The sequence below is a fragment of the Wolffia australiana genome, chromosome 14, assembly GCF_029677425.1.
Source record: "Wolffia australiana isolate 7733 chromosome 14, ASM2967742v1".
Classification (NCBI taxonomy): Eukaryota; Viridiplantae; Streptophyta; class Magnoliopsida; order Alismatales; family Araceae; genus Wolffia; species Wolffia australiana.
Genome location: NC_135848.1, coordinates 13226453 through 13287400, shown reverse-complemented (window position 1 = coordinate 13287400; position 60948 = coordinate 13226453). Strand labels below are relative to the sequence as shown.

At 42.8% G+C, this 60948-nt stretch overlaps 7 protein-coding genes and 1 non-coding gene across 13 annotated transcripts in view; 3 read left to right on the top strand and 5 right to left on the bottom strand.

Moving 5' to 3' along the window:
* Nucleotides 1-1053: 1053 nt before the first annotated feature.
* On the top strand, nt 1054-3568 carry LOC144712061 (glycerol kinase). The gene is made up of 4 exons (XM_078586237.1): nt 1054-1433; nt 2375-3009; nt 3135-3335; nt 3409-3568. The coding sequence occupies exons 1-4, from the start codon at nt 1187-1189 to the stop codon at nt 3451-3453; spliced, it is 1128 nt and encodes a 375-aa protein (XP_078442363.1). The 5' UTR covers nt 1054-1186; the 3' UTR covers nt 3454-3568.
* A 9-nt stretch (nt 3569-3577) lies between these two features.
* Nucleotides 3578-7705, bottom strand: LOC144712060 (calcium-dependent protein kinase 26-like). Its single transcript, XM_078586236.1, has 7 exons — nt 6796-7705; nt 5481-5624; nt 5259-5411; nt 4958-5073; nt 4636-4803; nt 3864-4088; nt 3578-3783 (listed from the first exon to the last, which is right to left on the bottom strand). The coding sequence occupies exons 1-7, from the start codon at nt 7493-7495 to the stop codon at nt 3661-3663; spliced, it is 1629 nt and encodes a 542-aa protein (XP_078442362.1). The 5' UTR covers nt 7496-7705; the 3' UTR covers nt 3578-3660.
* Nucleotides 7706-7863: 158 nt separating this feature from the next.
* Nucleotides 7864-7937, bottom strand: TRNAI-AAU (transfer RNA isoleucine (anticodon AAU)). Its single transcript has one exon. It is a non-coding gene; the product is annotated as a tRNA-Ile (tRNA).
* A 6797-nt stretch (nt 7938-14734) lies between these two features.
* LOC144712002 (PRLI-interacting factor) lies at nt 14735-16033 on the bottom strand. Its single transcript, XM_078586178.1, has one exon. The coding sequence runs from the start codon at nt 15781-15783 to the stop codon at nt 14929-14931; it is 855 nt and encodes a 284-aa protein (XP_078442304.1). The 5' UTR covers nt 15784-16033; the 3' UTR covers nt 14735-14928.
* A 238-nt stretch (nt 16034-16271) lies between these two features.
* On the top strand, nt 16272-21448 carry LOC144712195 (Cation efflux family protein). Of its 2 annotated transcripts, XM_078586398.1 has the most exons (11): nt 16275-16780; nt 18433-18541; nt 19374-19413; nt 19691-19767; nt 19858-19946; nt 20077-20146; nt 20236-20274; nt 20624-20774; nt 20853-20942; nt 21037-21162; nt 21265-21448. In XM_078586398.1, the coding sequence occupies exons 1-10, from the start codon at nt 16426-16428 to the stop codon at nt 21133-21135; spliced, it is 1119 nt and encodes a 372-aa protein (XP_078442524.1). In that variant the 5' UTR covers nt 16275-16425; the 3' UTR covers nt 21136-21162; nt 21265-21448. The 2 variants fall into 2 exon arrangements, 1 of the variants encoding a protein (XP_078442524.1); XR_013583748.1 differs by lacking the exons at nt 21037-21162; nt 21265-21448 and having other exon boundaries at nt 16272-16780; nt 20241-20274.
* Nucleotides 21449-28595: 7147 nt separating this feature from the next.
* HDH (histidinol dehydrogenase) lies at nt 28596-35366 on the top strand. Of its 2 annotated transcripts, none has more exons than XM_078586127.1 (15): nt 28596-28852; nt 31223-31270; nt 31349-31488; nt 31622-31674; nt 31898-31970; nt 32060-32161; nt 32234-32335; nt 32617-32688; nt 32773-32835; nt 32920-32961; nt 33081-33140; nt 33251-33361; nt 33935-34105; nt 34173-34263; nt 34925-35366. In XM_078586127.1, the coding sequence occupies exons 3-15, from the start codon at nt 31396-31398 to the stop codon at nt 35200-35202; spliced, it is 1311 nt and encodes a 436-aa protein (XP_078442253.1). In that variant the 5' UTR covers nt 28596-28852; nt 31223-31270; nt 31349-31395; the 3' UTR covers nt 35203-35366. The 2 variants fall into 2 exon arrangements, with proteins under 2 accessions (XP_078442253.1, XP_078442252.1); XM_078586126.1 differs by having other exon boundaries at nt 31129-31270.
* Nucleotides 35367-52579: 17213 nt separating this feature from the next.
* Nucleotides 52580-56994, bottom strand: LOC144711787 (tobamovirus multiplication protein 3-like). 3 transcript variants are annotated; one of them, XM_078585843.1, is made up of 12 exons: nt 56414-56994; nt 55517-55607; nt 55380-55432; nt 55197-55289; nt 55055-55126; nt 54141-54213; nt 54025-54070; nt 53826-53889; nt 53676-53729; nt 53521-53598; nt 52991-53096; nt 52580-52886 (listed from the first exon to the last, which is right to left on the bottom strand). In XM_078585843.1, exons 1-11 carry the CDS (start codon nt 56561-56563, stop codon nt 53004-53006), a joined length of 867 nt encoding a protein of 288 aa, XP_078441969.1. In that variant the 5' UTR covers nt 56564-56994; the 3' UTR covers nt 52580-52886; nt 52991-53003. The 3 variants fall into 3 exon arrangements, with proteins under 3 accessions (XP_078441969.1, XP_078441967.1, XP_078441968.1); XM_078585841.1 differs by having other exon boundaries at nt 52580-52913; nt 56414-56989; XM_078585842.1 differs by having other exon boundaries at nt 52580-52845; nt 56414-56988.
* Nucleotides 56995-57635: 641 nt separating this feature from the next.
* LOC144711788 (zinc knuckle (CCHC-type) family protein) overlaps nt 57636-60948 on the bottom strand; it is a 6033-nt gene continuing 2720 nt past the window's right edge. Inside the window, exons 4-6 of one of the 2 annotated variants that reach the window (XM_078585845.1) lie at nt 59601-59700; nt 59384-59502; nt 57636-59159 (exon numbers count right to left, since the gene is read on the bottom strand). In XM_078585845.1, coding sequence (XP_078441971.1) covers nt 58995-59159; nt 59384-59502; nt 59601-59700 — 384 coding nt within the window. In that variant the 3' untranslated portion in view covers nt 57636-58994. The remainder of the gene's footprint in view (nt 59160-59383; nt 59503-59600; nt 59701-60948) is intronic. The other variant, XM_078585844.1, reaches the window with a different exon arrangement.

Genomic DNA, 60948 nt, shown 5'->3' with positions numbered 1-60948 from the left:
AATAGAGAGAGAAAAGAGAGACCGGGATAGAGAAACAAAGAGATAGAGAGGAGAGAGAAATAGGGACATAGAGAGAGGAGAGAGACAGGGAGAGAGAAGAGAGGCAGGGACAGAGAAAGAGAGAAAACAGAAGAGAGGGAGGGACATAGAAAGAGAGAAGAGAGAAGAGAGGCAGGGACAGAGAATGAGAGAAGAGAGAAGAGAGGCAGGGACAGAGAAAGAGAGAAGAGAGGCAAGGACAGAGAAAGAGAGAAGAGAGACAGGGCCAAAGAGAGAGAGAAATAAGAGAGAAGAGAGACAGTGACAGAGAAAGAGATAAGAGAGACAGGGACAGAGAAAGAGAGAAGAGAGAAGAGAGACAGGGATAGAGAGAGAAAGAGAGAACAGTGAGACGAGAGAGACAGGGAGAGAGAGGGGGAGAGGGAGGGAGAAAGATAGAGAGAGAAGAGAGAGACAGGGAGAGAGAAAGAGAGAGAGGGGGAGACAGGGAGGGAGCAAGATAGAGAGAGAAGAGAGAGACAGGGAGAGAAAGAGAGAGAAGAGAGTGAGGGAGAGAGAAGAGAGAGAGGGAGAAAGAAAGAGAGAAGAGAGAGACAGGGAGAGAAAGAGAGAGAAGAGAGTGAAGGAGAGAGAAAGAGAGAAGAGAGAGACAGGGAGAGAAAGAGAGAGAAGAGAGTGAAGGAGAGAGAAAGAGAGAAGAGAGAGACAGGGAGAGAAGAGAGTGAGGGAGAGAGAAGAGAGAGAGGGAGAAAGAAAGAGAGAGACAGGGAGAGAAAGAGAGAGAAGAGAGTGAGGGAGAGAGAAAGAGAGAAGAGAGAGATAGGGAGAGAGACGAGAGAGGCAGGGATATAAAAAGATAGAGAGAGACGAAAGAGACGGGGGAGAGAAAGACGAGAGAGTCAGGGAGAGAGAAATAGAGAGAAGAGAGAGACAGGGAGAGATAAAAGCAGAGAATGTCAGTCGGCAGAGACAAAGAGAGAGGAGTGAGACAGGGAGAGAGAGAAAGAGAGAATAGAGAGAGAGAGACAGAGAGATAAAAACTGAGAATGGGAGAGACAAAGAGAGAGAGGGAGAGATCATCTGCAAGGTGCGGCGGAGAGAAGGAGAAAGAGAGAGAGAGAGAGAGAGAGAGAGAGAGAGAGAGAGAGAGAGAGAGAGAGAGGGAAGGGGAGAAGAAGAAGCTGCAATGGAGTCTCTGGTGCTCCGCCCCCTCGCCCAGAGCTCAAATCTCCCTCCCCGCAGAGCCACTACTCCTCCTCCTCTTCTCCCGCTCGCCCTCTCTCCCCGCCCTCGCCCTCCTCCTCGCTCGCCCTCTCTCCTTCGCCCTCTCTCCTTCCCCCGCTCTGCAAGCGCCGCGCTCTCCAACGACCCCGCCAGCACCGCCGCCGCCAGCCCCCAGCAAGAGGCCAACACGCCGCTGCAATTCCACCCCAGTTCGTTCCCCCTTTTCTTTCCCCTCGATTGAATGATTTTGCTTCGATCCCAAAAAAATCCGCCCTATTCATCACAAACCCTAGTTTAATCGATGATTTTTCATCGGACGAGACCGGATAAAGTTTCTCTTCTTAACATCCTTTCTAATTCCGTGCCTCGTGCAGTAGTTGTTGTAGTTGTAGTAGTAGAAACCTTTGATAATCGATTCGTAAACCTTCTTCCTGACATTTTTCTGTCTTCTCAACCTCGATTTCTCTTTCATTCCTCGGAATTATGCATTTTTCTTGGACTGATAGTCACGAAGATCAATCAACAGTGCCCTAGAACAAGATCAGATAAATATTCTTCCAAACTTATTTCCCCCGCTTCCTTCTTCCCTTCCGACGAATTCCAATTAATGTTACCAAGTCGATCAAACCCTACGTTAATCAATTCAATGCCCTAAAACAAATTCCGATAAATCCGCTTCCAAACAAATTATTTGTCACCCGCTTCCTTCCCTCATTCAAACGAATTCCCCCCCTTTTTCGTGGCAGATTACTTCAATTGACCTTCCGAAGTCGACCAAACCCAACATTAATCAATCTACTGCCCTATAACAAAATCCCAAAGACCTTCTTCCTAACATTTTCACCCGATTCCTTCTCTCATTCCTTCAAATTCCCCCTTTTTCGTAGAAGATTACTTCAATTGACCCTCCGAAGTCGATCAAGCCCTGCAATAACCAACCTAGTGCGCAAGAACAAAATCCGAGAGACCTTCTTCCTAACATTTTGACCCGATTCCTTCTCTCATTCCGACAAATTCCCCCTTTTTCGCAGAAGATTACTTCAATCGACCTTCTAAAGCCGATCAAACCTCACATTAATCAACCGCCCACCCTAGAACAAGATCCGAGAAACCTTCCTCCTAACAATTTCCCCCCTCTTCTTCCGCACAGAGTGGAGCGACTTCGCCAGCCGCGTGTCCGGCGAGTGGGATGGATTTGGGGCGGAATTCAGCAGCAGAGGAGAACCCGTCGAGCTTCCCGAGATCGTCGTCCCTTCGGCATTCCGAGAATGGGGAGTTCAAGTCTTCGATTGGCAGACTCAGTGCCCAACTCTCGCAGACCCCTCCACCCCTTCTCTCTTCTACAAGCTCATCAGACTTCTTCCCACCGTCGGATGCGAAGCCGACGCCGCCACCAGGCACAGCGTCGAGGAGAAGACGGTGAAGAAATCATCCAACGGCGGAGAATTCGCCTTCGCCTACCATCAATCTGGATCTTACGTTGCCGTCTGGTTCGATAAGGAATCCTCGTTCGAGATCGAGCACTGCCTTGTTCATCCCAAGAATCATCAAGTTCGAATTAGGGTTCTTCAGAGGATTTATATGGAGAAGAAGACCGTGCCGATTGTTGGGAAGATTGATGTGTTCTCGGAGCAGTGGTATGGCCCGTTTAGAAACGGGGAGCAGCTCGGTGGGTGCGCGGTTCGGGAATCTGGGTTCGCTTCTACTGCCGCAATGGAAGAATCTCGTGTTCTTGGCGCTTGGCGGAGTTCTGGGGCTTCTGCTACCTTCTCAGATTTCACCAAAGTGAGTTCTTCATTGCTTTTTTATGATCAAAACAGTACTTTTCCTTCGTGAATAAGTGGGTTTTTTGAAAGAAGTTCTGAAACTTTTCGTCTTTAAATCTGACAAAAGTTTTTTTATTTTATTAGAATTCGATTAGAGATCTTGCTGATAAAAGCGAGGTGAAGTTGGTCAGAGGGAAAGAAGGCCTTGTCACGCTCCCCAAGCAGCTGTGGAGTTCTACAGGGAAGAAGGAAGATGGCGAGAGTTGGGTGGAAGCTGGATGGATGATAGATCAAGGGCAAGCTATCACTTCGAGATGCGTATTCTCTGAAGACGGAAAATTGAAGGTAATGAAGGCTTCAATTATATGTTTGCATTGTTTTATCAAGTAAATCTCATTCTCGCTTGTTAAACTTTCAGGAGATTGCTGTTGGGCATGACTCGTTAATCCAGGAAGACGCCTAATGACATTAAAATTTCAGAAAAAGGTGCTTTTCAGGCAAAATTTTTACTTCTTTTATGTAAGTAAAACCGCACTTTACCTTGTAATCATCATCAGAGAAACGGTATTTGGCCTCGAGTTACAAACTTTATGCAGTAAAGAAAGAAGCAGTTCATCATTGAAACTGAAAATTGAGAAAATTCATCTACAAGGGAGATGGGTCAAAGATCTTAAGGCCCAGCAGGGGCATCCCTCATGCTTACATTCAGACTGTTCCTCATCGTCCTCCTGCCGAGCCCCATGTTGCCCTTCTGCATCATCGCCACAAACTCCCCATAATCTATCCGCCCATCCTGAAACAACAAAACCAAACAGACAGAGATCAAAACTTTGATGTTTATTGGTATGATCCAGTTATTTTTATGCTTCTTACATTGTCTTGATCGACTTCTTTGATGATATCTTCAATGGGAAAGTCTGTCATATTGTGCTCCTTGCAAGCTTGTTGAAGCTCGTCCACGGTAATGTATCCGCTCGCGTCCTTGTCAAAGTAAGAGAAGGCGGCCACCAGGTGCTCCTCCCTCTCGAGCTTGTTCAGGTGTAGCGTGGCGGCGATGAACTCGCCGTAGTCAATCGTCCCGCTGTTGTCGACGTCACACTGAGTCGATATAAGCCATAGTCAGGAATTGTTCTTAAGTAGAAGAACTGGGCAGCTACGATTACAAGTAGTGTCAGTCATCATCGTCTGCGTCATTCATTGACAACTAGGATGATGCTTCATCAACATCGCCGATGTCATCGTAGCCGCAGGCGATGGCCATGATGGAGGAGGGACGAATCCCGTTCATGCGCCATCACAAGCTTCTTGTCCTAGTTCACGATGACGATTGAGGGGAGGGGCGAATCATCATAATCCTTGCATTCATCTGAGCCAGGATCTCAGCATTGATCACCAGTCTACGACTACGAAGATGATGACTAAATCATCATCGTCGTCGTCACAAGAGCCTGTGGCAAACACTGACAGGGATGGAAAGTCTAATTTAGTCTTTTATTTTCCGACTAAACTCTGCAAAATGTGTGAAAAAAAGACCCAGAAAAAAACTTATAACAGATGAATCCTCCTAATTATCATTCTAAGCCGATCCATAATGGTTTAGGATTGAGATTAGCTGTTCAGATGGCATGATCAAGGATGAACTTACTGCATCCATCAAGTCACGGATCTCAGACTCCTTCAACGTAGATCCGTATCTCTTAAGGCCGGCTTTGAGCTCATCAAAGGTGATTGCTCCGCTGTTATCGGTGTCCATGGCTCTAAACATTTCTTTCAACCCTGCAATCTCCTCCTCCGAAAGGCTCTCCGCAATTACCTGGTGTCAGTTCAGAAAAAAAGGGTGATTATGTCACAGGATCTGCCGCATGGATTAAACATCTTTGGGTCATGATGATTATGAGTGAATAAAGATGCATCATATCATACTGCCCGACATCACACTGCATGATCATGATGGATGAATCTCTAACCCTCAAGGCCAACTTCTTCAGCTTGTTCATGGCAGAGAAGTGCTTGAGCCGAGAAAGGACAGCAGGATCCAGCGCTTGATCAGGAGCAACTCCATAGTCACAGATCCATGGGTGACCTAAATAAACAGAAAAAGGATAAAAAAAAAAGGCAATTAAAATTGGTTACCAGAAAGAAGCGACAATTCTGGATTTAAATTTGTCCCACAAGATTATTATTATGATTTTTTTTAAGAAATGCCCCACAAGATTATACCTGAGAACGAATCTAATTCTTGGATTTCTATAAGGTTAAGAATCTTACATAAAACTTCATGAGCAGTGGGGCGATCAGCAGGATGGGAATTGAGCATTTTCTTGATGAGGTCCTTGGCGCTATCGGAGATTCGGGGCCAAGGATCTGAGTGAAAGTCGACAACCCCTTTGAGAATCGCATCAAATATCCCCTGCTGAGCCTCTGAAATAAACAAATATATCAACTTTGATGATCAAAGATAAGAAGGATGATTACGATCAGAGATCATGCCTGCCCAGAAGGGCGGAACGCCGGAGAGCAGGATATACAGTATAACCCCAGCCGTCCAGATGTCAGCCTCCGGTCCGTAATGCTTCAAGAGAACCTCTGGAGCAACGTAGTAAGGGCTGCCCACAACTTCTTTGAACACCTGACCTGAGAGCCCACCAAGATCAATTATGAAAGAGAGTTAGTGTTATCAACGTCAAATTTCCTTCAATTTAAAAAATGCCCTCAACGTCGAAAGGAGTCAATGAGGTCAAGGTTAGGTCGTGGTTGACAATTTTTTATCTAAAAGTTGGCCAAAAATGGCAGTAGATTGGACACGGCTCGATCGATCTTTGAGCCGGGTCTGCCGAAACCAGCACCCAGTGGTCGGTAGTGGTGGTCATTTTTTATCAAAAAGTTAGCAATCTTAGTCATCAACCTCAATGGTTGCTCCACGCCTGCAAAGTATATCGAGCACTAAACTTCTCCATTCGTAAAATGTAAAATCTTACTGGGTGGCATAGAGGGCACGGCTGGATCTATCTACGAGCATGACCGAGAACAATCAGTCAAGGAGTCGGGTTGGTTGTACTTGGCAATCATTGCCGTCAATATTAACCCTAGCTCCACGCCTGCAAACTCTAGGGTACAGCTGGATCTATCTATGAGCATTACCGAGAAACATTAGTCTTGGAGCTGGGTGGGTCGTACTTGGAACCATGGGTAGGATCTATCTACCTGCAAACTCTATCAAACACTAAACTTTTTCTATACATGAAATCTTCCTGGGCGGCATAGAGGGCACGGCTTGATCTATCTACAAGCAATTGGTCAGTCATAGTTGGCAATAAAAATGTAAAAGTTGGCAATCATAGCCGTCAACATTAACACCGGCTCCACGCCTACAAACTCTATCAAACACTAATCTTTCATTGCATTAAATCTACCTGGTTGGCATGGCGGGATATATACACCATCGGGTAGGTCGTACCGGGCACCGTGTTTTTTTTCCAATAATAGTAAAGACCCATCAATGTCATTGTCACCGTCTCAGATAGACATGGTTGTTATGTTCTGTCCATTTGAAACGAACAAAAAATTCGCACAAAAGAACAGCACAGGGCCTTGTTCTTTGTTCTGTTATTTTTTTGTGCAAAAATGAACAAAATTCGCACATTCAAACAAAATTAGAACAAAATTCGCACAAAGATAACTATAGAACCGCACACGGGTCTGTGGGATGATCTGTTCGAATTTGATATTGTTCTGTTCGGAAAACCGAACAATTCGCAGAAATTCGCACAAAAGGAACCGTTGATGGGATTGGCGGAGAGATTACCAGGCTTGAAGAAGACGGACAAGCCGAAATCAATGGCCTTGAGGGAGGAATCGTCATCCTTGCGAGCGAGCAAGAAATTCTCCGGCTTGAGGTCCCTGTGCATCACCCCAAGAGAATGGCAAGCCTCCACGACCTTGACGATGATCCTGATCAACTCCGCGGCCTTCCTCTCGCTGTAATGCCCCCTCTCCACGATCCGATCGAAGAGCTCCCCGCCCGCGCAGAGCTCCATGACGATGTGCACGGAGAACTGATCCTCGTAGGCGCCCTTGATCTTCACCACATGCTCGTGCCCGGCGAGATGGTGCATGATCTGGATCTCCCTCCGCACGTCCTCGACGTCTTCCTTGCAGATGAGCTTCCTCTTGGGGATCGATTTGCAGGCGTACTCGACGCCGGAGGCGATCTCGGTGCAGAGGAAGGTGGTGCCGAACTGCCCCTGCCCTAATTTCTTCCCGACGGTGTAGATTTCGCGGAGATTGGGGGTGGGATGCCCTAGAACGTAGTTCATCTGGGGTTCGAGCAGCCCGCGGCGCATGGCCGGAGAAGGGGCTTCGTCGGCGGCGGCGATGGCGGCGCTCTTCGCCGGAGATCGGCCGCTGTCGTCGGATTTGGCGGTGGAGGAGCGATCGCCGCCGTCGGAGAGCCCTCGAAATCGCCTCCCTTTGCTTCCGAATGAACCCCGGCAGGAATTGCCCATCAACGAATTGGGGAAAGTCGCATCGAACTATTCTTAGCACCTCCGCGATTAAAAAATTAGCCGAATCCAAGACGAACAAGCCGATGAACAGTTCGCGATCTCGGAAATTTCTTCGAGATTGGATCGAAATAGGAAGGCGATGAGGAGCGATTGGAGATTTGTGGGGATTGTTTCATCGGCTGAGCACGAGGATCGGATGAAAAAGTGAGCTGTAGGGTGATGAGCTGGGATTTTTGGGATTAATTAAAAACAATTAGTAAAGGTTTTTTTTGGTCAGAAAAAGTAAGCTCTGATTTTGCGACTTGTCCAGGCGGACAAGGGCGGTGACCGAACCCTTCGGGTCACCATCGCAGTATCTTCACCGCTTTTGGCCCATGCAGGTCTCGAACCTGCGACCTTCGCGTTATTAGCACGACGCTCTAACCAACTGAGCTAATAGGCCAATTGATGTATGTGTAAAATTTTATAAATTTAATAGAAAGACCAGGCAATGCTATTCACTAACTGGGTTTAATAAAAAAAGGTTTCCTCTTACTCTTATGAGTACCCTTTTTTTCTATTCGAGTCAAATTGGTATGATTGACCTCTTTTTTGTTTGTAAAGTTGGCTTGGATAGCGGGTATTATATAAAGTAGTCCACTTAATAGGCGGGTTGATCACTGAGATATATTTCACTGGTTTACACTAACTTAGTATAACAAAATAAGGTCCCTCTTTCTCTTTTATGTACCACTTTTTTCTATTCAAATTCAAGCGGTTTGATTTTTTTTTTTGTTTGTAAATTTTATTTGGATAGAGGGTATGATACGCAATTGTCTAGTTAATAGGCGGGTCGGTGAATGAAATAAAAACTTTATTGATTTATACTAACTTAGTCTAAATACTAATTTAGTAAAAAACATGTTTCCTCTTACTCTTATAGATACCATTTTTTATATACAAATCAGAGTGGTTTGATTGACTCTTTTTTTTGTAAAATTGAATTTTATAGAGGGTATTATGTGCAATAGTCCAGTTAATGGGCTGGTTGATGTATGAGATGAAATTTAGGCATATGCTACCTTGGTCTAACAAAATAAGGTTTATTATTACTCTTAAATATACCATTGAATATCTTCTGTCCAAATCGAGTTGGTATGATTTTTTTAAAATTGTTAATTTGGTTTGGATGGTGTAAAAGGTATTATTATATGCAAACTTGGCAAACCATTTTTGGTTGTATATTGTGTGGCTCGAACATTCAGGAATAATCATATGATTATTCCCGACTTGTCCTCGTTTGGCTTTCTTTGTGTTTCTTTCATTCTTTCTCTCTTGATACAATAATCATAACTTATGAAAAAGGGATCATGATAATGATGAGAACACATGCACTTTCCCAGTCAACTATAATTGAACAACACATCTACCCATTTTTGTGTGTTTCACTAGTTTATTGATGCGTTCTCTAAGTAAATTGGCACATTTTTTTGGAATATTATTTCATGCAAGTTTCTGGAATTGTAAAATGTATTTCCTTAATAGTTTGGGTACCAAATTTTCATGGATGCAGTGGCAAACCAATTGCATGGATGGAGTTCATAGATGGTGGATGGGAAAGTTTTGAAGAAAAAAAATGATGCTGGGTTCTTAAGAAATATCTATCACATATAATTATAAGTTTCTCGAACAAATTATTTACTTGATACAAGATCCTCTATGTTACGCCAGGCTTCAGTAAAGGGCTGTAAATTGCACAGAGAGAAGGTGTTGTCGCTATAACCATGTATTTCAGATCTCACCCGTATTTATACTTATAAATGTTATTAAAGCATCCTCTTAAATATGCAGTTGAGCCGTCCTATTAATCAACCAATAGGATAAATGAGCCAATATATAAAAATCCATCTCCGACATTCCCTTAAATTAACATAATCAGAGCTCTAAATGTTTGCAAGATGGTTTTCATAAATGTGAACCATAAAGAAGAAATGCAACAGTCTATAAGGTTTCCCATGATGGTGTAGTGACTTTGAATAAGCTAGAATAATTGATGATCTGTGTCCCATTAACGAAGACAACAAGAGAAGAGGTAGCCAAGAGTGTTTCAAGCTTGAGTAATAACATAAATTCATCTGAAGCAACATAGGTCCATTGAAGCAGATTCCAAATGGTCGAATCGATCTATGACAAAAAGCATGGATTGAAAAATCCTCATAACTCACCGTAACACCACAAAGCATCTCACCAAATGATATTTACTTACCTGAGTATGTAAAATGCAATAATCCATCTATATGTGAACAAAATATATGCTTGAAACATAGTGTTAGGCCCCTAACTAGACGACCTCCCTGCTCAAAGGCACGTGTGCTTACTGGGAGGGCTTGTTCGCATTGGACTCACGATCTGCAATGACTGTGTTCTATTTAGTGTGCTACAACGCACCAAGGGTGATGACGCCCGACCTGATCTTTTAGGTCATTTCCCCCGTAGTGGTGATAACACTTCGGATGGTGCGCGTGCCTGTTCGCGTTTAGGCGGGACGGATTAGGTGAGGCCCCTTGTGTTGGGGGCAAGGGCATGCCTGTGCGGGCGCCAAGCATACGCACATGCGCCAAGCGTCGCGCGCGTGCGTGGGATGCGCAGGCCGGGCGGCAGTGTCGCGATGCAGCGCGCGAAGTTTTGCGGGGAGCCATGCGGGCATTGCGTGCATCACGTGTGCAGGGCGCAGGGCAGGAGACATCCCACCAGGAGACTAAGGCAGTGGCGCACAGTGAGTGCTGAGACGTCATGGGCACATGGCGCTCCGCGTGTAGCGCTGGGTGCGCTGCGCTTGGCTTGAGGCACAGATGCGGCAGCATCGTGCAGTCTTTGTGCGATAGGTGTCATCATGGGTGTTGGTGGCGTGTGTGATCTTCAAGGCAGGGGTGGCGTGTGTGATCGCCACGCCCGTGGGCGCGTAGAGCGCCAAACCTCAAGGCGTAAGGGCGACGCTACCAAGGCGCAAGGTGCCTCATCTCGTTACTTTGGTATCACCCCTCGTTTTCCCCCGTGTAATCTTCATGACTTCATTGTAACCTCTTATGATATCAATGCAATGACCCTATTCCTCGACGGGGCTGCATTCCCTCCCTTTCCTATAACCCCTTCTATGCAAACTTAAGCTATTGCAAGTGACTTCCGCCGCAAAAGATCAAGGCTGCTCAGTGTTCTGCTCCAAGCACTGCGGCCAGATTGTGCCAGATTCGAGCAATTTTCCTAACTTGGGATCTGACCGTGTAACACATAGAAATAGCACAACAGTTGTCTATCGACACCAGTAACTATTGTAATTTCTCTCCCAAACCAAATGCACCTACAACTATTTTACATATAACAAAATGCACCTATAACCAAACCAAACACACTTATAAAGAGATAGATAGAGAGAGAGAGATAGAGAGGGTGAGAGAGGGAGAGAGAGAAGGAGAGAGATAGAGATGTATACATAGGTAGATACAAAGAGTTAGATACATATATAGACAGAGATAGATATAGATACATAGATATATAGACAGAGAGATGGATCGGTAGAAAGAGAAATAGATACATGGATAGATAGAGAGATATAAATAGAGAAAGAGATTGATAAATAGAGAGAGATAGATGGATAGATAGATAGGGAGAGATAAAGATACATAGAGACATACATATATATAGATATAGAAAGAGAGATAGAGAGGGATAAATAGAGATAGATAAATAGATAGAGACAGACAGATAGATAGATTGAGATAGACAGAGATATAGATAAATAGACAGGTAGATATAGATAAATAGAGAGAGAAATAGATGGATGGATAAAAAGAGAGAGATAAGGATACATTAAGATAGACAGATAGAGAGAGATAGATATATATATGCATAGATAGAGAGAGATGGACATATAAAGATAGACATTCATACATTGATAGATAGAGAGGGATAAAAAGATAGAGAGAGATAGAGAGGGATAAATAGATAGATATATAGATAGATAGAGATAGATAAATAGATATAGACAGATATAAATGGACAGATAGAGATATACAGGGAGAAATATAAATAGATAGGTAGATAAGGATATATAGATAGAGAGAGAGAGAGATAGCGATAGATAGATAGATAGGAGAGAGAGAGAGGGAGAGAGAGAGAGAGGGAGAGAGAGAGAGGAGAGAGAGAGGAGAGAGAGAGAGGAGAGAGAGAGAGAGCATCATGGGGAAAGAGAGAGAATGAAATAGGAAGCGGTAGGAAGAGCTAGATCGCGAGGGGAGAACACATGCATCCCTTTCTAAAAAGAGATTAATCAAATTTTAAAGACCTGAAAGCAATGATCAAGAATTAAGCTAAATTTTGGAGCCATTCACATAGCATGGGTTGGATGAAATCAACAGCTAAAAAAAGGCCAAAGAGAAGTGACAAAACAGAAGAATCAAACGGCTGTTCCGGCCCAAAAATAATACAGGGAGTGAGATCCATCGATAGATCGAAAACAAGCAAGAAAATGGTTTAGAAAAAAATCCCATGATGAGAATACCCCAGATCTGACGAAAAAAATTAGTTTTTGAAATTCATGACAAAGGGATTAGATTGAGTTAAAATGGGAAACAATTGAGGAAATTGATGCAAGACAGCTAGGGAAAAGGGCGACTGAGGGGATGGATGGAACAAGGACGGAAGGAAGGGATAGACGGGTTTGGAAGGAGGTATAAAACAAACCACAGAAATTCACGCGATCGAATTCGAAACTTAAAACCGATGAAATACTGGTGGTGCAATCCCGTTCCTTGTCGAGGGCGGGAGAATTGTCTTCAACCACCGCGACGATGCCGAAGCACCAGAAATCAATACCCGAATTCACGTCACGAGGGAAACTCGGGAAAGAGAGAGAATTAGGGAAATCCAAATCAAATTAAGTCTGATGGCGGTGGATAATTCAAGGGGAATACTGGACGAGGAACACTTCGACACCAAAGAGTTCAGGCGTACCTCGGCACCGTAGTGCATGATGAGGCTGTGGGGAATTCTGATCGTGACAAGACTGGGTGAATCCGAGCGTTGAAGGGCCCACTGGACGAAATAGTCTGGGCGTTCCGTGCGTTGAACGGCCCTTCTAAAAGCGGGTCGGACGAACGGACACGGTCAGGGATGGCATGCGCGAGTACCGGTATGGAAGGTGACCTTGAGCAGTCTGGGGCGATAGCCTTGGGCGGCCAAGGGTTGGCTGCCCTCGACGGTTGGGGGTGACTGCCCTGGGTGGCGTGGGGTGGCACCTTGGGCGCCCTGGGGTGGTTGCCCTGGGCGACCTGGGGCGGCGGCCTTGGGCGGCCTGGGGTGGCTACCCTGTCCTGGGGCGGCGTCCTTGGGTGGCCTAGGGTGGCTACCCTGGGCGGCCTGGGGCGGCGTCCTTGGGCGGCCTGGGTGGCTGCCCTGGGTGGCCAAAGGTGAGGGAAGAGAAGGGGAAAGGAGGAGAGAGAGAAGACAAGAGAGAAAGAGGGAGGGAGAGAGATGGAGAAGAAGGTGGCCGGCGACGCGAGGCGGTGGCGGCGGCATCGACGGAGGCGGCGGAGGTAGGGTTGGAGAGGGATAGGGAGGCTGGGAAGTCCTCCAAGAAGAGTTAACAATAAACTCAATTCTTGAATAATGACTGCCTACGGTTTCTTGAAACAATGGCCTATACATATAGGCCTTGGAGGAAAGAGAAAATACAATTTAATGACAAGAAATTAAAGACGAGAGACGTGCTTCGTGTCACATCAAGGGGCAGTTGTTGGTCTGCCGTTGGCGACGTGTCATGATGCGCGAACGGGCGTGCGTGCGTGGGGACGTGCATGATGCGGGAGTGTTGACTTCGTCCGATGACGGTGGTGGTGTGTCTGTAGCGGCGGCATTGACTTCAGTTGAGGGTTGGCGGACTGTCCGTAGCGGCGGTGTTGACTTCGGTTGACGCTGGTGGCGCGTCCAATGTCGATGCGTTGGCATCCTCTCCATCAGAAATATTTACAAGTTATCCAAAACCGATGAGCGAGAGGAAGTTGAAGCGAGAGCAAGAGCGCTTCTTAGAGCCTTGGGGCCTTTCAGGAACGGTAGGCGAGATACCAGTAGATTAATAAGTTAATTTTATTTCCAAGTTATGAACTTAGGGTTCATAAGACAAATCATTTTCTGTCCTAAGTCATAAGAGAAATAAAAGGACGAAAACCGGCCCAAATCACCCGAACATCCTTGTTGCGCGACACATCTTCCCGTTTTTTCTGTAATTCACTACACTCCTAACGAGTTATCTGAGAAAAGTTGGCGTATTATTTTTCCCATCTTTCTTTTTATTTGAATTTCATTCTTTTTTATACTAACCACATAACGGTTGTACACTAGCGCCTTGTGTATGCTCTGCTAGTAAACTCATGCCTTTCATCCACCTGTAAACTCGTGCCTTGCAGCTGCTCGAAAACTAGCCCCATGCAGCCGCTCGTAAACTTGCGCCTTGCATCCGCTCGTAAATTCGCGCCTTGCATCCGCTCGTAAACTCGCGCCTTGCATCCGCTCGTAAACTCGCGCCTCGCATCCGCTCGTAAACTCGCCCCTTGTAGTCGCTCGTAAACTTGCCCCTTGCAGCCGCTCATAAACTCGCGCCTTGCATCCGCTTGTACACTAGCCCCTTGCATCCACGCGTAAACTAGCCCCTTGCATCTGCTCTTAAACTAGCCCTTTGAATTCAGCCGTAAACTCGCGCCTTGCATCCGCTCGTAAACTTGTGCCTTGCATCCGGTCGTAAACTAGCCCCTTGCAGCTGCTCGTAAACTTGCGCCTTGCATCCGCGCATAAACTAGCCCCTTGCATCCGCTCGTAAACTCGCGCCTTGTATCCGCTCGTAAACTCGCGCCTTGCCTCCGCTCGTAAACTCGCGCCTTGCATCCTCTCGTAAACTCGCGCCATGCATCCGCTCGTAAACTCGCGCCTTGCGTCCGCTCATAAACTCGTGCCTTGCATCCGCTCACAAGCTCACATCTTGCACCAGCTTGTAAACTCGCGCCTAGCAGCCGCTCGTAAATAAGCCCCGTGCATCCACTCATAACCTCGCGCCTTGCATCCGCCCGTAAGCTCGCGCCTTCCCTCATAAACTAGAGCCTGTTCTTAAACTCGCGCCTCACACCCCCTCTAGTGCTTGGGCTGCTGTTTCCGAACCAATGGCTGCCTTATCGGATGGACGGTGGGCGAACAGATGAGTACACCAAGAGATAAACGATGAAACTTGGTCATTGTGAATAAACTTCTGCTCATTTCTCACAAATGAGAACGAACCAGAGAGGGGAAATTCATAAAACGGGGAAAGTTAAATTTTTACAAAGTTGCACGCGTCCAGGCACCCACGGGCTATGCACACAACCAGAGATTGTGCCCAGAAGATCGAGAGCGAAAAAGAAGCAAGAAAATCAGTCCCCAACGCTCTTCTCCGACGACACGTCGCCGCCTCCCTCCGTCTCCGAAGCTACGTCCTCTTCGTTCGGCTTCATCTCGTTGCTGCCGTCGTTGGGGTTCGCGTCAGGCCCAGAGACGGTCTCCAGAGCCCGCAACCTCCGGCGAAGATCCGCCAACTCCGTCTCCATCAAGAACAGCCGCTCCTTCAACGTCAGATTCTCCTCTTCCAGCTGCGCGATGTGGGCATCTTGATCGTCCACCCTGTGCTCCAAAAGATAAGGGTATACCATTTCGAACCTGCTCAGATCGTGATCGAGTCGGCGCTCCACCTCCGCGTGCTCCTCCACGTCGCTCTCGCTGGACCCGTCGTCCGCTTCGTCGTCCTCGTCCCCCGTTGGCGACCGCAGCCTGATCAGCCCCTTCATGGATCCGTACCCGTCAACGCCCCACTCCTCCTTCGCCATGTCCCCGAGCTGCTCCCTCGAGGGATGTATGGTGGGTGTCGGGAGAGTCGCCGGAGTCACCGGGCAGGGAGAAATCGTCGTGGTGATTCCGCCTGATTTCTTGGCCCGCATGATGAACGAGGTCGTGTTTCGAGGCGCGTAAGGGGCGAATCTGGCGAACTTCTTCTTAGGGTAGAATCTACGCGCCTTGGCGCGATTCTGGGATTGCAGCTCGGTAAGCCTCGGCGGCATGTATCCCGCTGCCGGCGCCTTCTTCCACTTGTCCTGCGCCTTCCGCGATTTCCAGTTGCTCCAATTCGGCTTCCTCTGATTCCCAAACGCCATCGCCTCGTCCATTGGAGGGGTAGGGATCGGCGGCTGCCACATTCCGAAGTTCCGATTCATCATCTGAGACGGATCGTTCATCGGATTCGGTCGTCGGAATCAAGAATAAAACCCTAATTAATCTCGCCCTAATCCCCCTATTTTCCACTTGCAACGCCTTCGATGCTCCGCGATCGGAAGAAAATTGACAATAAACAACTTCGATCCCCTCGGCTATGGCTCTGAACCAGATCTCTAAATTAATCCTCGCGCCTCCGATCGGATATCACGAACGAAGAAAGGAGCGGACGAACACAACCCCTCCACAGAAAGAAAGAGAGAGAGAAGAAGATAGAGTAACGACGAAAAACGCCGGAGGGGTATTTATAGAGGGAGAGGGATAAGATGGACGGTTAGATTTTCCTTCCTAGGATTTAACGGTCCAGATTGGAGCTTTTCCCTCGCCGGGAAATCCTTACTAATGACTAACTTATTGTTTTACAAGTTACTCATAAGTACAAAATTATAATAAAGACCCTGTATTCGAAATAAATTTCTGGTATCGGATATAGAGCTTTACTGTTTACCCGATATGGGATTTGAAGTCAACGGCTTATCGTTTTTGATTGATCGGAAATCGTAGCGATTTGTAGAATTTCTGCGCGGAATTAGCTGCAGCAATTGGAACTATGATCGAAGTTTGGGGATTGTAGATCGCGGCGACCGGAATTGGAAGTTGAGAAGATGAATGGCGAAGGGATTTCTCAACGTTTGTATGGTGATTACGGATTTGGGAACGACGACAGGAGGCTCGCCTTCTCTCGACAAGATTCCTTCCGGAGTGCTGAATCCTTGACTCCGACGCATTCTGGATCGTATGATTACGGCAGTCCTTTGCTTGTCCGGAATAGTTCAAGCATTAGCATTCCTCCGGGCATGTTTCCGGGTGTTGAAATCGACAGATCAACCTGTGTTGTCAGTGTAATTAGGGCTATTATGTCTGGAAATCGACTCATGAAGCGTCTGTCTTTGATGATCTTTCTTAATGTGGCGTATTCGGCTACGGAACTGGTGATTGGGCTCCTTACCGGTCGAGTCGGTAAGTTAATTTGGATCGCTGTTTCGGTTGGTGCCCTCGTTTTCCATATGTCGATTTGAATTGCATCAAACTGCTAGATTTCAAAAGTCTGTGCAAATGTGGTTGTCTATTTTTGGAATCTCCGATCTAGATTTTCCACTTTTTGATCTTTCACTATGACTAGTACAATTTTTCCTTCAAATTTTCTGTTAACCTGTTCTTAATATTTTCCTGTTATTAAGGCTTCAGAGAGGTCTGTGTTAACCTTCTCTGTGAAGATCTTACGTGGTTTCATCATTCAGTCGTAAATATGTTTGAAAACCCACCAAAATGATGCTTCTTCGACCTGGGTTTGCACCTTTTTTTTGGAATCTAGTTAACAAATTAATTGTACATGAAGAGTAAACTAACTGTTTTACTACTCACAAGGAGCCCGTCTAGGTTGAAGAACCCATTCTCCAGCAGTCCCCTTGAGGAGATATCGTTATACATATACAATTTAAACTTGTTTTAAGGCAATCTGTTGCAACGATATTTTTTTACCGCTGAATGTCGCCGAATGTTCAGTTGAAGGCTTCGCACAAAAAGCAGGATCTGGCCTCCAAGAATTACAATGTACAACGATGAGTTTTGACAGATGATATCATATGACGAAGTAACAATCGAGTTCGATATCATCTTGTTTGTTCATTTTTTTTTGAAATTATATATGTCTCTCCTGCTGGTTACTACGGCTCCTCGTTAAGATATGAAGGGGGAATAAGTTGCCTTAGGTGACATTTGATCCCTGTAATAGATCAAGAGCATAGGTCTCTGTAATAGAAAGATCAAGATCATGCTTCTGTTGATCTTTGGCATAGGTCTCGTTTTGATCACTTAGCTGACAACTTATTTAAAAATAGCACCCAGACTATGTCACGGACCGCAAAATATTGTTGTGAGAATTTTTGGGGGCACATCTTTTGAGATCAAACTTAACTGAGTTCGCAGACGTCTTAAACCACAGATGGGGTTCTTCAGATATCGTTTACTTGAATCTCTCTAGTCTCATCCTTCATAATGAAAAAATGTGGGCCGAATGACTGAGAAACCTATAACAGAGGACGTCTTATTAATGGAAAAATTGCATGGGCATGCTCGACAGGATGAATAATTCAGGTGTTCTATGTTCCAGTTTAATAAGGGAACTGAATAAGAGAGGAAATTTGACTATTTTCAGGGTTTCGATTAGGGGTCGGCAAATCGGTCGGGATGGTCATATGATCCATCCGATCCGACTCGATGGTCAGTGGGATCAGACCCACATTCGATCCAATCATCTAAGGGCTCTGTTAATCAGGTTGGATCAGCCAGATGAAGCCTAGATGATCATGAATAGGGTCCAGTGATCGATAGAATCTTTTCTGATAATGGATCTGAGCCAGTTGCAGAACCCTGGTCGCTGTAGGAGTTTATTTTGGGTATGAAAATGGAGTCTTGAGTAGAGTACCGCCCCTCGATTTCAAGGCTATAGACAAGTCTAGAGGGCTTTTGAACGTTTGCAGATGTCACTTGAGCAATCTCGGCCGAATGAATCCCATGGTTTACTTCCAGATTTACTTCTCTGTAGTCTTCACTTTTGTTAATCTATTTATTATATTGGAAAATCTTGTTTGACTGATGTGGCTCTGCAGGATTGGTTTCTGATGCATTTCATTTGACGTTTGGTTGCGGCCTTCTCTCGTTCTCTCTCGTTGCGATGGCTATGTCATCCAAGAAATCTGATACATCTTACACTTATGGGTAAGAAACACGATGGTTTACTGCACGATCGTTCTATTGTTGTATTTTTTTAAATGATTGTCGGAGAAATTTCAAAGTTAGATTCTTATTACAAATTTTTTTCTTGTAGCCTATGTCATTAACAGGTTTATATCCAACAATAGGTTCATCTATGTTATGTGGAAAATATAATTGTGTCATTTCCCATGAATCTGCTCCAGTAATCTGATTTCATCATCTTGTTTCTGAAGGATTGTCCCCCAAGATATTGTCTGACACGAACCTGGATCTAGGCTCGTATCAGAAGGGGGGTAGAGGACGAGGCGAGGTAGAAGTTCCCAGGGTAGAGAGGTGAAACGGGAAGGATCCGAGAGGAGACCGGGCAGAGGGGGTAGGGATCGGCCGAGGACGAGCCGCCTGAAGACGCGGTGAGGTAGAGACGATCACGAGGGCTGGGGATCATTGAAGGAGAGAGGGAGACAAGACCTAGACGAGGAGAGGGGAGACAAGAACACTACTTCATTCTTCTTCTTCTTGGCTGCCCTCCGAAAGGGAGGACATCCCTATTTAAAGGAAATACAATGATAGCTAAATGACTGAAATGCCCCTGTGGGCTTACATGACGAAACTACCCCCTAGGATCCTATCATTGTTTTTGGAATAAATCGATTGAACTCTAATATTGGGGAAAGATGAATGTCTTCTTTCATTTCTAGTAGGGATATCCATGAACATCCCTCTTATTTTTCTATCTGTTTCCACAGTTTCTTGTCATATGAATTGCGTAATAAGTTTATGCTATCGGGACTACCGTACGAGAGAGCTTGATCTCGTCGTTGCTCTGTATTTTCAGATACAAGAGGCTGGATGCCTTGGCCGCCTTTACCAATGCTGTAAGAGTCCTTTTCCTAGTCTTTTAGGAATTAGTTGGTGAAAAATAAAAAAATAAACTTTAACCTGTATTTAGAGTGCACGAAGGACCAGTGCCCAAATTGTAAATTCATCAATAGGAGGATATGCACCTGATCTTTAACTAATATGGCCCTTTACCGTTAATCCATTTTTTTAGTAACTCATTGCACAGCCTTATTTTACCGTGAATCTTTTTTTCCGTTTAATTTTTATTTATTTATGAAGTCCTGACATCTCTGTAGCTTTATCTCTAGGCAGCTTTTTCTAGTGTTTCTGGCCTTTTCCTTGTCCGTGGAAGCCCTCCATGTCTTTACTCACTACGAATCAGAACACAAGTCAGTAACACCATCCACTAGATCAACCATGAAATATTTTTGTTAGAAATTGGCATATCATTCTGGACTTAAATTATAACTGGTATGCAGGCACTACTTGGTGGTCTCAGCAGTGACTAATCTTCTCGTAAACTTACTTGGAGTGTGGTTCTTTCGAGGATATGCACGCATTCATCTGAGTAAGCTATCTTTTTATTACTTTCTTCCATCTTCTTCTTCCACTATTTTTTTATGCCGACATCAACTATGGTTCCTTAGGTGGCTTTTTAAAACTTTAATTTTTCGTTAGCTTTATTTTCCGTTCTGTAGCTTATAGGAATGCGGAAGACATGAACCACCACTCGGTGTTTCTCCATGTCCTTGCTGATTCCATACGAAGGTATTTTTTATATTCCATCTCTTTTTGAGTACCGTCTCCCTTGAAATCTACCGAAGCTGAACTGATACCTCTAATAAATTAAAAACCAGTGCAGGCTTGCTTCTGGCATCATGGTTTCTGACGCTCGGGTAAAAATTTTAAAACTATTTTATTTTTATCTTATTTTATTTTTTTTATATTGCTTATTTTCAATTTATTATTATTTAATTTATGTTATCATTTTATTTTATTATTATCATTTTATTTTAACATTTTTTATTTGATTAATTTTGTATTTTTAATTCTTCCAAAGATCTACTACTGATCTCAGGCCTCTAAGCTTGCATAAATCAAGTCATCAAATTAACCTTATTATAGGCTGGTTAGATTGATCTTAGCATAGTGATTCTTAATCGTTTCCATTCAATCAAATAAATATGTTTACTGGATTAAATTAAATTAGTATTGAAAGTTTCCACATTGTTCTTCTTTTTTCAGAGTGGAGAATGCAGAAGTATTGTGCCTGGGATTGGTCTCTATCGCCATCTTCATGGTGGCGATTCCGCTTTTTAGGTCAACAGGGTCAACGCTTCTCCAAGCAGCTCCCACCAAGGTGCCATCCTCCGCCTTTAACAAATGCTGGAGACAAGTAAGTCAAAATTGCACATATTCCTCGAAAATTCATAATTCTATGCAATAAAATCATCACATTTCTTGGTGTTTTCAGATTTCTGCTCTGGAGGATGTTCTAGAGGTCTCTAGAGCGCGCTTCTGGGAATTGGTTCCTGGCCATGTTGTTGGGTCCCTCTCTATATTGGTGAATTTTTTATAAAATTTAAAAATACTTTTACTTCTCGCATTCTAATCTCAACTCCTGCGGTAGCAAGCCTCACAGTTAAGCTTTTCTTCAGCTAAAGGAGGGGGCTGAAGAACTCCCGGTTCTTCGTTATGCTCAAAGCTTGTATGCTGAGCTGGGAATCCAAGACTTGACCATTGAGGCGCTGCGCTGAGAGGCAGGAGTACTTCTACCCAAAGGGGTAAGTTTACTGTATTTTATCCGAGTATCAACATAATCGTGTTATTTGTTTTCCTACTTTTAAGAGACAATAATCATTTTCCTACTAATTTGTTATTTTCAGAGGGATGTGATCGTTAGATGGACTTGGTTCCCTTGGGCCTTGTTTTTTCATCTATCAATAGTCTCTATCTGGAGTTGAGAATAATTACCCAAGGGGGGGACAATAATCTTGTATACAAAACGTTGATAAATTCGATGATGAAAGACAAAGCTATATAATATAACGTTTGACTTTTTGTGTGGAATCATTATGATGACACTGCAAAGTTACTGGGTGATTTTGCTGAGCAAATGCTCCAATGGTTATTATACTTCATTTGTGTCACATTTGAGTTAAATTTCCTTATAACGATGATGGGCTTTATCTTGACACAACTGAAGATAACATGACCATATATTCATCTTTGAGTTTATGCTATACTACAGTCTATGCAAGTAAGGTAGTTATTAGCTTGGTCAAAGGATAACTAGTCAGCTGGTTATGCAGTTTCTAGATCCATTTAATTTTCAGATTCGGGTTCCTTATTGTTCACCATCTCAATCCACGAATATCTAATTCTATTCCTTGCATTTTCCTCCACTTAAACACAACTTTTAAATTACCTAGCCTCTTAAGCCTAGCGATTTATCCGTGGCACTCACTATCTACTCCAGTTAGTGAGTAGATAATACTAAAGTGCATTGTAAGAATTTCAAGTTATCTTTCTCAAGAACCTAAACAACACCCTAATAATTGAATCCTCAAATAGAGTGATTTCCGGGTAATGAATGAGACTAAGAGACTTAGGTCAGTGATAGTTCTAATTTAGGTATTTGTTTTGAGCTTAAGTTGAGCGGTGTCTATGGAAAATCAAAAAAAATATGTGCACAAAGGAGTTAATAGTGATGTATACATAACGACATACAAATGTGAGGAACCTGTATTATATGCAATCTCAGTTGCAAATTAAGTGGCTTTTTCTTGATGCCAAGATTGAGTGAAATTGCTCCTACACATTTGTCATTGATTTGTTTGATATCTAAGTTCTCTCAGTGCATGATATAGTTTACTTTACATTGGAATCATTTTAAATAAACAATAAATTCCTGAACTTATACAGCTACATTTAAAAATTCTCTTCATTGATTTATAATGAAATAATATTTTATTTTATGAAAATTTACTCAAATTAAAAACCTTGTAAAATCTATTAGACCAATTTTAGAATTACTAATTAGTATTGTTATGGCTGGTGTATAAGGACGTATCCCACGGGAAATAGTTATTATGGATGAATCAGAATTACTAAAGAGTAAGGAAGTCGAAAAAACCTTGAATGAGATGTGAAAAGTATGTTCCTAATCTTTGTATTAAAAGATATTGACACAAAACATGGAATGAAATATATTTTCTTTGAGTTATGAAACAATGGATGCGTAGTGGACAGATAAATTTAATAACGCAGAAATTAACAGAGAAATCTAATAATCAGTGCAACTGTTCAATTTTTAATCAACCATGTTGCTTAGATCCAAGTATCTTCGAAGTTTTAAATCAATATTATATCCAATCAAATTTGTTAATGATTTCTATCATCTCTGTTCTCTTACCCTTTCTCAATTTTTTAAATACCTGATTTTGAAAGATTTATATCATTTTTCAATATTCATTCCAGTGAATGGTATTCATATATCAATTTATAGCTCAGTATATTTCTATCCCTTTATTTATTTATTTCTCTGAATGTTAATATTCCTTTAAATTTTGGTATAAAAATTTCAGAAATTGAAATTCTCTCATAGTCCCCTCTCAGACAATTGCACATACAATTTACAATCCTAGTATTTTCAACTATTAAAAGGGCCACAAACCTCTAAAGCCAATATCCAAAATTCTCTATTTTGTCAACTTGATTTATCCTTCATGCGTAAAAATGTTTTACATATTTGAAAGTATCACAGTTAAATTTCATGATTTATCTATCAAATTAACTCTATCTTTTTAGTCTCATGGCAAAAACTAATCTCTCTAATCTCACAAGATAATTCACAAATTATTTATTAAATATGCAGAAAAAATAATTTAAATTAAATAAAAAGTATTATTTTACATTATTTAACTCTCAAGTTTTGTCATTTATTGATGGTCCCAAATTTCTCACTAAAATTTCATTCAATTATACCCTCTTAAAGTATCAAACTATATTGCCTTAATAGATACATTTAATATCTAAGAAAGTGAAAATTATGTATTATTTAAAATTTACAGATTTTTCCATAAATTTTATGCATTCTATTATCTAATAATCCCTTCAAATCAGGCTTCTTTTATGTGAGACATACATTCACTCCACGACGGCAAATCAAAAGAAAATTAATGGTTAATGAAGACATGTACGGTGAATTTCACTCAAAATGCCATCTTAGTCCTTATATTCTCGCTCAATGTTCCTTGATAATGTTGCTCGTTTTGTTCACATTTATGGGCTAGAGGAACGTATTGAAAATGCCAAACCTACGTGCTTAAGAATATGTGAACTTTGTGAACTTGGTCTTGTGTTTCATGTACCTATAATGTTTGTGGTTGATTATAAAATACAGACATCATGGAATAAGACCTGAGAAATCCCTTTTCATCAAACCACCTTGGGGATGCGATTGTTGCTTGAAGATCATGCAAATTAATATCTAAATAGGTAAAATACTTTATCCGTATTTGATCTATGTTTTCACACTTTTCTCAATGATTCAACAGTCAACCCACTTGGCTTTGTGAATTATGTTTTAAAGATATCTTAGGCCTCAACTTACAATCATTTTGTCTCCTATTCCTTGAAAGGTTTTGTCAATAAACATGAATCTTATCCATGTGTCATTTGACGTATATATCACCTAGAAGCATACATATTTAATAATTCATTTTGTGTAGTTTAAAGGGTGTATCCAGATTAATCTATCATTACCTTTGAAAAATTAATAATTCAATTTGATGGGTTAATCTATTGTTGATATCGTAATGGCTGGTATTTCCTGGATAGTGGGTCATGACTAGGGAAGTAGGGCAGCAGGTTCTGAGACCATGTATGGACTCCACGTCTCATGCTTATGACCAGGTGTTAGGCCCCTAACTAGGCGGCATTCCTTGCCCAGAGGCCTGCGTGCTTATTGGGAAGGTTTGTCTGCATTTTTGGCTCACGACATTTTAAGGACTGAGTCATAATGGATAGTGATATCCAAATACCTTATCTATTAGGCCATTGCCACTGTCAGTGGTGATTCACGGCAGACTGCGCACGTGCCCGTCCACGCCCCAAGCGGGACGGATCAGGTACGGTGCTTGCTCTGCTGGGCGCGCGGGCTGATCGGCATGTGCGCGTGCGCACCAAAGCCAAGCGCCACGCACGGGCGCTAGCGCTATGCGCCAGTGCCAAGCGCTGCGCGAGAGCGGGAAGTGCTGCGCGCGGGTGCGAGTGCAGCGCGCGAAGTTGTGCTGGATGCCGCACAGCGGCCGCGCGGGCAGCGCACGCATTGCATGTGCGGGGCGCGCGGTAGGGAGACATCCCGCCAGGAGACTACGGCAACTGGCGCACAGAGAGCGCCGAGACGGCACAGCGGGCGCGCAGCGCTCCTGCGAGTAGTGCTGGGCGCGCAGCGCCCAGCTCGGGGGCGTCGAATGCGACTGCGTCGCGCAGACTGCGCGCTAGAGTGTTGACATGGGTGCCGGTGGCGTGTGTGATCGTCAGTCCCGCGGGCGCACGGCGCCCGACCCGGCGCGCTTGTGTAGTGGCAGAGCGGGCGCGCGCGCGCGGAGTGGCGGCCCTGAGGCGGTGTGGCGACATTACCTCGACGCAAGGCGCCTCATCTCGTTCCTTGTAACACCCCTCGTCTTCCCCCATGTAATCTTGATGTACTCTTTAAGATATCAATGCAATGAACCTATTCACTGACGGTGCCTAGCACCAACATCTCCTCTAACCCCTTTCAAGCGATCTTAAGCAATTGCACAAGCTTCTGCTGCAAGAGATCAAGGCTGCTCAGTGTTCTGCTCCAAGCACTGAGGCCGGCACACGCCAATTCCGAGCAAGAAACCTAGCTTGAGATTTGACCATGTGACACCAGGTGGTAGGCCCCTAACTAGGCTACTTCCCTACCCAGAGGCCTGAGTGCTTATTAGGAGGGCGTTTTCGTGTTTTGACTCACGATACTTAATGAATGAGTCCTATTTAGTGCGATGCTGCATCGCACAAAGGGTGGTGATGCCCAACCATGATCTTTCAGGCCATTGCCCATGTAGTGGCAACACAAAATGGATGGTGCGCGTGCCCATTGGTGCTCTGCGTGGCGGATATGGGTGACCTGCGCACATTGGAATGCGCGGGCTGGCAGGAGCATGTGTGCCTCTACGACAAGCACCGCGTTCGCGGGACACGCATGCTGAGCGGCGGTGCCACGGTGCGACGCACGGAGCTGTGCAGGGAGTTGCGCTGCTGCGCGCGGGCACTATGCAGATCGCGTGTGCGGGGCACGGAGTGGGACACATCCCCCCTAGAGACTAAGGCATTGGCGTACAATGAGCACCAAGATGACTTGGGGTGAATGGCGCCCCCCCGTTAGCGCTAGGTGCACGACGCTGAGCACGGCGGCGCTTGAACAGACTGAGCGAAAGGTGTTGGCGTGGGTGTTGTGGCGTGTGTGATCGCCCAAGGCTGGGGTGGCGTGGAAGATCGATTGATATTATGTGGCCGTCAAGCCAATCACATTACTAGTGAATAAAATATTTACGTTCATTTATTCTGGTGTGATGTTTATGATGAAGTCCATGAATACATGTAATGACTTAGTGAGTTATGATGAGATCATAATACAGTGATCACTAGTCTTTAAACATGTATTCTAAATATTCCTATTAGATGGATAGTCAAGACAGACATCGAATTATCTGGATAATATAGCACTAGTTGATCATAGTTATACAATAAGTATAGCTGATCCTGTGGCTATTAGTGTGGCGACACTAAGGACAGATAGTGGGTGCTCTTTGGAGAAAGAGTTCACTAAATTGATCCGTACGAATCCCTGAATGGTATTATACCTAAACATCAATCAAGTTAATTCAAGTCACGTTGTATAAGTGATCCATTGACCTGAGACACCAATGACATTTCGTTAGTGGACGACTACATTTTGACTATGACTTACGAGCCTCTAATCATGGGATTCAAATAAGTTATAGATCGGATGTAGTAAGAAGCTTATGGAGATGATTGAGTGGTCAAGATGTGATTGTCCGCCCTCTGTATTAGAGGAGATTGAATCAAGGAGGATGATGCAGAAAAATCCCTGGCTAGGGTAGTGAGGATATTGAAGAAGGCGTTCTCCAATGATCCCCATTACGCATAAGCACTAATCGAATGACAGATTAGGGTTTGATGATAAACCATACCCTAAGTCGTTTGAGAGTTTCACGCGAATGATAGATCGATTATATATATACGGTAATCGAAGATGGTAAAGGTTTCATGAGAGATTTCGAGACTACTCGGTATCTTCTAGAGCACAAGGTGTAGCTTGGCACCCCACGTGCTGGAAACTTAACATATCGATTGGGTTAAATCGATCTTTATTTAATTAATCTATATGTTGATGTAGTTAATTAATAAGGTTGGTCCAAAAATGTTATTGGGCCACTAAAGTCATTAATTTGAATGATACATGGGCCTATAGGGTCACATGCATAATGTCATAAGGGCATTGTGGATATATTTTACTTTGTAGGGTTTTTGAGAAAAACCTTAAATGAAATATAAAGAGAGAAAGGGGCCTCATTTTAAGCACCCATGAAAGCCTGATTTGAGAGCCCCTCCCTTTCTCCATTCTATTTTCCACTCATCCAAGGGAGATTGTCTTCATGGTGGGGAGATCTTATAGTTTTTCAAGAAGAATCAAAGAAGAAGACATGGAGATCCAAGAGCCGAGTGATCGCGTTGAAACTTCTAGAGGCTGGACGTGTGAATGGCTTCAGAACGATCTCGGAGCGGCTGAGTCAAGGGTGGAACGAGTTCCCCACGAGGTACATTCAATGTTTCGTTTTAAAGATCGATTATGAATAGATCAACATGCTTCCGCATCCATGGAAACATATTTTCCATGGACGAACCAAGGCACCAAACCCAACATGATTGCCATGCCCACGAGCGTGCAGCGCCCGGGATGGGGGCACGCGTGTAGTGGCGGTGCCGGCGGGCACACGGGCGGGGATGCAAGCCTCAAGGCGCGGAGGCGCCCCTACTAAGGCGCACAACGATTTGTCTCGTTACTTCGGTATCAACCTTGGTCTTCCCCATGTAATACTTATCATGACTATGTAACCCTTTGATGATATCAAAGCAATGACCCTTTTCCTCGACGGGACCACATTCCCACCCTCTCCTCTAACCCCTTTTATGGTGTTCTGCTCCAAGCACCGAGGCCGACACGTGCCAGATTCGAGAGATTGACATAGCTCGGGATTTGACCGTGTGACTCTGGGGCATAGGTATTTTCTAAGTGAATTTGGAGTAAAAATAGAATAATTAATCCCCTAGCCCAAAATAATCTCAAAAACTTCACTCATATCCATTTGAAACAGGTCTTATGACTTGATAAATCTATTTGGGACTCCTAAAAATCCAAGAAAATCATATTGAATTGTGTAAAGTTACAGAATAATATGTAACTCCATTTCATGCATAAAAATAACTAAATAATAATATTTAAATGAAAAAAGATATTAAACTTCATGCATGAATGTTATAAATGTGTCTAAAATAAATCTAATGGATACAATGGCGATAAAATATACTCATATTATCATATCATTTACCCACCCTTGCACAAGCGAATGCACTGACCATTTCACCAACAAGCATTGGAGTGTTTTTATAGGGATTAGCATAAATATTTTAATCCACATGCCAATGGCTGAAAAACATGTCCTTTGTGGGGGTTTAACTGTGAAAGGGTCATATTTGGACATCTTTGTACTCAGCTCTATATATTTTGAATCATTAAAATGTCTTTTAAGGGATAGACTTATGTATTTAATCCACATGTAAATGACTGAAAAACAAGTCCTTTGTGGTGGTTTAATAGTGCAAGGGTCATATTTTGAGACCTCCTGTGTGTTGAGTTTCTATTTATTATTATGAATCACCTAGATATTCATCAAACTTCCTCATGTGAACACACTTTATGCATAATCTTACCATGTTAATCACAATCAGAATGAAAATATTTTAATTTTTAGTTGTTTCAGTCACATCCCAGAGATAATAATAGGAAGCTTAAAATAATGAATTAAAGTGGTAAAAGCCCCAATTTCTTTTGGGGTTTAAGTGTTTATCCTTCATTTAAAAGCTCCCCGCCACATAAAGCTGGACAACGCTTATCAGTTATCACAACGTAGTCGCTGCCATCGATTCCCTTCCGCCATTGCCGAGCTCTCGATTCTTCGTTCGTCGCTGTATTTCGTAGCCAGATCTAGAAATCTTTCAACTTTTGACTTGGGCAACATCTGGGCTGCAGTGGAATTCCGGAAATCTGCACTGACTTTCCCAAGTGTCTTCATCCGAGCGCGAATCTCATCGACCGGATCCCGCCCATTTGATTCTAATCCACGGTCCAACTCTCAGGTTTCGGCGTTAGATCAACTCTGATATCTTTCCTGAATTTAAATTGCTCTTTATTGCTTGGTGAAAGCCCTCACTCTTTTTTTCAAATTGAAATTCACTATTTTCGGTCTGTTTTAAAATGTGTATTTTTACCCGACGCTGTCGCAATTTCCCGTTTGTTATCCAAATCCGAATACTTGAGGGCTGTCCACGTTTGACGTATACTGTCATCATTCGTCTTAAGGCGATGAAAAATGGATCAGAAGAAGAAATCGGTTCCTATTGATACCTCCATTTTTGTAGTAATGAAGTTAGATTCCATATATGTACACGAATCATTGTTGTTCTGAAGCTTACCCAAACGCATATCGGAGACCTCACCATATTAGGAAGATCGATTAGATGAATATTTATTTGATCTGCGAAGGGGTCAAAGCTGAAGTTGGCATAAGTCGCGAAGCCAATTATTGCTATCTAAGTATGCCACTTGATCTTGAGCGAGGTTTCTGCGACTAGGATATGGTCAGATGATCTTAAATGGGTGGTAGCATGCCCTCAGATGGTACACGGCTCTTCTAGAGGCCTTCTCTTTGTCCTCTTCCTCTCGGTGGGATTCCAAAGCGAAGATGAAGAAGATTAATAATCATCGACTTGAAGAATGGTCTAGTGGCTAAGGAGTGACTTATATTCATGAAATATTCTCTTTTCTCGTTGTATCTTTGCTGATCAGATGTCATGACTTTCCCATAGACTATTAAAATACAATGTGATTCTAAGTTTCTGTTTACTTGCTTAACTCATTCTCTCTTATTGATCTCAAGTGCACGTGGTTCTCACGGGTCAGTGAGAAGAAATCGCATTGTAGGCCCGAAAATGATTGAAAGTGTAGTCGGCGAATGGTATTATTGGACTGATCCTTTAGGTGGGTATGTTCTTCAGTTTAGATAATGAAACCATTCCATTACTGCCAACCCACAGAAATGCCACCTCTCCGAGATATACAGTTTATGCCTGAAGGATTGTGATAGAAACTTTTATGTTGGGCCCGTAAAAAGATAAATGGTTGAAATAGATGGAATCTGGGTATTACAGATATTTAGACCGTTAACATTCTCTCTTGAGGTCTATCCTTGATTTTTGTTTTTAGACAATTTTTTCTGATCTTTTTTGTGCATGAAATCGCATACAAGTGAAGAAGGGTCAACGGATTCACACGTAACTATAGTTCCGGATCGTCCCAGACGTGGACGAAGGACGGGATGGGACGAAGGACGTCCAATAATCTCAAGACGGTTTTTCGTCCTGTCCAGTCCTCCCGGACGAATTTTCGTCCCGAACGAAAATTACCCATTTTATATTTTTAGTATATTAATATGGATTTTTTCAAGTTTTTTAGGGAATTACTGAGGAGATAGAACGCAAATGGACATATCTACAATTATTTCTGAGTGGCGGCCATTTGCACACACGTAAAAATACATGGACTTTGATGCAAATTGTCATTTCAAGGCCACGTGGCAACATCTCAACTGTGGGATGTGAATCTGGCGGTTTTTCGTCCAGTTTCGTCAGTCCATCGTCTGAGACCTCCGGGCGGACGGTTTTTTTGCCCCATGGGACGAAAATCGTCCCGTTCGGTGGTCCCAGGATGAATTTTCGTCCCAAAATTCGTCCGTATCCTCGGACGGGACATTTTTTTCATACCGGGACAAAAAAATCGTCCCATCCACGTCCGTGCACTATACACATAACGCCTTCAATTATCGTGAAACAGTGATGCATGAGTTTCAAGACGAGCAGGATACTCTCTGTTCTCTAACTTGTTTACAATATATGAGTTCCAAAATCAAGATAACAGGTTCAGATGACAGAAAAACCAAAAGCCTGTATATCTTCTAGCCCTATTTAGTGGTATTATTAGGTCTCAAAATGGCTGAAAAAAATAGGGCCCATCTCACTCTCTATTGATCACTCAATTCTAAATTTCTTCATACTGGCTCGTTTCCCATTTTTCTTCCCCGCAGTAAAAAGACATCTATCTTGGTAAAGGACAAACGTAATGCTACTTTTGTGTGAAAGCAAACTGAAAGTAGAGTTTTCGATGAATCAGAAGCGTTTCAACCTCATCGTTTTGTAGTCATGAATTGAGAGGGAGGAGGAGGTTGGTGAGAGGTGTGGTAGCCAAGAAACCTCCCCCGATTGGTTGCATCTTCCCCATCTATGTCTTTTTGTACCAGGATCCTCCTCCCATCTATTTGATTTCCGTTTTTCCCCATCTTCCCCCTTTCTCTTTTCAGGGTTAGCCGTGAATGGATATTTCATCTGTGCCATTTAGGCGATGTGAATATGGATTGGTTGAACTGAGAAGAGCTTCACTATTCTGCTTATCAGGCCCTCAAAGGATTCCAAGCCGCTTTCGTCCACGTTCTTTTCCTGCCGGTAAGTTCTAGTATGTTTTATCATGTTCGCCATTCCTTCCAATCTTAATGCTTTTTTTACCCTTCCGATGGATTCTAGGGCTTGGAATCACCATACCCTCCAGAGTCCAGCTGGTCCAGTGCACTATGAGGTCATATAGGTTGTCAGAGCTGGGAAATGCTGAGATTAATGACCTTAAGGCTCGTCCTCGCATCGATTTCTCATCCATTTTCAGTGTGGTGGGTCTCTTCGATCTCCGAAGAAAAACCATGATCCTTTTTCAAGGGGTCACCTTATATCTCATCCGAATGCATTTTTGGGAGGAGTTTGAATGAAATCATAATGTAATTTGTTGATTTTGTTGTGAGCTAGGTCAATCCCATTGTCGAAGATGTCCGGCACCGTGGAGATGCTGCTGTTATGGAGTAAGTTTTCTCTCTTACATTGGATACGGTTTAGAATTTCCGATAATGGTTTTGGGTTTATGGTTTTTGGTTTGGGGGTTTTTGTTTTAGAGTGTAGTCTTCTGCTCTTTTCTTAGTCAAAGAATGAATAGAAAAAAACATGCTAGATTTCTCGGATGGACACCTTGTCATTTGCTCTGATAACCTTATCGGAACTATTCTTCTGTCCTCTCTTTATCCTCAGTTATACTGCACGCTTTGACAAGGTGGTTGTAGACAAGATTGTTGAGCGTGTTGCCGATCTTCCTGACCCAGAGGTATGGAAGGAGAAAGGTGATTCATTGAAATAATAAGAGAGCTGTTTTCAAAATCTTTGGCCATTGACCTTGTTTACCCTGAGATGTAGCTTGATCCAGCCGTAAAGGAGGCATTTGATGTTGCATACGACAATATATATGCGTTCCATGCGGCTCAGAAAACTCCAGAGCAGACCATCGAGAACATGAAGGTGAGTGCTGCAATGCTGGCCTCAAGAGTCTCATCATGAAAATCATCATATCATTGTGGTGGCCTGAGACAGGGTGTTAAATGCAAAAGAGTGGCGAGATGCATTTCTTCAGTCGGCCTCTATGTCCCTGGTGGCACAGCAGTTCTACCCTCCACCGCTTTGATGCTTGCCGTGGTATGTGGATGCACATTTGATCAGTTAAAACCTAAAAAAACCCCTAAACCCTAAATCCTTGAACCCTAAACCCTAAGCCCAAACCCTAAATCTACAATCCTAGAAGTCTTATTAACGTAGACTCTAAATCCTTGACCCTAAACCTTAAATCCAAAACACTAAACCATTAACCTCACGACATAAACCATAACTTCAAAACCTCTTCTGTCCTGTATGATGATTTGAATGGTCCGTCTATCCTGAAATGCTGACCTATATCTTCCCTTTTCCATGCAAGCCAGCCTGCACAGATTGCAGGATGCAAAACTGTGGTTCTTGCAACTCCGCCAGGTCAGAATGGGAGCATCTGCAAGGTACTCGTTTTCATTTTAGATGAATAGCTTTGTTTCACTTAGAAATGACGCCAAGATCTTCATTTATTTATTGGTTTCCTTCAGGAGGTATTGTACTGTGCGAAAAAAGCTGGAGTGACTCATATTCTCAAGGCGGGAGGAGCACAGGTCTGTAATCTGCCGTCTCCATTTCTATTTCATAGGATGTCTGACTCAGTTCCGGATTTGGGTTTTATTTTTGATCTATCACAGGCCATTTCAGCGATGGCTTGGGGAACGTCGTCCTGTCCCAAGGTCTGTTGCCTTTTTAGATACATGGATTGAAATGGGTTCATGCTGTTTTAGCCAAAACAAGAAGTTTGAAACACAGTCTGTTAATTCCTTCATCATGTAACGGCTCTGATATTTGTCAGGTGGAGAAAATATTCGGACCTGGAAATCAGTATGTGACGGCAGCAAAGATGATCCTCCAGGTTGGCTAAATTTCTTCTAACGTCCTTGTCTCGTGTGATTGAGTTATTTAGATTGTTACGGTTTAGGGGGCATCAAAAGTAAAATCTGGTTAATTCCATCATCCTTGCAGAACAGTGAAGCTATGGTCTCAATAGACATGCCTGCGGGGCCTTCTGAAGTTCTTGTCATCGCTGACAAGCATGCCAATCCTGTTCACATTGCCGCAGACTTGCTCTCTCAGGTTTCCTCTAATCTCACACTCTCCTCCATTCCAGTGGTTTTACTCTGTTCTCTCTCGCTCTGTCTCCCCATCTGTTCTATTCTATTGCTTTATTATGTCTTGATTATGTTTTACTTTAATTCTCTTACTCTCTTCATTGCTCCCATTGCGTCTTTCTACTGCTGGTTTTACTCTACATCTTCTTTCTCATGTCTTTATTTCTGGTAATAACCTATTCGACCTCAATTTCTCTTACAATGGTTCTGCCCTTTCTTCATTCACTCTTCATTATGTCTTCTTTCTTCCCCCAGACGGATTTACTTTATTGGCCAGTTTTGATCCCAAACTTGTCTCTCGCACATATTACTTTTTCCCTCTCTCATTGGTTCTGCTCCATTGCTCACTGTGTCTTCCCTCCATTTCTCATAACGTTTCTCTCTCATTTCTTCTTGTATCAATGTTGGTTCTGCCTTGTTCCCTCACTTCCCCTGGGCCTCTCCTCCTCCCCCCCTCTATTGCCGTCCGGCTCTGCTCTTTTGGATCTTTCCCTCTAATCCCTCACACAAACAATCTCTTTTCTGTTGGTGTTTGTAGGCTGAGCACGGTCCAGATAGTCAGGTGGTTTTGGTGATTGCTGGGGACGGAACAGATGTCAACGCGATAGAGGAAGAGATTGAACGGCAACGCAAGAGCCTGCCAAGAGGAGAACTGGCTCTTAAGGCTCTGGGCCACAGCTTTATCGTTTTTGCCAAGGACATGTTCGAGGTCCGTTGTTCCTCCCATCTTGGCCTCTCTCTTCCTTCATCTTATTCCTGCCCTTCAAAACTTGCAGGCCATCGCGTTCTCTAACTTGTACGCTCCTGAGCATCTCATCATCAATGTCAAGGACGCAGACCAATGGGAGCAGCATGTCGATAATGCTGGTACCTCTCTCTCTCTATCTCATGTGCCTTAGTAGATTATCAAATTGTAAGGCAGTTTATGATTTCTCGTCCTAGAAAAAAAGAATGTTCCTGTCTCTTTTTCCCAATCGATATTTCACAGTGGCTTAAAAACTTGAGATTCTTTTGATTTTCTTGGAATCTGTACATAAATACACGTTTTTGTCTTTCTTTTTCTTTCTTCTGTTTGATTTCGTCTATATTGTTTCTAATGATTCAGAAACCTTCATAACATTTTCTCCAAAGTGATTTGATTAGCATTTCATCAGATCTCCCAAAGTCAACCTTGTTTGTTAAAAGAGCAGATTCTGCGTTGTGTATACTTTTTATTGAGACATTCGGTCACCAAAGCAAAGAAAGCTCCCATCCCACAATCCCACCAACCGTCTCTCTCCCTTGCTCTGTGTGTCTCCCTCTCTGTGTGTTTCTGTCTGTCTGTCTGTTTGTCTATGTCTCTCTCTCTCTGTGTCTCTGTCTGTATGTCCATCTGTCTCTGTCTGTCTCTTTGTGTCTGTTTGCCTCTCTTTTTCTCTCTCTAGCCCTCTGTTTTCAGCAGATTCTAATGAATGGCAGTTTGGTAACCCGGTCTACCTCATGGCATGCAAGTAATCTATGTTGGTTGGTGATGGTGGTGCATGATCAGGGTCTGTGTTCATGGGGGAGTGGACACCGGAGAGCGTGGGGGACTATGCCAGCGGGACAAACCATGTGCTACCGACGTATGGGTATGCAAGGATGTATGGCGGGGTGGCGCTCGACTCCTTTGTCAAGTACATGACAGTGCAGTCGCTGACAGCAGACGGGCTGCGCCAGCTTGGCCCCCATGTGGCCAAGATGGCTGAGGTGGAAGGCCTTGAAGCCCACCGTCGCGCCGTCACCCTTCGCCTTCGTGACATCCCCCCTGTCAATTCTGGCAGCTGAAAATCTATCTGTCTCTTTCTCTTGTCAGATAAATCGGGTGAGAGATTTTGGTTCTATTGAGAGTATTGGATCCCTGCTTTTTTTATGCTCATTCTGGGTGCATGTGCTACTTGTCCATCTGAAACGCTGATGTAGTATACTGGACTTCAATCTTTTTGGCATCACTCTCTTTGTCTCCATCTCTCTGCCAGCAAATCTAATGTGAGAGATTTTAGTTCTTTTCAGGTTTATGAAAGAGATAAATCCGAGGATTTTTTGCTCATTCTCTGATTTATGGTATATTTATATCATTTTAATGCCAGCCTCTCTTTCTCTATATTTCTGGTAAAGTTGAAAATTTTGATATATTTTCAAGATTATGAGGGAAATGGATTGGTATGTTTCTAAGCATATTTCCTCTGGATTGGTACTGCTTTTGCATCTGAAATGTCTAGACAATGCACTGAACTTGTGTCCTGTTTACATGGATGCTGAAGTTATGGCCCAAGTGCTTCAGTGAAGAAATAAGCAATGGTGACGACATGAAATTTGGCATCAAGCTTCCTTGTGATGAATCTGATTAATCTCCACATGCTTTGCACTACAATTTAATCCTAGATTTGCAGATGCATTTTCTTATATGGAGATTTATTCATTGTATTTCGATCATGGAAGTATATAATTTTCTGGTCTCCAAATATTTGATTGATATGGGTTTGCAGGCACATTGAAGAATTGTTTAATCAATAATTAAGATTCTTTGCTTTACCTACCTACCTAAGATTGTGTAATTCCACCAAAAAAAACTACTGTTCAAAGGAGATTTCTGATAACTAGGCTTGTGATAAAGTCAATTTTACAGTGTTCATTTTTCTGATAATTGAAATCAAATATTTTATATGGGTCATTGGGTCTTAAAAATATGGTTAGATAGTGATGTGAAAGGGTTTTCTCCTCAGCAAAAAATATATATTATGAGTGTAATACCTCTTTAAATGTTGAATAAGAGATACAAATGATGATTTATTAGAAAAGAAATGGATAGAAATATGAATATAGGCGAGCTAAAAATGTGATTAATAATAATAAAGAGGTGTATAACTACGCAGGGTCCTGCATAAAGGGTAGAAAGGGTGAAGGGATGATACATACATACCTATAGTTGTGTAATAGTATACAGAATTTATTTTTATAATGGGGGATGGTGGATTAGGTCAGTCAGGAAAAGGGGGCCAAGAACAAGGCGACTATGATCAACTATGGCGACACAGCAGCTACGGATTGGGAATCCATGGATTCAGAAACAGTGTCTCCACCTGAATGAAAAGATAAGTAACTTGGTTTGTGGTAGAGTACCTGTTGTCGATCAACCGGCTGTCTTACCTCAGGAGGGGTGGGGGTGGGGGTGGGGGAAATTAATCACATCGACTTCTTTGTATCTCTTCATTTCTTCTTCCTTATCAATAACAATAAATAGAATTTAAAAAGGTTCGACCTGAAATTCCAAAGGCGTGAGGTTAAATCTCGCCATGATGCAGTTTCTCAAAATTTTAACTAAATAAGGGATCAAATGGTATTGTTTATTTGTTGGTAGCTTGGAGGATTACATGCATGACTATTGCTTTCCAATTGGTTGTTATTGCATTAATTGTGACTGCTTAAGTAACCACCTTTCACGTCTGATAACACAAAAGGCTCACATAATTCTTTATCAAATTCAAATAGAAAATAATTATCAGATTCAGATGGATGTTCCCAATCTATTGGCTTGCAAACCATTGGAAGATTGAATTTCAATGGAAGAATACTTAAGTCAACGTTGCATGCAACGAATAAATGTTGATGGAAATATATGTAGCCGGCAAGCCAATCACACATTCCACATCTCATTCCATGTTCATTAATACAACATATTCATTATAGTGCATGTGTGATGCTTATAATGAAGTCCATGAATACATGATCTAACTTAGTGAATTATGATGAGATCATAATACGGAGATCAATAGTCTTTAAGCATGTGTTCTAAACATTCATATTCGAAGGATACACGACAAAGACATCGCAATATCCGGATAGAATATCACTATCTAGCCTCACTCATATGATGAGTATGGCCATTCCCATAGCCATTAGTGTGGATACACTAATGATAGATAGTAGGTGCTCTTCAGTGGAAAGAGTTCACTGAATTGATCTGTACGAATCCTAGAATGGTATTATACCGAAATATCAATCATGTTAATTCACGTCACAGTTGTGTAAGAGGTCCTGAGACCTGAGACACCAAGACGTCTTGTGGACGGACAGTTGTACATTGACTTTGTTCAATGAGTCTCTAATCATGGGATTCTAAACTGTCTTAGTTCGGGTACATCAAGAAGTTCACGAAGACGATTGAGTGGTCAAGATGGGATCATCCATCCTCAGTATAAGAGGTGACAACTCAAGGAAGAAGATGCGATAAAGTCCTTGGCCAAGGCAGTGACCTATCAGAGAAGAGTTCTCCTATGATTTCTGAATGCATTAGTATTAACTCGGATGACCGATTAGGGTTTGACAGTTGACCATACCCTAAGTCGTCCAAGGAGCGTCAAGTGGATGAGGGACTATACGTACAAGGTAACCGATGGTGAACAGGTTCCATGAGTGAGTCGATACGCACTCCTTTGTATCTTCTAGAACACGAGGTGTAGCTTGGCACCCCATGTGTTGGAGACGCGACCTATCCATTGGGTTAAATTGGTTCGACATTAATTAAGCTATATGATGATATAGTTAATTAATTTGGAAGGCCAATAAAGGTTATTGGGCCATATCATCGTTAACTAGACTGATACATGGGCCTAGAGGGTCACACACAATTGGTCTTTTGAACGTCGAAAGATATACTTAAGTTTTGGGAGTTTTTATGAAAAATACTCACTTAGTGTAAATAGGGAAGGCTTTGAACGAAATTCACCCAGGCCAGAATTGTTCAGGGGCCTTTACCCTTCTTGTCCCTTTTACCCACACCCTCTCTCCATCCCCGATGCAACGGGGACGATGTAACGACAATGACAGAGATTGAACGGGGCTCGTCAACGAAAAGGAGGAAATTCGAAGTGTCGAGGATTGCGTGGATACATCTAGAGGCTGCACACTTGAGCAGCTCGACTCGTCTCGCTCCGGCATCCAAGAAATCACGAATGCGATCCGTGCAAAGGTACTTCATTTCATAGTTTTAATGATGACGTTTGATTTGAAAATGTGTTCTGCTGCGTATCATTTTGATTTGTTGAACCAGATCTAGGCATCTAGAACCTAACAATAATGATGGATGATCATAATGAAGGATCAAAACTAAGGGTATTGAGTAGGAGATGACAATGCAAGTGAGAATAACTCACCATAGATCCCTATATTTTGGAAGGATCAAGGTGATTTACTGCTTTAGGAGAGCTCCTCTGCTTTTGACGGATCTAAAACTAACTTTATTGAAGTAGACCTATCATGAATGTGAAACAAAATTCAAGATGAATTAAATAGATGTGACTACATATTGATCCATGAGTAAAGGAGTAAGAGAAACAAAGTTGGCATCAAAATTACATCCCATTGCTTTTTCTTAACCGTCAAATATTCCATTCCAAAGTTGGAAATTATAAGTCATTGATTATTGCTCTCTCCTCTGTCAATCTGCATGCTGGATTACTGGCATGTCAGGAGAGTCCTATGATGCACTAAATAGTACGCTCAGATTTATGTATTTAATTGAGTTTTGACATACATGCCATTTGTGAAAATCACATCTATGGCTTCTCCAAATTTTGTATTTTCCTCAAAATTTGTAACTCAAATCCTATGATTCGCTCAGAATTTGGTAGATTCCTCAATCTAATTTTCATTCTTGTACACAGCCCATGATATTCTTGATGCCTGCTAAATATTTTTGTCAAAATTTTTTATATTTCTATTCTTTTTGCATGTCCTTAATAGGGAAATTAGCAATAATTCATCATCATCACATTTAATTGACTTCCCCTCTTCATCGAATCACAATTTGCCACATGTGCATGCATGTGTCCTAATTATCACTGCATTTATTGAAACCTAAAACTTAGGATTTTATGATGTTACCACATGTCCTCGTATTGTCGTATTTATCAACATTTTAATTGGAATATTTATGCTACCGTGTGTCCATGCACACCAAAAAGAAATAAATCCATTACTAAATTAGTGTATCGTAAACTACAATGCCATGATGTCAACTTTTTATATGGTTTTGGTATCTAGTCATCAGATGAAATCCAAACAAATCAGCAGGCAACACATATTTGTAATCAACAAATAACAAGAAAAGCCATTCAAAACTTATAAAGAGTAATTTGACATTTGTATTCTGACATAGAAAATAAATAATTCTATAAATCCAATATCAGAAAATTCCAAAAATGTAAAATCAATGACAATAATGCAATACTTTGTATATTTGACATCATTAATGATAACCAAATGGGTATTTAAATTCTATTGAAGAGCAAAGCTACGTGATAAATTCCACTTCGTCATTTAAGTGGAGATGGATCTTTGATGTATTCACTTTGGATCTGTCATAAACTATCTAGGAGAACAACATATACCTAATTTTTCTAGGAGTAAACCAAAAAACTTCCAAAATTTTGTATGTAGTTAATAGGATGAAATATTCCAATTCTATGTCAGAATATACCTTTTGGGATAGTCCACTTTACTAGAAATAATATACCTTTAATGGTTATTTAGCTTCAATATTAGCATGTCATTGAATTTAAAAAGCAACACGTTACTAAAAAATGAGATTAAAATAATTATTAGAATACCATGATAAAGATGGAAATATAGGTCGATGACTAGCCAACCACACATTCTTTATCACGTTCATATGAGGCACATGTGAAGCTTACAATGAAGTCCATGAATATGTAATATGCGATAGTGAATTACAATGATATTATTTTATTAAAAATAATAAAGTCTAAAATATAATGTTCATATTCAAAGGATACTTGAAGAGGACATCTAAATATCTGAATTGAATATCAAGATAACCCTAATCATATCGTTTTCATAGCCATAAATATGTTCTATCTTGTAGCCATTAGTGTGAATACACTACGGACATAAAGTGGGCAATTTTCAGATGCAAAAATTCTCTGAATTGTTCTAAAAGAATCCCTGAATGGTATTATACCAGCTCGTGAATCAGGTTGATTTATATCATGTCAATGCAAGTTATTAGTTGTCTTAAGCAGCTAAAAACATCTTGTCAATGAATGATTATATTTTGATAATGACCAATAAGTTGCCATTTATGAAATTCTGAACCATATTAGCTCAAATGTAGAATTAAGTTCACCGAGGCAATATAGTGGTCCAGACCAGATCGTCTTCACTCGGTATAAGAGGAGACAACTGAAGGAATATGGTATAATAACATTGCTGGCTAAGGAAATTTAATATCTGAGAAAACGCAATCCCTCCTCTAGCGATCTCTCTATCGCTAGCTCCTCACTCATCCCTCCTCTCCTTCTGCATGCAGATGTTCTTCCCTGCGACAAAGGCAGCTGATCCCACCCTAGAGCGAAGATCTTCCCGCTTCCCCTGAAGTTCCCCCCCTCTTCCTTTTCCCTCCTCCCTACGACAGATGCCTTTCATTTCCCATTGCACTTGGGACTGGCAACTCGTTTTTGGGCATCGATGAAGTCCTAGAGACGGGAATCTCTTCCTATTGCAGTAATAGAAAAGTTATCCTTGGGTTTCTTATCACTTTTTGACATATTCCTCAAGTTTCTCTTCTTGCATGACGACTCATGTAATAAGCACAATGACTATCTAATCTCATAGATAGCATCCACCCACACAAATGTGCGCAATCAATACATTCAAGGGATAATCTTCTTGGTGATCCTTGATAGAGGTAAATACCATAATCATATCTAATGGAAAATTCCTACCCACTTGCAATGAGTCCATCATGGAGTATGATATCATGGAAATGTTTGTGTCATCATTATCTTTAATATAAAACCTCAAAGGAACACATTGGTGTGCAGGAGGACCTATGGTAGAGCTGCATCTGTGTTTAATGAAGTGGAGGAAATCAGGGAAGGGGAGTCTCTGAAGAACAGCATCTGTTGTTGACACGATGAAGCAAGGAAGAAGAGTGACCAAAACACATTGCTAGATGAGCTCTAAAACTATCTGAGCAGGGGGGGGGGAATAAATTCTGTTTACTAGGCATGTTTAAAGAGTTTCATAGTCAACCAATGAAAATAGACAGCCACAATGAGCACTGGAAAGGTCAAGGGGACGAGCAGGCAATAGTATCTGCAAGAAGGTTATTATGAATTAGAGAGACCACAAAATAATTCCTAAATCATTGAATAAAAATAGCATAATGCCATAAAGAATTAAGATAGACAGCCTTTACGTGCTGTGGTTTATGAACTCCAAAAAGAGACAACTGGTTTAAAGTCTATAATCAGCAAGAATGGATCCCAGAACTTTTGAAAGCATCACGAATGAGGATAATTAAAGAGATAAGGAGGAAGTTAAAAGTAAAAATAAATATTCAAAACGAATAATTCATATCCCAAGAAGTATATTATCGTAGTTTTCTGGGTTCCACTTAATAATCTGAATACAAGAAATCAAAGTATCCTCTGTTCGGAAGAACATATACTGAGTGAGATGGCGCACATTTTTAAGATGAAAATTTATTTTCAGCATTTCATAAAGATTAGGCTAGAAACAAAAGTTGTGGGTGCTCTCAACACATTCCCGGCTTCTAATTATTCTGACAAATATTGATTCACTGTTGAATGCAATTTCAAAACAAATAGGCGAAAAAATTATCCAGCTGAACCAGTGATAACCCTAAAGAAGTTTCAATTTCTCATAAAGAATAATGAAAGTAAAAACAAAGGTTACAGTTCTTGAACACAATCAAAACAACGTTTACTACAGGAAAACGCTTTTAATTGGTAGATTTAACATCCTCTCTTTCCTGAGAAGCGAATTCAAACCCAACAGACTAAAAATCAATTTAAAGAAAATATTCTGAAAAGCGGACTCAGAGGGAATACCTGTCCTGCTGAACAGCATATAGGATTTTGTTTCCAAATGGCGGCATAAGCTTGGACAGGACAGAAGCAAAGAAAAATCCCAAGAACGAAACGATCCCCCCAAATAAACAGATGAATCCCCAAAATGTTTGTGCCTTCCCATTATCAAACGATAGTACAGTTTTCTTTTCTAAGCCCCCAGATTTCATCATGAGATAGAAAAAAGTTGACAACCCGGGATCCCTGCAGAAGAGTGTATAAAATGATGTCTGAGGGTATATCCATGAAAAACTATCAGTAAAACGACCGATTTCTAGATTGTTTTATTACTAAAATTAAAGGCCAATAAAAAACTCCCACACGACAAAGTAGAAACCTCCTAATCTTTTTCAAAAATCAAAATCGAAGGAATAACGATGACAGAAGAATCAAATAGGAAAAACTCGGAATTTTCCTCTGCTAAACTTCTCCAAAATAAAATACTCTACAAGCAACAAAATAGCCCAAGAAAGGAGCGATCGAAATATTAATAACAAAATTCTCTCATTTTCGAAGGACTTCAAGAGTAATTTGCGAATGATACGAAGTCGAACTGCCACAAAGGATATAATGCATAATTGTGGGTCATAATTACGCTTGAAAGTTTCACTTTATAGAGGAAAAAAACTCAAAAGAAGGCGATACGATAAGAGATGGATATGGTTCCGTCACCATAAATAAAAAAAATTTTGGTTTTTTTGGTTCAGATCATAGTTAACCGAAAGGAAAAACGGGGATTATCAAGGATTTCGATCAGGGAAGTCGACCCACCTGTTCAGAATTTCCAGAGCTCGGGGAAATAGTCCAGTCTGTCGCGTCCAGACGCATCCATTTCGATCTGTCTTCCAGTTATCACTGTACAAGCAACTCCGATCGCCAATAGAGACTCTAAATTACGAAAGTTAAAAAATATCTGTAGGACAAGCATAAATACCTATAAGGTTTTAATTAAGGGGGATAATTTCATATTATCTTATGAATTAATTTCATTTTCTTCTCTTTGCCCTCTCTCATTCTCTATCACTGATTGAATTATATACGACTAAATGCAGGGGCTTCGTGATTGAATATTAATCTTTCAGCTGTATTCTGAGTTGTTATTATGCTTATGGTTGTTAAATTAGCTGACTGAGGCCAACCATGTATTATTTTCAGTTGTATTCTTTCCCTGACTTTGCAGCTTCATCTGCAATTTAAGTTGAGAGAAAGATTAGATGAACTTTAATTTAAGCCAGTGCTTTTGATTGAAATTTTTGGTGATGAAAGGGCAATACTAATGATAAGAGTCAACCATTATCACTATATTTTGAATCCTGAGAATATTTGACTCTTTAATATTTCTTAAATTTATTTGCCCAATGTGCTTAAACAGAAAAGAGGTAAAAACTAACAATGGACATCATAGACTAACTGGACTAACTGGACCAACTGGGTTGGTTAATACGCATAAGTACAATCCTACAACCTGACTAACCTGACCCTAAACCTGCTCTTTCAATCGAGTCAGTTGACCCATAATATCACCACGCTTGGCCTCCCCACAAGTTTGTTCAGCTGAGACAATCTTTTCCTCCCTTCAACGTTACACTGACATTGGGACATGTTGACTCAACCCCTGATGGTCAACCAATGAATAAACATTATCATAATTCTAGATTGACTTTTGACACTTAGTTTTCCACAACTAATACAGGTGAACAAAAAGTATGGGTTTTCCCAACCAAACTGATCAGTTTGAGAAATTTTGTAAATTTTTTTAGAATTCATATCAGCACTGAGACCACCTTTTGCAAAAAAGTACAGATCCTACCAAATAAGGAGAAATTGGGGTATTTCTTTTTTTGATACAATTAGGGAATAACAATCATACTCCAAGTCTGGATCAGTCTTATTTAAATTTTATCCAGATTTGGTCTGGCCCAGCCTATAATTTATGTCCTTTTGATCATATGATATGCATTTAGAAAAAAATTAAGAAATTATCGTTGAATGCATATCATATGAAACTTGTAAAATGAAATTTGGAATTGTTTTATTGCCTGTCTTTTGACACAGATTTCTAATAATTCCATACTAATGCCCTACATGGAGCCACCATCATTCACTTCAATGTTGCAAGGTTATTTACCCACCCTTCATCAGTGCAGCTCAAGGATGCAGAATATGCAGGGAAGGTAACATAACCTGTTACCATTATGGTATCATATTTTTTTAGTCTTTAATATCCACTTTCATTGTTTATATTACTGAAAATTATACAATGACATGACGAACACTGATAATCTTATAAATAAGAAAATACATTTCGAACAGTTCTAAACAATGAAATTTTATGTAAATACATTAAAACTTACCTATTTTTTCAGCATATTTGGAAATACCATAGTGTTACATAAGACATTTTCAGTGCTAAAGAATATTAGGAACAGCTAAATACTATACAAATATGTGAGATGTGTATAGAGATGAATGTTTGAAGATGACGCTTGAGTTATTTACTTTTTTAAAATACAGAATGCAACAACAAATAATAAGACACTAGATGTATGATAAAAACTAACAAATAGTAGAGACTGTACCAATGTATTATTTGGCCTCTATTTCACAGTTATAAATTGGATTATGGGAAGTATGTTTACAAAAACTATCAAAGTTATAAGATTTTCATAACATTAATGACGAAACATATTATTTTATATGAATCCTATTCTTTCTTTATAAGTTGTCTCACACATATATTTACATATCTTTTACATGACCCTTTTCCTTGATCACAGTAGATATATGATAACATGATAAATTAAATGAGAGTATATTTTATTTTGGGTAATTTATATTCTTCAAGTTTTTAAGATATGGTATTATTAACCGTAAATTATAGAAGTTTTCAATTGCTTTCCATTTAAGGTTTTATTTTTGTAAAATCAGTCCTATATGATTTCATATAATTATCAGGGAATGTCTGGAAGTGTTTGTAGATTAAGAGATAATTTGTAGCCTTCCCTCATACTGACCACAAAAGTATCTCACCAAATTCCATGCCTACATTACTTTTATATATTTTTTCTTTTTTTCCTTCACGACTGATCGGAAGACAAAATTATTATTACTGATGAATATAGATCATTATTATCACGTGCATGATTTGGGTTGAAGTAACTACGGAGATAAATGAGGTGCCCAAAGGTTAGTGACTTGATGAATGAGCTTATTCAAAGCATTTTAGGGCAAGAAGGAGAAAATGTGCTCATGGACTTAAAGAAGGGACGAATGGTAGGGGATAGGCCATGACCTTTCTCACTCGACTAACCCAACTTATCTCCTAAAATTGGAGAATATATTCAAACTCCAATAGATCTGAAATAATGGGAAAAAATGATAAATGACATGAAAATAAGTCCAAAGAAATGTGAAATTTAAGTAAAGCCCGATGTATAAATCTATGGAGGTTTTTCCAGAAGTGTCTGTCCCCCCAAAAAAAGCTTCCCTTAGAGTATATAGATAAATCTGTTTAGAAGTAATTTATTGCTAACATTTATTGATCTTTCATGCTTCCTGGTAGTGGGAAATCCTGGTATGGGAAGAATGTATATATAGATCCTAAGTAACCTATTCTAACTACTGATGTTCATTGATAACCTGCCAGAATACAAAAATCTACCAAGAAGACCAAACTTCTAAGATCCCCATTATTCTATTTTTCTTATCTAGAACCATGATTTCTCTAAAACATATTTAATGATCTGGAACCCTTTCTCATCACATAGACAATCACACACTGCCGCACTAAGATCTACATTCCACGGGCACCAGCGTAGATATCGTGGGACGCTGTCGTGTGCCATCACTCCACAGGCTTGTGTACCACCACACCTGCAGTGGTTCACATTTTGTGTGCACCAGTCTGTTGGGAATTTTGAGCCTCAATTGCCATGATCCTACCTGAATGAAATATTGAATCAAAGACTGATCTGAAAATAAAAGACAAAGGAAAATCAAGCCAATCACTACGCACATATCAATTTCATGATTTATTGGTTCCTCACGAGAGCCTCTTCAATCATGTTCAAATGTCTGGCCTCTAGACGTATCTATGCAATCTGCAAAGCATTAGATATCTAATTATTTCTTCAAAATATACTCGTAGAAATCATGTCTCATATTCATCTAATATCCACTGGAAGTAGAACTCAAGGAATTAGGATAGAAGAAGGGGATGAGACACTCAACCTGGCTTGCAGTGGAATAATGGAGCGCCCCAACCTGATCCACCTGAGATATCTCCAGAGCAACCATCGTCATCACTGACAGCCCAGCCGGTTCGCGTCCTACCCAGTCGTGCCACGCCATTATCCCATCGCAGGTCGTTCGAATACGCTGTCAGCTGCCTCACCAAAGCTGTTCTCTGCACGGCGCCCTCCCATAGGAATCCTCGTGGTACTGTCAACGTCTGTACATCGAGAATCACCGCGCATGATCGCCTCTCCCTGGAGTTTTGAATCACGATGAACGCCGCCATCTAGGACCACTACGACGCATTCTTCCAAGCGCCGGTTACGCGCCGCTCACACAAAGACCACTCGCTGAACGACCAAGCCCCAACAAAGGATTCTCCATTGCGAAAGTCTTTACCATCAGTCGAGCTGGTGCACGGGCGTTGACCACCAACGCTTGTGAACCCATCGGTTGCGGTGTGCACTCGCGTAACGGTGCCTCTGAGTGACTCATCACCGTGCATGCCTTGAAACTGCTCCCTTGGGAGTTTGAACTCCATCGATATTGCGGTCTTTGTGCGCCCAACACCCACGACTCAAGACCCTTCCTTCGAGTTCGTGGTACATGTGCCGCCCGCGACTCGATTCTAGGATCTATCTCCCCTGAGGAAGCTGTCGTTCGTCACACGGCCGTCGATCGCTGGGTATGGTGCCACAGTCGCCAAGCCTCGCCTGGGCCGCCAGAAGGAGTTGTTCCACAGCCGTAGTGCTCCGCACAGGTCAACGCCTCCGACGCGCTTTGCCCATATCAACACACCTTTATAGTCGCGCCCCGACTCGCCTCGGGCATTTGTTCGAGCCACCTCATCTCCAGCCAACTCGCCTCGCCCTTTTCCTCCACCAGTGTTACGTCTCCTGAGTCGTGACCCTACTGCTAGTTGAGCGATTGAAATCTTCTCCAACTCGCTCCTACCGACCTTGACCGCCCGCTTCATGCAGTGATGAAGACGCCAATGACGAGCAACACCACCAACGAGGAACGACATTCCCTTGCTTGCTAGTTACATTAGTGTCTTTAGTATATTAACAACTCTGATCCACTGTGCTCGGGTTACTTTAGGTGAGAGATTATATCATGAAAACTACGTCTCGAGTGAATCATTTAAGTACGGATTGAGCCCATCTGTTACATGCAAGCATCAACAGAATAATTCCGTTTGACACCGTGTTGTCGTCGTCACTCCAAAGGTCACCGTCATAGACCTTGGATCTCAGCGAATCCCCACAAGTCTGGGCTTGTACATACATCCACCTAGATCAATGCATCACATAGTAACTTATCCTATTAGGATTTATCCACCGGACGACGACACAGACAACGTCTGACATCATTTTGGTATCAGAGCATCGTCTCGATACCCGACCGGATGACATCACCTACGACGTCTGGCATCAAGGTAACAAATGAGGATCCCCTTATATTTCTTTATTATGAAGAAATTTTTTATAAAATTTTCTCAAAAAAATCATACGTGTTTCCATTGTCGAAAATATTTAGTAAAAGTCTCTAAAATTAGACTATGTCTACCTGTCACACGGTCAAATCCCAAGCTAGATCTCTTGCTCAAATTTGGCGTGTGCCGGCCTTAGTGCTCGGAGCAAAACATTGAGCAGTCTTGATCTCTTGCAGTGAAAGTCTTTGCAAATGCTTAAGATCACATAAGGGGTTAGAGGAGATGGTGGGGACGCAGCTCCGTTAGCGAACATGGTCATTGCATTAATATCATAAAAGAGTACATCGTCATTGGGATCATTACATGGGGGAAGACGAGGGGTGATATAATGAATGAGACGAGGTGCCTTGCGCCAGGGTAGTGTTGCCGCACCGCCTCAAGGCCGCTGCTCCGCGCGCTCGCTCGCTCTGTTGCCACACAAGTGCCCCGGGCCGGGCGCCGCGCACCTGCAGGCGTGGCGATCACACACGCCACCCCTGCCTTGACGATCACGCATGCCACCAGCACCCGTGTCAACACCCTCGCATGCAATCTACATCAGTCGACGCCCCAAGCTAGGCGTTGCGCGCCGAGCACTACCAGCGGGAGCGCTACGCGCCCTCTGTGCCGTCTCGGCGCTCTCAATGTGCCATATGCCTTAGTCTCCTAACGGGATATCTCCCGGCCCCGCGCCCAGCACGCGCAATGCGCGCGCTGCCCCCGCGGCACCCCGCACAACGTGAGCTGCACCCTCGGCATGTTGCCCGGCTTGTGCGTCTTGCGCCTGCGTGCAGTACTTCCCCCTCCCGCGTGGCGTTTGGCGCTCGTGTGTCGCTTTGGCGTCCGCGCGTGGCGCTTGGCACTGGCGTGTGGCGCTTAGCGCACGCGCGCAAACACCTATCAGCCCGCGTGCCCAGCACGCGCGGACCGTACTTGATCCGTCCCACCGTAGACGTGGACGAGCACGTGCACCATCTGTAGTGTATCACCACGTACAGGGGCAATGGCCTGAAAGATCAGGTATTTGGGCATCGCTACCCATAATGACTCAGTCCTTTAATGTCGTGAGCCAAAAACGCGGACACACCCTCCCAATAAGCACGCAGGCCTCTGAGCAGGGAATGCCGCCTAGTTAGGGGCCTAACACTACCACATACACAACCACACCATTAATCAATCTATATGATGCTAGGTATAATATCATTCACGGATTCATATTGATCATTTTAGTGAGCTCCTTCATCAAATAACATACCTCAATTTGTCTCTAATGACTCCACTCTAAATGGCTAAGAGACCATCCATACTCACCATATGAGTGGGGCCATATGAGTGAGTTGCATACTTTTTGGATATTTTAATATTTTTCTCAAGTATTCTTCTTCTGAACTGTTTAGAGTATATGTTTAAAGACTAGTGATCTCTGTGTTATAATCTCATCATAATTCACTAAGCCATTGCAAGTATTCATGGATTTTAATTATAAGCATTATATATACATTATAATGAATATATATTGTATCAATGAATATAGAGTGAAACATGGATTGTGTGATTAACTTTGCATGCCACATATATGTCCAACATAGTCCCCATCCCACTAATATTCCATCCACAACCTTATTAGTGTCCCTTTCATGACACATTTCACATGTCAGGTATGTTAGATATCACCCCATCAATGCACCATATGCTCCCCTAAGATATGTTGCCACATGTTATGGCAGCTGTCACCTTCATTCCATATGAAGGGTTTACAAGAGATACATGTTCACAAATCTTTCTTGATAAGGTCCTCTAGAAACCCTCAAACGTTGAAGTGTTGGAAATAAGATGGAGGCAGGAGGCAAGATCAAGACTCTAACGAGCTATTAGATAAAAAAATAGTAATGATCTGATAGTGTGAATTTTTGTCTGCCACTTTACCAACATATCAAGCATGGGCCTTTTCCCATTAGGATTTTACTAGTGGGGCCCGCTCGCAATGCGAGCTTTAGATGATTTTTCGTGCCTCTGTGCGGGGTGTGGTGCAAATTTTGCACATGGCACCCCACCTAATATTCACACTACGCACTGCACACGGGTCTGTGCAGTGTGGTTATGTGCGCACGCCGCAGCCCCACCCTCCCCGGGCTGCTCGCACCCCCTTCCCTGGTCGCACGCGCCCCCTTCCCGCCGCCACCTCGGCCCTCCCCCGGCCGTCCGCGCCCCCTCCCCGTCTTTGCCCCAGCCCTCCCGCAATCACCCGCGCCCCATCCTAGCCGCTGGCCTGCCCTCCTCCCCCGTCGCATGCGCCTCCTTCCAGCCGCCGCCCCGGCCCTCCCCCCATCACCCGTGCCCCCACCTAGCCGCCGGTTCGCCCTCCTCCCCCGGCCTCCCACTCCCCCTCCCAGCAGCAGTCCTGCCCCTTCCCCAGGCCGCCCGCGGCCCCTCCCCCGCGACGCCACCCACCTTCACTGCCGCCGCGCCCCCCTCCCCGGCCGTCAAGCCTTCCTACCTGCCGCCACCCCCCTTCCCTGTCCGTCCTCGGCGCCCCCACCACCACCCCCCCTCCCCCTTTGCCCCCTCCCTGCCGCCGCTCGAGCCGGGTGGAGGCCGAGCCGCTCAAGCTGGCGGAGCCACCCCAGGGAAGCCGGCGGTCGTCAGCGAGAGAGGAGGAGGGGGCCGCGCGGCGGGAGGTAGGAGGCGGCCGGGGGAGGGGTGGGCCGGTGGCGGGGAAGGGGGTTGGCGGCAGCGGTGAGGGCGCAGCGGGTAGGGGCGAGGAGGAGGAGGCGCGGGAGGCGGGGGAAGGGGCTGGCGGCAGGGGGAGGGGTGGGGGGGCAGCAGGGAGGGGGCGCGGGAGGTCGGGGGAAGGGGCGGGACGGCGGCTGGGGAGGGGGCGCAGGAGGCCGGGGAAGGGGAGTGGCGGTGACGGGGAAGAGGGCGGGGCCGCGGTGGGGAGGCGAGGAGGCCAGGGTAGGAGGGCGGGGCCACGGCGGGGAGGGGGCAAGGGAGGCCGGGGGAGGAGGGCAGGGCAGCGGCGGGGAGGGGGCGCGGGTGGCATGGGACCGGGTGTGGGGCTGCGGGGGGGAGGGGACGCGGGCGCCGGGGAGGGGGGTGACGGCGGCGGGGAGGGGGCATTGGAGGCTGGGAAGGGGGTTGGCGGCAGCGGGGAGGGGGTGAGTTCGGCGGGGAGGGGGCACTCTCTTATATCTCTCTCTTCTCTCTCACTCTCTTTCCAGCCAATCAGAGGCCAGAAGGGTACACCAATTCCTATTATAGTAGTATAGATTGGTGGTTCACACTTCATCGCCCTACACATTTTGTTGAATGCACATCGTGGTTACACAAACCTTTGTAAGTGTGCACTCACCATCTTGCCCACGGCCCATGCACTAGTACCATGAAGCGTCAACGATGACGTAAGCATGCCATGCTATTGGCTCATGTTAGCATTACTAATGTAAACACATTGCTTTCCATGCCTATACATGTGCCAATCTGGTGCGGAACCCTTGTACATTGTTCTCGGCGATGGCTTATGCTACCAATGCAACTAGCAATTCCCGCCAGGCCCTCGCTGACATAAAGACTTGCTCATCCACATTGTCACACATCCATCAAATGATCTGAGAATGACTCCAACACCACATTGGATGAGGCCCTTCCAGCTCAATGAATTGTTTTGCTTGGCCCAGCTTGCAAACAAACTGGTCATTAAAGGGGAGGAATAATAGGATCCTAGGGGTAATTTCGTCGTGTTAGCCCACAGGGGCGTTTTAGTCATTTGCTATTATGTATTTCCCTTTAAATATGGTTGCCCTCCCTTTAGGAGGGCAGCCAAGAAGAAAGAAGAAGTGTTCTTGTCCCCTCCCCCTCCTCGTCTAGGTCTGATTTCTCTCTCTCCTTCTACGATCCCCGTCCTTCGTGATCATCTCTACTTCACCGCGTCTTCAGGCGGCTCATCCCCGGCCAATCCCTACCCCCTCAGGTCGGCCTTCCCCCGACCATTCCCGTTCTCCTCTCTACCCTGGGAACTTCTATCTTGCCTCGCCCGTCTACTCCCTTCTGATATGAGACTAGAGTCGGGTTTGTATTAGGGAAGTATTGTTTCCCTTTAAATAGGGCGCCCTGCATTAACTTGTTAAGAAACACTCGTCCCTCTACTTTTAGGAGGGAAACTAGAGAAAGTATCTTGTGATTGGAAACACTCAACCCTTCTTCCCTCTACGTCTAAATTTCATCTCTTCCTCTGCAATCCCTGGCCCTTGTGATTGTCTCCTCATCACCAGTTCTTCAAATCGATCGTCCATCAGTCGACCTTTATCCCCTTCTTTCAGCCTCTCCCTTGACCATTCGCATTCTCCTTGTAACCTTGACACATCTCTTTCATAATGGAAACTATTGAAGACGATACATCCCAAGAGGAACGTATCAACCATATGTTAAAATGCACGGGAAACAGGTGCTCCTTCCCTTATTCTTTACCATTTTCTATCTATATCCACGGGCTTTATCTCATCAAGCTTCACCTACATCACAAGAATTAAATAAAACATGACAGCCCAGGTCTACACAGCATAACTATAACAAATCAATTCTTTTTTTTTCAGATAAATGGATTACATTGAACCAAGAAATACATGATCCATCTGATCCTTTCGTTAACAATCAGTTGGTAGAGAAGACCGGTAGGTGCAAAAAAGGGAAAAAAAAAAGATTCTAACGACCAGTAGGTACAGACCGGCTGGTTATAACACCACCTACTTAATGTTCTCTTGATTTCTCACCACCTCAGAAGTGCAGGTGATTGGATTCCCCTCCAGGAGCTGGACGCAGCGCTAGATTTCCCTGGTAAGTGCTAGTATTTTTTATTTCTTGCACCGCCTTCACTATAGATTCATTAATGGTACAAAAAACTGTTTTTGGAGATTACAAAACAGAGTAATGAGAAAATCACTGAGATATCATATTCATATGTACAGTGGAAACTCACCAGATTGAGAATATTATCGGATGGGATGATATTGGGTGATTCCTCGTTTGGGCGGGAGCTTTCTGAGGACATAAAGCACCAACACTGAAGGAAGAATCTCCACCAACTGCAATATCAGGACAAAGTTACATGTGACTTTCGCCTGGGTAAATATTATAGTCACAGTCGTTTAGCAATAAAAAAATCGTATTCTTTTTACGGGACTACAGAAATGAATGTGATAGAGACATTGATGCAATACTTTATCAAGGGGGATAGAGAGCAAAGGAGAAGTTTGATCAAGTTGAGGGCGAAGATGGTTGGAGGAGAACGAAGGCGCAGATGATAAAAATACCCCCAACAAGGGTTGGGGATCTGAGGAAATAATGGAGTTTCCTTTCATTTTACTGTGAAACAGCTCTGAAAAGCTGTGGAAGTAAAAGAGGAGGAATGGTCGGATCAAGTTCTGAAATCTAACGCATTTCCCATGATCAAAGTGGAATGTTCATCAAGAGAGCTAAGAAGAAGAAGTAGATACAAAGTAATCTTACCAGATAGTAGAAGAAGTTGAGAATGGGATGGTTGAGGACATCGAGATCCGCAGCTTTGTCAAATGCATTCAAGCACATCTATAGGCAGTGGGAGTTTCCATCAGTATCAGTAACATGGAATCTTGAAGAACCACTTGCTAAAGGAACATACTTACAAGGAAGGATCTAATCAAGAAGCAAGTGAAACAAATGCCCGTAACATAGCCGACCTATCACCCAGATCACAAAATAGATGCAGCTTAAGATAAGAGATTCTAGAAAGGAGCGATCAAGAAACCTTCAACGTAGATATTCATTCACTTTACCTCTTGTAGTTTCTTGCGCCGACCTTTTGAGTCAACAGGAAATCTCCGCAACATCAGGAAAAGCCTGTGCAAGCCCACAGAACCATTATTATTAAGAGAATAAACCTTAAAAAGGGAACCGGAGAATGTCCGAACATCTTAATTCTCTCCACCATGGAAGTATTTTTTTTTCAGATGGGGGAAAGTTTTGGTGCCCTACCTTCCTCCATAGATAAGAAATCCAATGGCAGCTAAAAGCGAGACACCTACAAAAAAATTGAATCGCATTGGTAATCTTTACTTTTAATGGGATGTCAATGACCGAACAAGTCATACCTGCAAAAAACATCTTCGATAAGATGTGGATCGCTCGGACTGGCTTCCACCAAAGAAGCAACCACAAAAAGATCTAATAATGCGAGAAAAACGCAAGTACTCAGTATGAAAACCAAGGAATTACCGGAGTCATCCTAAATATCCAACTTCAAATGAAATTAATTATTGAACTATCAGGCACTTGGAAAAATTATATTTGATGATGCAGATCTAGAATTTGAAGAGGAATGAGTATTCCATTAAATGGAAACGAATGGCGAATCAAAGGCATCCAAGAATGATGAGGAAACATTTTAGTACAGATCACTTGGGTTACTGATTATTAAACATTTTTATAATAGATATTAGTCATCGCACACATTTTTTATTCTCATTAGTGAGTATCTATCCGTGAAGACTAAAATTCAAAGATATAATTTGACAATCGAATAAGGTTCTATTAAGTATTTTCTTCCTCTTCTGGAGAAGGTCCCACTATTATGAGCTGAGGTTACAATTCAGAACGCGATTACCAGATATCTCAACTTCTCCAGAATAATTAATTATTATTGACCCCAAAACACTACTGCAAGATCAGATAACGAGCTTGATAGATATATGACATGTTTTTGCAAAGATCAGCCAAGTGAACTCATTCATAAGTTTTTAATTGACTGCAATATGAAGGTATCAATACTTTTCAAATGTCCTCGTCAAAACCTTCAAGGCCAATCTCCAATGGAATGATATTGCAATCTACCCAGACAAATGATACAAACTGGCGAAATTCGGCATAAGGTGATAACTATTTTCTTTCCAGGTTCTGATAGTTGATTTTTCACTCGATTTTCTTTCTTCCCTCTCATACACGAAGACAGAATTACAAATATCGCGTCCAAGATAACAAAGAACCCCAGAAAGCCAAAATAACTCGCCTGAACAGAGTATACAACCGCATTTGTCGCATAGAAGTATGGCCTGAGTTCATCGGTTGATTCACTGCGGGCCTGCCACAATTGTCACATCAATCTAGTGAGCACTCCGATCCAATCAAATTCCAACGAAGGAAACTCGTACCTGATAGTATATCTCTGCCCAGAACAGAACCAATAGCGCATACGTTGAGAAAAATAGAAGACCCGGCAAATCAAAGAGCACATGCTGAACAACCTGCTCCATGTTTCCAAATTTGAGTTTTGTCAAGAGGCAGAATGCCTGGAGGTGTATTTAAAACATATAAAAATGGGAAAAGGGAAGAACCTCCGGAATCAACAGCTGCAAACTTCGACGAAATATGAAGACGACACACCGAACTGAAAAAAAGAGGATTTTAAAGCGACATGAGAACCCAAGGATTATCCCAAGGAAAGATAGGTTGCACAAAAAAAAACCCACACCTGAACTAAATATTAAATTTAGTAGATGGAAGACCTTTTGTGTTGTCCATCCGTATTCGGGAACTCTACACTCGATACGGATTAGTTGAATCTGCAGGTTGAGAGAAAAGGACAGATATCCATATTCATTACTTTGAAGATCCTTGTTTCATCGGGAAGCAGTACAATGAAAGGAAAAATTAAGAAATATGACGTGTCTGAATAAACGAACTTGGAATTTAATGAAAAAAAAATAATTTAAAAGATATCCGGACGCATCAATTTGAATAAATTAGCACGCAACATTAGGATAGTTTCCGAAGATCCTTATTTCACCGGGAAGCAGTAAATTAGAAACAAATATTGAAAAACATGACGCGACTGTACAAGGAAAAAAAAACAGAAATTACAAGATATCCAGACACATCAATTTGAATAAAGTAGCACGCAACATCAGGATAGTTTCCTAAGATCCTTGATCAATGGGAAGCAGTAAAATGGAAAAAATATAAGGAAATATTGAAAAACATGACGTGACTCTATAAATGAACTTGGAATATACAGATTAAACAGAAATTACAAGATATCCAGACAAATAAATTTGAATAAATTAGCACGCAACATCAGGATAATTTCTGAAGATCCTTGTTTCACCGGGAAGCAGTAAAACAGAAACAAATACAGAAAAATATGACACGACTGAATAAACGAACTTGGAATATAATGAAAAAAATGAAATTACAAGATATCCAGACAAATCAATTAGAATAAATTAGAACGCAACATCAGGATAGTTTCCGAAGATCCTTGTTTCACCGGGAAGCAGTAGAACAGAAACAAATATAGAAAAATATGACGCGACTGTATAAATGAACTTGAAAGACAAGGAACAAAAAAAAAGAAAAAAGCAGAAATTACAAGAGCGATGACGCCGACGAGGCCGAAGAGGCCGGCTAGGGTATGGAAGATCCTATCCTGCCATAATGGCGAATTGTTCACCGCTTCCCACCATTCAGCAGCGCCTCTCTGACCGTCTGACATCACCGTCGTCGCCGCGGTCGACGCCATTGATCAAACGGCCCTCGGCGCGAAGCTTTCCGAGAAATCTCGATCGATCAGCCTGCGCTTTTGGCGAAAATTGGAAACCCGAACGTAACCGAAAACTTAGGAAGATGATACAGCGGTAAGACTGGGTCCGAGCATGCCACCACGCGACACGTGTAAGAGGTGCGTACGTGTCATTTGAAATCAGAATGTAACTTCCTGCAGCGTATCGAACGCTTCTGTGACGGCCCAATAGAACAGATCTTCAACGGCCCAATAAAAGTAACTGTAATTACCACAGACAAGATCCCGAACCTCCCTCTCTCTCTATCTTCTCTCGCTCTCAACTGTCTCTCACTCTTAACCTTATCTCGATTCTCGCTCTCGCCTCTCTATCTCCTCTCTCTCTCACACCTCTCTATCTCCTCTTTCTCTCTCACCTCTCTCTCTCTCTCCTCTTTCTCTCTAACCTCTCTCTCACTTCTCTCTCTCACCTCTCTATTTCTCCTCTCCCTCTCACACCTCTCTCTCTCATCTCACTTACCTGTCCATTTCTCCTCTCCCTCTCACACCTCTCTCTCTCATCTCACTTACCTGTCCATTTCTCCTCTCCCTCTCACACCTCTCTCTCTCTCAACTCTCTTACCTCTCTATTTATTCCCCCTCACACCGCTCTCTCATCTCTCTCACCTCTTTCTTTCTCCTCTCCCTCTCACGCCTCTCTATCTCCTCTCTCTCCTCTGTCTCTCTCACCTCTCTCCCTCACGCCTCTCTCTCTCTCCTGTCTTTCTCACCTCTCTCTTTCCTCTCTCCCTCCTCCATCTCTCTTTCCTCTCTCCCTCACACCTCTCTCTCTCCTTTATCTCTCTCCCTCACACCTCTCTCTCTCCTCTATCTCTCTTTCCTCTCTTCCTGACACCTCTCTCTCTCCTCTATCTCTCTCCTTCACACCTCTCTCTCATATCTCTCTCTTCTATCTATCTCACCTCTCTCTTTCCTCTCTCCCTCACACCTCTCTCTCATATCTCTCTCTTCTATCTATCTCACCTCTCTCTTTCCTCTCTCCCTCACACCTCTCTCTTCTATCTATCTCACCTCTCTCTTTCCTCTCTCCCTCACACCTCTCTCTCATATCTCTCTCTTCTATCTATCTCACCTCTCTCTTTCCTCTCTCCCTCACACCTCTCTCTCATATCTCTCTCTTCTATCTATCTCACCTCTCTTTCCTCTCTCCCTCACACCTCTCTCTCTATCATCTATCTCCTCTACCTCTCTCCCTCACACCTCTCTCTATCATCTATCTCCTCTAACTCTCTCCCTCACACCTCTCTCTCTATCATCTATCTCCTCTAACTCTCTCCCTCACACCTCTCTCTCTATCATCTATGTCCTCTAACTCTCTCCCTCACACCTCTCTCTCTTTCCACTCTCCCTCACACCTCTCTCTCTATCATCTATCTCCTCTAACTCTCTCCCTCACACCTCTCTCTTTCCACTCTCCCTCACACCTCTCTCTCATTTATTTCTCCTTTATCTCTCTCACCTCTCTCTCTCTTCCCTATCTCTCTCACCTCTCTCTCTCTTCCCTATCTCTCTCACCTCTCTCCCTCACATCTCTCTCTCTCTCTCTCTCCTTTCTCCCCCATCTTTTATCTCTATCTCTCACTCTTCTCTATCTTTCTATCTCTCTCCCTCTCTCTTATTTATATCTCTCACACTTCTCTATCTATCTATCTCTCTCTCCCCTCTCTTTTATCCATATCTCTTACTCTTCTCTATCTATCTCCCCACTCTCTTTATTTCTACGCAGTTAATATTACAGTTTCTCCATTTTCACGTTCTTTATCCCTTTCTTTTACCCTCTTTCTCTACAGTTTTCTCCTCCCCCTCGATGTTAGATTCATTTTTAAAAATTTTAGTCTACATCTGAATATTCATACCAACCCTACGGAATTGTTTGAAGACGACATACTCCACAATCTGTTGACTTGCATTCATTTTCCGAGCAGGACAGTTATTAACTAACTGTCGACCCATTTCGACAAATACCCTGTGACTTATACCAATTTTTGGATCCCATATCCTGATATCGGATTCCCATTTCAGATATGAGCTCCGACATCTGATACCGGCATCTGCCATGTCCTGACCCCTATGATATCTGTCCCAATCTCGGAAATCGGGCGGATATTAGATGTCCATTCAATATCCGTTGTACAGTATCTGAAACTGTCTCAATTTCTTCCGGATATCGGAAATTGGATTTCAGATGGATATTGGACGGGTGAACACTACTCCAGAGCTAGCCCCGGACATCCAACAATCTTACCCAGGACTGATAGTTAGAGAAAGATATGGGGAGAATATCAGCTCCAAGAGATAGAGATAGAGATAGAGATAGAGGTAGAGATAGAGATAGAGATAGAGATAGAGATAGAGATAGAGGGTGAGTCAGTCAAACAATGTCAAGAGAGACGGATCTCTCGGCAGCCCTCTCCAAGGCCCTGAGCCGATTGGCCTCCATTCTGGCTTTCTGGGCTTCCGTGATCTGATCATTGCCAGTGGCCGGGCTCTGCAGCCGTTGACCACCATCTATGGGCAATGTGGGCTGACTTTTTTCCTGATGAGACAGTGAATTTTAGCATGTCACTTAATTCAATAAGAGGAAATTTATTTTGAGAAATTATTCGTTCACATGCCCATGCTGTGGTCACCAGCGAGGACTTCCCAGGCGGTCACCCAATCATGGTACTACTCTCGGCCAAGCACGCTTAACTTCAGAGTTTTAATGGGATGTGGTTCACTAGTGTGCCAATAGTAAATTATTTGATCAGACTATATTACCTCGGCTGCCACATAGTAAACATCTTCAATCATCTCTTCCGGCTCATTTTCAATATTATCACTTTCCTTTGATGGATTTGGATCTGATGGCAAGTTGACTTGTTCAGCATCTCCATTTTCTGCTCAAATTGGCAGATTAGCCCCAGAAGAAATTCTTCAAAATGATGTGTAGAGTTAAATTTCAGAACTGCACCAAACGAAATGATAAGTGAAATACCGGGGTCGTTATCTGGGGCTACTTGAGCAGTCGGCGGTTCATGCAATTTCAATGGGTCCCCTCCATTGGCAATCCTCTGTCGCAATTCCTCAATGCACCTCTGGAAATATCAAAGAGGGCATTCTTTTAGAGTAAGTAGCAAAATTTAGCGTGCGGACAACTAAATTATGGCAGAATGTTGCCTAATGAGCTGATGAGCACAAAGACTTGGATTCTCTCTGGCAGAACACCTGAGAAATGTTTTAACAGACTAATTAGCTATTTTTACTTGTCCATCTATTTTGATTGATACAAGTCACGGAGAGTTGAGTAGCATGAAGCCTGTGGAGTTTTATCCAGAGACTCATACAATAATCCTAAGTGATCGATAAGTAAATATCATACAATATTATTATCTTATTGGCAGACATTTCAGCTCCTCTTCAGTGTAGATAGAGAGCTTCACCTGTCATACTTAATTGCATTGTTTCTCTCTCTTTCATCGTATTTAAGTTCAAAGTTCAAGCTCACCTGTATAAACAGGCAATTGGATTACCCCCCCCCCTCTGTAGCAGAAGAAGGGTCCAATGCCCTCACCCAACACACCAGTTTCTACTGCAGACAGCTGAAAGAAATCCAGCAGAGCCAATATGGAAGCTGATGCCAAAGCTGCATTGAGTCAATCAAACACTATTTAGAAGTGGAAATTCATGGATATGATTCGCGTAACGGCTGAGTCGACGGAGATGCCATGGATGCAGACCCTGTGGCAAGCCTTCAGTAATATCCTATCACAGTCAGGAACCTCCCAAGGTCTCTTTTGTTAGTTGAGACTCTGCTTCAGAAACCCAGCATTCCAAATAGTCCAGCTGAATTTACAGTAACAGACATTTCTTGAAGTTGAAACTACTGTAGGTGACCCTCATGATCTTACGTTCTCTTAATGTAGGCTGAAATGTGGTCTAAAAACCAAACAAAAAAAATTAACAAGAAAGGTGGGAAGGTAGTTGCGGTTGTGGAAAGTCCAAATGGCATGACTATGAATTCAATGTGCCCTTAATGTTTGCGTTAAGCTGTTTTACACACATCCCCTTCAAGCAGTCTGATCTAGAAATTTCCAGTCTTCAAATCCAACTTGCAAAACACATCATGCCATACAGCTCTCCCAGTAACTCATGGGCTGACAGAAAGAGAAACATTTGAAACAGTGATGTGATTCAAAGCTCAGAATTTATGACATTAATCTTTGTTTATCATCAGCGGCTAGAATATAAGACTGTTGGAATGCTAGATGTCTCATCCATCCAATATTTTGTGCACTAACCTCTAGGTTACACTTTCTTGACAATAGGAACACCTCAAAGGCTGC

What these genes read in the sequence shown, in the direction of transcription:
- LOC144712061 (XM_078586237.1), top strand. Translation starts at nt 1,187, where the DNA reads ATGGAGTCTCTGGTGCTCCGCCCCCTCGCCCAGAGCTCAAATCTCCCT. An exon ending in GCCGCTGCAATTCCACCCCA is followed by an intron (nt 1,434 to 2,374) that starts GTTCGTTCCCCC and finishes TCTTCCGCACAG; the next exon opens with AGTGGAGCGACTTCGCCAGC. An exon ending in CCTTCTCAGATTTCACCAAA is followed by an intron (nt 3,010 to 3,134) that starts GTGAGTTCTTCA and finishes TTATTTTATTAG; the next exon opens with AATTCGATTAGAGATCTTGC.
- LOC144712060 (XM_078586236.1), bottom strand. Translation starts at nt 7,495, where the DNA reads ATGGGCAATTCCTGCCGGGGTTCATTCGGAAGCAAAGGGAGGCGATTT. An exon ending in CGTTCCGCCCTTCTGGGCAG is followed by an intron (nt 5,412 to 5,480) that starts GCATGATCTCTG and finishes TGTTTATTTCAG; the next exon opens with AGGCTCAGCAGGGGATATTT. An exon ending in AAGAAGTCGATCAAGACAAT is followed by an intron (nt 3,784 to 3,863) that starts GTAAGAAGCATA and finishes TTGTTGTTTCAG; the next exon opens with GATGGGCGGATAGATTATGG.
- LOC144712002 (XM_078586178.1), bottom strand. Translation starts at nt 15,783, where the DNA reads ATGAACGATCCGTCTCAGATGATGAATCGGAACTTCGGAATGTGGCAG.
- LOC144712195 (XM_078586398.1), top strand. Translation starts at nt 16,426, where the DNA reads ATGAATGGCGAAGGGATTTCTCAACGTTTGTATGGTGATTACGGATTT. An exon ending in CACTACGAATCAGAACACAA is followed by an intron (nt 19,768 to 19,857) that starts GTCAGTAACACC and finishes ACTGGTATGCAG; the next exon opens with GCACTACTTGGTGGTCTCAG. An exon ending in TCATGGTTTCTGACGCTCGG is followed by an intron (nt 20,275 to 20,623) that starts GTAAAAATTTTA and finishes TTCTTTTTTCAG; the next exon opens with AGTGGAGAATGCAGAAGTAT.
- HDH (XM_078586126.1), top strand. Translation starts at nt 31,141, where the DNA reads ATGGATATTTCATCTGTGCCATTTAGGCGATGTGAATATGGATTGGTT. An exon ending in CCGATCTTCCTGACCCAGAG is followed by an intron (nt 31,971 to 32,059) that starts GTATGGAAGGAG and finishes CCTGAGATGTAG; the next exon opens with CTTGATCCAGCCGTAAAGGA. An exon ending in GCAGCATGTCGATAATGCTG is followed by an intron (nt 34,264 to 34,924) that starts GTACCTCTCTCT and finishes GTGCATGATCAG; the next exon opens with GGTCTGTGTTCATGGGGGAG.
- LOC144711787 (XM_078585843.1), bottom strand. Translation starts at nt 56,563, where the DNA reads ATGGCGTCGACCGCGGCGACGACGGTGATGTCAGACGGTCAGAGAGGC. An exon ending in ATCGAAGATGTTTTTTGCAG is followed by an intron (nt 54,071 to 54,140) that starts GTATGACTTGTT and finishes ATTTTTTTGTAG; the next exon opens with GTGTCTCGCTTTTAGCTGCC. An exon ending in TCAACTTCTTCTACTATCTG is followed by an intron (nt 53,097 to 53,520) that starts GTAAGATTACTT and finishes CTGATATTGCAG; the next exon opens with TTGGTGGAGATTCTTCCTTC.